At 41.7% G+C, this 72089-nt stretch overlaps 1 protein-coding gene across 1 annotated transcript; it reads right to left on the bottom strand.

Moving 5' to 3' along the window:
- Positions 1-23105: 23105 nt before the first annotated feature.
- KCNK5 (potassium two pore domain channel subfamily K member 5) lies at positions 23106-59964 on the bottom strand. Its single transcript, XM_056357159.1, has 5 exons — positions 59578-59964; positions 32097-32208; positions 30504-30670; positions 29212-29380; positions 23106-28360 (listed from the first exon to the last, which is right to left on the bottom strand). The coding sequence occupies exons 1-5, from the start codon at positions 59761-59763 to the stop codon at positions 27540-27542; spliced, it is 1455 nt and encodes a 484-aa protein (XP_056213134.1). The 5' UTR covers positions 59764-59964; the 3' UTR covers positions 23106-27539.
- Positions 59965-72089: the final 12125 nt, after the last annotated feature.

Genomic DNA, 72089 nt, shown 5'->3' with positions numbered 1-72089 from the left:
AATGCAGCTCTGGTGATGCAGACTGCGGAGCCTGCAACAAACACAGAGAATTCACCCAGCCCAGGGGCAGAGCAGCTGCCACCCACTCACCACAGCATTTGCTCTCCAACCCCAGCTATGGAGGCACAACTGAAGCATGTACAGCGTTTGTGTTACCAACATTTAACACTGATGAGCCATATGGAAATTAAAACAACCCACGCAGATTTCCTGTAATTTACACCAGAATGAGTGGGCAAGTGGATCCACGGGGAGCCAAGGGCATAGGTAGCACAAGACAGTTTTGTTGGCCTTTCCTTGGGCTGCATCTTTTGTGGAGCATAAAGCTGCCAGAACCTGAAATAAAACAGCTTAAGGACTACCACATTATGGTGGCTAATCATAGCTATACAAATGCAATTAATAAATGTTATTTAACTGCTGCATTCATCATGAACGCATTATATAACCACATTATTGCATGCTTGGGTTTTCACTTATGTCCTTGTTGCTTGAATACCATGACTCAGCAGAGAATAATTTTGCAGTTATTTTCCAGGTTCTTTGTGTTCTCTGTCACCGATATATGTAGAGTAAGAACTGAAAAAGACAGCAGTCAGACAGCTCAGACCCTGTCACTGTATGTAGACCTGAAGACCAAATCTTTCATCATTTTTGCATGCAGCATCACTCACTGATGGGAACCATTGTGCTGCTTGGCCCTGGTCTCATTCATTGGAGCTGTGCTGCCAGCTCTGTGAGCTATCAGGACTGAAGCCGCCTGAATCTTTCTCTCCCAGCCCTTAAGCAGACACTGGCAGTAGCGTTTCCAAAAGTGAGAGCAATACGAGTGCAGGATATGATGCACCCTTCCTCGCACAGGATTTGACTCAGACTCCCTTACCCAACGATCTCCTGAGCAAGTCCTACTTCTCCTGGGCCAAGCCCCTGACAGTCAGCTGCCCTCCTGGACCCTGGTGCCATTGGCTGGTGTTGCTCCTCCATCCGTTCCCACCACCCATGGTGGGCGTCTGCAGCGTTCACAGGGCTGGTCTGGGAGGATGAGGGGAAACGCGCACACAGCTCAGCACGGACACGAACTTTGCCATCTACAGAAAACATTCACTTGGATGCCCCAGAGGTTGCAAGTAGCACATGTAAATCATTCCTGGATCTCTGATTTTTATTTAAAAATTTAATCATGCCATTTTACATTTTCTACTACAAGATTTTCCCAGTGGTGAGCTTGAATTAGATCAATGCACCATCTAATCACACATCTTCAGAGCTGCCAGCTGGATCACTCAGTCTCCTACATAAACACATGTTTTTGAGAAGAAGATGTGTGTGTGTGCATGACATGACAGTGAAGCTGGACAGCCCTGGGAGTCACTGCTGACCGGGTGAAACAGCCCTCAGCTCCCCACAGGTTTTGAGAAGAGGTGCTGTTCTTTTTGGTGTGATTTGAACTAATTTAATAAACAAGGTGATGAAAGACAGAATGGCCACTACTCCCTCCTGTCAGATTTCTTCAGACTTTTCATAATGCTAGACAGCTGCCTTATCTTCAGTAAATTTAACATTCTTATCACACAGCCCCCAATCCTTCAGGCTTCAAAGTCACTCAGTGACTCTGCCTCGGTTTTGGGGGCTGAGAAAGAATTTATTGCAACAATGTTCTTTCTGAGTTTTAAAACCTACTTGGCTTTAGGTCATTTACTTGGAGCACATTTCAGATCTGTTATTTTTTCCAACTGTGATGGCTGGACTAAGTATTAGTTGTATGCTAAGGAAGAAGAGCTACAAGTAGAGTTGAGGAAGAAGAGAAGCTGTGGTAGCTGCTGGTGTTGAGGAGCCACCCAGCTGCCCTTGCTGGGGGCCTCCGGAGCCATCAGCCTGGGCGGCAGCAACCACAAGCAACCTACACTGACTTCCCATTATGGAAAAACCTTGCTGCAATATTTCCTATGCTTCTCCCATGCCAAGACAGCTTGAAGACAGTAAGAGACCATTTCAAATAGCCTTTTTTAATTCTTTGGGGGTTTTGGAAAAAAAATGTTCGAAAACGGCAAATGTTCAAAACTGAAACTTCAGGAAAGTATCTTGGAATGGCAGAAGCTGAAATCTATAAGGGCCTCAAGATACCGCCTACAACTTGTTTGATCCAGAAAAGAATAGCTGAACCTAGATGTTCCCTGGTATATCTCTCAGATGGTTTAAAAACCTCTGATATCAGACTCACCAAAACAGGCTATGTAGCTTATTCCTGAACTTAGAAAGCTCTTTCCAGTCCTGCAGATGAGTGCTGATCTCTTCACTTTTATGTTCTGCCTGAACAGGACTTGGGAGAGCAATTGCGCACTATCATCTTTGCAACAGCTTTTTTATATTTGAAATCTGTTATCAGGCAACTTGATGTCTTTCATCTGGACTAAATACATTCCTTCGAACTCCTCCACCTTCCACATAGCTGTTATCATTGTTCTTGATCATTGAAATTTGTTGTATCTACCGAGAACAGTTGTGCCTCTGCCAAAAGATTTTTGAAGGCGTATGCCACTGGGGATGCACTTTTACATTGTCTTAATTTTGTACAAATTTGAGACTTCAAGCCTTTGGGAAGCTCTGTTGATAGACCAGGAAAATTATTTTCCCCTCTAACTGAAGATTTGAGCTTCTTTATAACAATATACTTACTTGCATTACTTCAGGTTTAAATTACTTCCTAACAAGATAGGTAGCTTTTTGTGCTGATAGGCTCATATAATGCTTTTGTCCAGCAACATGTTAATTCATTGAACTTCCCTTCAATTCCATTTGTTCAACCCAACAAAAATCAGTGGTGATATATCACAGATAAATATTTCCACCATTTAAGGTTTCTAAGTTGTGCACCCATGGATTGGGTGTTTATGTGACCTTTATTTGCGGTTGTGTTATTGAATTGCTGTCTGCAGTAGGAGCAATTCCTTGATATTGCGTATCACTAGCACACAGTAAAACGGGATTAATAATACAGGCATGTTGCAAAGATTTGCTAACGGTTATGAGTATTTTTTTCATCCTTGTTCTTACACAGCATTTGGGCATCTGTCAGTCGAAAATGTTGTGCAAGTGTTTGGCAACACTGTGTTAACCGTCCTCCCTCGTGCAGTTAGAGCTATTGGCATTCTCCGTAGTAGACTTTGTTTGTTTAACGTAGTGATCAAAAGGCACATTGTACTGCCACCAAACCCTGAGTCACCCTCCCCAAGGAACAATCACCCTTTCTTTCCATTTGGGTGGAGATAGTATGTTTCTTACTAAGGGAGTGGTGACCTCAGTCCAAAATTTCTTGATAATATTTAGTAAGATGAAGCAGGCTATTTTATGTTGAGGAGACAAGGAAAAGGAGGCTTATTGCATGCACGTGGGTAACTCTTGTCATTGCACTACTAAGATCACAGCAGCAGTTTAGTGTCTCCTTTTCCTAGTGCAGTTACAAGAGGGAGAGGGAAGGAGCATCAGTATAGGTGGTGCTGCAAACTTTACAAAAACATCTGGCAGATCTTGGCTGTAGCAAAAGAATAGAAACATCTCTTGTTTCTTTCCAGACACTGCCTGTGCACCACCTTACTTTCTAACAGGGAAATTCTTCTGTGGAACCACTGGTTTTGACTTTTTTATGGTTGGGAAGATGTAGCAACATCAGGATACAGCAACAGCCACCCTGGCGGTGACTGTTTGCCTGCTATGGGCAACAGCGTGTGGTAGCAGAGGGAAATGTGGGAGGTGGAGGGGGATGAAGCTGTCTGTCTTGTGCTAGGGGGTGGGATTTGAGCATGAGGAGGATTGGTTTATCCTGCCCTAGAGGTCAAGCAGAAGACTTTGCAGCTGGATGCCACTTCCTTACGCTCCAAGATGAAAAAGAGGAGGGAGGAAGGAAGGGGAGGAAGGGCAGGCTTCAGAGCCACGGTTGCAGCAAAACTTACCCCCGGGGAGCTCCCCATTTCTCTCCCATTAGCTACTATAACCCTCCCAGCAGTCTGGTCAGGAGGAAGCAAAAAGAGAAGAGCGACTAAAGGAAAGCACAGGGGACACAGGGTGGCACATTAGAAATTTGCTGGAATTGGTCATTTGGGCTGGAACATGAAGGGGCTCTGGAGAGTTACTCATCATACAAAGTTTCGAAATATGTACAACTCATGCTCAAAAAATGGCTCGTGTCTGAGGGTGGGGAATGTTTTCCTCAGCCCCTGCTTGCAAGACAAATAGGAAATTGGGGGGAAATATTACTACAGTAAACTGCTTGTTTAAATAAAGATAATTGCAGGGAAGTTTGCTCACATGATGCTTGTTCTTGCTGCCTGCTTCTTAGAGGCTGTCCAGGGCAGGCACCTGACAGCACAGCTGGGTACTAGTGGGGCACAGAAGTGGAACAGGAGCACGCCTGGAAGCCCCAGTCTGGGCTCGGGAGGGCCTTTGGGGATTTTAAGTAGGCTTTCTTATGAATCAGGAAAAGTGATACTGAGTGACTTGTGCGTTTGGTTTTGGTTTTTTTTAAGGACAGTCTGTAATCACAAAGATTATTTATTTTAGCTGCACGGAGACAGTAGCTGGTAGGCAATAGTTGCCTTTAGCATATTGTTTTTTCTTATGTGAATTTTTGCTCTTGTTTCCCAAACATATAGAAGTTTGAATTTCCTTATATGCAGCCACAGTTCTTTACTGATTTGTCAAAAAAATCATTCCTTAGATCAATGGCAGTAAATCCTTCTGGCATACAGTATCAAATTTCTTGTAAAAAATTATTGGCTCTTATTGTTGGTCCAAATTTCTGCCTGTGTTAAACTGGGTACCAGTGCCAGTGCTTTACCATCACTGACCTGCAGTGATTCTCTCCAAGGTATTTTTTAATAGATGCCTCTTGCGTGCTGCAAATAATTCAACTGCGACAATCTTTGCATGATTGTGGTGTGACCAACAGCGACCAGTTACCTGGATTTCTCATAGGTGACAGAACCATGTTTGAGCATGATGGGAGGAAAGCAGCCTTCCTAGCCTGCTTCCCAGCCTGCCTGACTTTAAAAAGATCTTTGCTTGCCTCTGCCATGTATCAAGTCACTCTGACCTGCCACAGTTGGATTTCCATAAATATCATCTACAAAAGGAAATACTTGCTCTAGCTAATGCTGTGGGAAATTACAGGTCAATTCACCATATCAGTATAATATATCACTGGGTGCACACAGTATTACTTTGATTATTCAGAACAGAACATTGTTCTAAACCACTTAGTGCTCAGGATGTGTTCCTGAAGATGGCAAGAACCAGCAAGCTCAGGCTAAATGGGGGAGCTGTAATTTACTGTCAGTGACACTGACAGCGAGGTGGAAGCCTAAACTGTGGTGCAATGGGGCTGTAGTGCCCTCATCAGTGTAAAATTACCCTCCGGGTAACGTCTGGATTAGATGTACACCAGGAGCCAGTGAAGACTAATCTTATCTGAAGTGGGGATGCAAACTGAAGGGTGTTTCCCCTCCTTTGTCTCTGGCTCTTCCCCTTCCATTTCCTTCTGTCTTCGTCTGAAACTGCTGATACATAGTACCTGCCTTGCCTCTTCTGTAGCTGCCACTCTGGGGGGAGATGGGACAAGAAGCAACCAGAAATTAGCAATACATGCGAGGAGTTTGCCTACACAGTAGAGTGATAATATTGCTCTTTGCTCTGAAGCTCTTTTAATCTTGCAGATTTCAAAGCACTTCTCCCCAGGGTGGAACTGGACTGCTTTACTCCTTTTTCGGCTGGGAGAACTGGGGCACAAAGATGTACCAGAACATGTTCTAAGCCACCTCCTGAGACATGCATGACTTCTGAGCCAGGACTGGGTGCACCCACCATTCCAAAGAGCACTCGCTTTTTTCCATTAATTAAAATAATGTAGGGTGGGTAACTCTCAAAACTACATTTGAGATACATTTAAGGAAGCAAACATAGTCTTTGCAAGTGTCACATATACAGTAGCAAGGACTCTATGAGCTGGTAACTCTTTTCAAGCTCTGTTAGAGTCTGTCCCGATATTTCTGTCTGTTGCATTCTCTTCCTGTAGATGTTTTGAAACATACATCGAAAATATGCCTGAGGAGTGTCTTCATGATGGATACTCAGTTCTTCAGTGAAACCCAAAGGCAAACCTTGCTTCTGAAAGCCTGTTTAAGACCTGAAATTCTATGTAGGAATAAGGACCTGTCACAATCAAAGATTTCTAGCCCAGAAGACAAGAAAAATACCCCAGACTGATCCAGCGTGGACTAACATCATCACTCAGCTTACCTTTGTGCTAGGTGTTTCCATGAATCTGCTCTTCCAGAAGCAGAGGAAGCCTCTAAGTGCCACCTGAAGGTATTGGGGGTTGTCTGAAGAACAGCAGGTTCCCTTAAGTAGCTCGTTCTGTGATCCTGGTGTTCCCTTCCCCTCAAAGTACTTCCAAGTACTTTCATGTGTTTTGTGGTTTAGGGGCAAAGAAGCTATTGGATAATAGCATAGCCAGACATATCTTTAAATACTTTGTTTGAGTTTGCAAGGGTTTTTAGAGTGAACATTTTGGGGAGGAAAAGTTTTTGGTCATTTTAAAATTTTTCACTGTAGAGCCTTACAGGTTTCCTTACAGTACACATAGTAGGTGAGGTAAAAAAAGAAGGTTTCACCTATTGGAAATTCAGTTTTTTCTCACCCTGAGGCCTCAGAGAGTTGTAGTCCTTGCCACATGCAGCTCTTTATGATGGGAAAATGAAGTTCCATAACCGAAAGTCTTCATCACAAAGATTCTGGCAATGCAGTCACACTTGGATATTTACTTACATTAACTATTCTTTAGCAAATTAGACCCACTTACCACAGCAAGGTGTTTAGATATGGGCGCATATTGAATTGAAAGATAGAAAATTCAGCTGCTGGTCAATTAAATTAAACTGAACTAAGCATACATTGGAGAAAGGTTGCATAAAAATATTTCTGTGCATAAGTGAAATTTGGTTTATAGGTCCTCCACAATTTCAAAATTTCAATATGCTGCAAAGCCCGGCTGAAAACATGTGACAATATTGCAGAATTATCAAAAGGAGATAGAGCTGGAATGAGAACAGCTGCTTACATGAAGGAACGAGAGGCAGTGTGGGATAGGGATGATAAACAAGTTAGTTGGTTCTTCTTTCTGAAATCCACCAATATTTCATTTTCATCAAGAGGCACTAACTCATACCTGCTAAGGTGAGCAGAGTAGCTCAGAGTGCCGTTTTTCAGGTAGTTCATACTGATGCTTGTGTTCAGGTTCCCTTGCAATCACAGTGGTTGGAAACCAACTTTTCAATAAATGGAGGCTAATTTCTGAACGGGTTTTACACTAAGGGTAGATGCCCTATTGCAGGGTCACAGAAGTCATGCAGCATGCACAGGTCTGACATGAGAAGCCTGGCTGATTCCTCTCCAGGCTTTTTGGGGATTAGAGCCTTCCCCCACAGGAGGGGTGAGCTCAGTGTCTGGAAGGAGAGATGCGTCACCAGAGCAGCAGAAGCAGCAGACCTCAGCAGAGTGCCTGGCATGAGGCACCGCAAGGAAAGCAGTTCCTCTCACCCCTCTGGTGACAGCATCCCTGTTTATAGAGTGTCTTCAGAGCCTCTTAGGAGAGACATTTCAGATGTGCAGAGCCTATCTGGGCCTGCCTTCGGTGCTCAGCCTGCGTCCCCAGCTCCTGCTGTAGTCCCAAGTACTGTTACTCTTTTAGGGCTTTTCTCCAGCCTTGCAGTGTTGTCAGCAACCTGCCCTCGCTAGAGAAGGCACAACACTGCAGTTCTTTGCTAACAGAGATCCAGTCAATCCAGTCAATGCCATATAAACTGTACCAGAAAAAAAGACACTTCCTTGCTATTACATCTACATCAAGAGTTTTGCAGCTCTAGTTACTGTGGTTTTCCCTCCTGCCTTCCTAAATTGAGACAAGCAACATTTTTTTGCAGAGGAAATCAAGTCTTGCTTTTAATCTCTATTCTTCTGCATCTTGTGGGCTGTTCCCTGGAATACACAGGGTTTGGTTTTATTCCCTGAGAGAAGCTTGGGAAAATTCAGCTGAGTTAAAGCTGACCTAAAATTTGATGTCAGCTCTTATAACTGAAGTGTGTTAAAAATGCAGTGTGAATCATTAAGAAGCAAGTGACTGGTTCCAGGATTATGGTTCTAGCTAGAAAAAATGACAGCCAGTAAACTAAGGCTTCAAAATGATGCTTCAGCCTTGATGCATTTTCAGGGGGTCCTTGAAAGGGGAGAAGAAAGAAGTAAACACATCAGCTGATTACAGTATGAACAGGAGATAGACTACAGTTTATTGCTATTGATAAAATAGCAATAGTATTGATAGCAACAGTACCATGAGTTTATTGCTACAGTATGGTTTTCCTCGTTGAATTTCTTAGAGCAAAAAAAGAGTCTTTATTTGATGAGTTTTAATCTGTAAAAATACCTGACTACTGCTGTGCACACTGAGCGGAACACAAAAAGGCAAATACGCTAGTTAAGGAGAAGATAAAGGACATCAGCTTGTTTAGTCTAGCAAAATCAGGACAAATTAGTAGAGTGGGTATACAATTACTGTAAGTAAATACACCGGAACATAACACTAGAAAAGGAAGAGAATACTTAAGCTAAAGGACAATGTTAGCTTACTAAAAATAGGTAAGAATGGGTCAAGAATAAATCTGTGCTGGAAATCAGGTTTCTAAACCCCAGGGGAATGAGAGTTTGGAACAGCTGCCTTCTAGGGCCAGAATCCCTCACTAGTTTTAAAAGTAAGGTGGATGTATTTGTGAAGATGATAACCTGTGATGCCCATGGAATATGCCTGTTTGCACAGGAGATACTCTCTGCTCTGCCATTCCTTTTGGATGCATCACGAAAACATCTCAGAGAGAATGCAGGTCATATATACGCCTTGGGATGCCTTTGCCATACAATTACAAGGCGGGGTGTGTGCGCCCCTTGTGCGTCTGTCAGTAGGAGCTGGATCGTGGCCTACTCAAACTCAGAATTGTTCAGTCAAAGTAATCAAAACCAAATCTTCAACAAGTGAATAAAGTTACTTGTTTCTCCCCATGCTGTATTTTGTCCTCAAAGGGAAGAAGCCAGGAATGTATTGCCTTGGTAGGAAGGATGAAAGGGAGAACCTTTACCCCTTTGGAAATGACCTTGTTGAGTTTCTTCAGGACAGTATTGTTTTACATCTATTACAAAGGTTAGGTATTAAGACATGTTTATAGCAGTGTAAGCAACCCTCCCTAGTATGCCTAGGCAGCAACAGGAGAGAGGAAACAAAATACTTAATTTAATGGGAGTCAGTGAATCTGAAGGGCAGAGCTGTCAATGGGGAATCATGCCTGACAAACCTTTGCTACATCAGACCGGAGGTAAACTGCCTCCTCTGTTTTTCTGCTGCCAGTGCGATTCCTCAGGCATCAGCTCCGGTGAGATCATTAGCTGAACAAGGTATCCCTCTCAGCAAAATTAAGTCACAGTCTCCAAACATTCAGACATCATGACTCAGACATCTTAGGGGCACAAGCTTTATCTTTAAAAGGCCTTAGATTTGTTAAGTGTGTAATCTGATAAAACTTTAAATGCTGTTTTACCAGCCTTTTGCATAAAAGATCAGGACAGATTAGGATATGCCTAACCCTTGGTGTGAAGTTCTGACTGCTGCAGGCAGTGGGAGTTCTGCTAGTGACTTCAATAGACCAGATGCCTCTTTCGCTTTCATCTCAGGAACTCTTGCTACTGGTGAATAAAAGCCTCGTTTGCGAATTACAGAGGAAAAAATAGTTCTCTTCCTTTGTAATTGAAGAAATCGGTGACCAAATGGTCAATTTGAAAGACATTGTTACCCTATAAAAAAACGGGGGTGGGGGGTGGGAATGGAACTGCAGTTTCTCAGATATTATTACAATTAAGTTACATTACCTAAACTATCATTTCTTAGATCCTATGGAAACAGGGTGCATTTAGAGTTTATTATAGACAACCAAACAAGCAATCCAGGAGATGTTTCTTTGAGAAATTGTTGATATTGTGACTCATTTTTTCTGTCTACTGGACTACCTTGCTATGTAATTTCTTGGCCAGTGGGCTGCCTGTCCCATGAAAGCTCTGGTAATTAATGCAAGTTCACCAAAAGCCTTAAATCTTTTCTGTGGCGAAGCTTGACAATAATGTGAACATTCACATCCCAAAACAGAGCTTCTCCACTGTTTCTTCAGTGCTGCAGAGAAGACAGAAGCAAAGGAACATCTCAGTGCAGCAGGATCTTGAGAGAAAGATCTCTGGGTTGAAAAGGGCAGAAGACCAGAAGCTGGAGATAAGGATCAAGGTGACGTAAATAGCTGAGCACCTACATCCGTTCACACGTAGTATGGGACATTTCTGCATGTTTGCATGAGCAAGAGGAAGACATAGCCTTTGGGGTAACAGGATGGAGTATCTCAGATACCCCACTTGTCTTTCCAGCTCAGAGGAACAATCAATTCTACAGGGCACAAGGGCTGTGTAATGGTTTGATTTTGGTAGTAAATTAGTTCCACAAATTCCTTATGATCTGGAGGTGGAAAACCAATGGCAGAAAAGAAACAGCTTTTGAAGCTTATGCCAAGGTCTCAGAAACTTTTTGAGGTGTATGGTCTTGTGAGCCACCAGAGCATTAGCACTTCCAAGGGCAAAGCTACATGGGGATGATGTCTGGGATGCAAAGTTAAACACGCTGGCTCTGTCAAAATGTTCCAAATGGCAGCATGCCCTGGTGGTCAAGGTGGCCAATGGGACCCTAGGGGTACCTTTGGAAGAGTGTGGCCAGCAGGTCGAGGGAGGTGACCCTCCCCCTCTGCTCTGCCCTGGTGAGGCCCCATCAGGAGTGCTAAAGTTGTCCAGTTCTGGGCTCCCCAGTTAAAGAGAGACAGGGAACTACTGGAGAGGGTCCAGAGGAGGGCTGTGAAGATGATGAGGGGACTGGAGCATCTCCCTGGTGAGGGAAAGCTGGGAGAGCTGGGCCTGTTTAGTCTGGAGGAGAGAAGGCTGAGAGAGGATCTTGTCAATACATACCAATGCCTTAAGGGCGAGTGTCAAGAGGACGAGACCAGGCTCTTTTCAGTGGTGCCCAGTGACAGGACAAGGGGCAACAGGCACAAACTGCAAGACATGAAGTTCCATCTCAATATAACAAAAATCTTCTTTACCTTGAGGGTGACAGAGCGCTGGAACAGGCTTCCCAGAGAGGCTGCGGAGTCTCCTTCTCTGGAGCTGCCTGAGAGAAAGTGAGGAATGGAGAGTTTGCAGCGCCCTTCCCATTGTCAGGGCAGGGGTATAGCAGCAATGGCACTGCCATCCAGGTTTTGGCAAGGCAAAACACCTGATCCTGGCACATGGTATCCACATATATCCACAGTAACGTGCACATTGACAATGTCTCAAAGAATAATCCAGGTTTTCTAATTGCTGTTTTAAGCCATGATTAAATAAGTTATTTTGATAACTTTGTTTTAAACATATACAACTAAAGAGCACAAATGGCATCACAAGTTTTGAATTACAGAATATTTTGTCTCCAAGAAAACTATTGCTGTTCACTGTTGGAGCTATTTGTGCCATTGCTGGAGTTGTCCCTCGCTAGTTGTCATTACTGACATACAAATTGAAGGAAGAGAAGAAATTATTTTCTGAAAATTGTTACTCATATAGAATTTCATATTTATTTCTGATATGTAGAATTTTAAAAATAGAAAAGAATTATAGTGACTAACAGTAGTTTATTTAGCATTAGCTACCTATTGTAAGTTATTTTATATTAACAATCTTTTCTGTGAGTCTTTTCATAGTGTATTTTATCAGGTACTGGAATCTATTGGCTTTTGTGGCTGGGGTTGATATGAAAGATCCCTCCAAACCTTGCAAGACAGGAATGGATCAGCCTGAATACTGAAACTGTGGTCTAATTTTTCAGAAGTGTTGGTGTGCTGACTCCAACTATCCAGTAATCTGTTGCCAAGACAAAATGTCCACATAACTTCCAGTGAGTAAAATGCTTTTTCTACTTTGTCCCAAATGTCTGCATACTGTAGGAAGCCACTGCATCCCACCCCAAAGCTGGCTTTCCAGCAGTTTTCTTTTTTTTTTCCAGCACTTTAAGTGCAGCGTTTCAAGCCTATACTCTGTTTAAATACTGCATGAGCCTTCAGGATTAAAAGTGTGATCCAGGATTACCAGCCTGCTCTCACATCCATGGAGCCTTTTGAGTAATTTTCTGTGGCCATTCTTGCTCCCATTCCCTGAGCTTGCAAACCAGCCGGGGTGTATTATACCTAGAAATGAAGGAAAGAAACACCATGAACAGCAGCTGGCAGAGCCGCTTCTCCTTTTCTGGATTGGCTCGTTCATAAATAACCTGAAACCAAAGAGCACTTTAAAAAAGTGACAGATTTCCCCCAGGCAAACGTCTGGATGGAGTGAGGAGAAGGGGTTGCTGTGCCCTATCTCACCAGGACCTTCTGGCTGGAGGGGCTGGAGGAAGCTGCCCGCTGAGCTCCCAGGCAGGGCTGCTGCCCACCGCCAGGGCACAGGGGCAGCCCCGGCTGCACGTCGGCTCTGTGCCTGGTGGGTTCGGACAGCTGAAGCGATGGAGCTACTGCCCGGTGTGCTCCTGTATTTCTACAGGATGCCGGTAGAGGGCAAAGATGACTTTAGGCTTGACGCGAGAAAACACGCAGTTGCCCTGCAGAGCAGAACGACTGCATGAGTTAGGGGGCAATGGAAAAATGAGTGGGAGCCTGGGAAGAAGAGGTGCCCCAGGACTGCTTCCTCAGCTCTTCCTCCTGCCTTGCGAGCGCAAGTTTCCGTGCGGCGCAGCGGCGCCGTGACTCATGGTGGCGAGCCCCAGGCTGCGTGGGAGCCGGGCAGGACGAGGGGCCATGGACCCCAGACCCACAGGAGCCCGGCTGTCCTTGGGACACACGTGCCCCCGCCATGCCCGGGGAAGGGGCAGGCCTGGCTGCTGGACAGGCTGGGAACACCGGCCGCTCTGCTGCACTGGTCCAGCCCTCACTTCATCAGCTTTCCCTGTCTTTCCTCCATGCCTGGCATAACGCCACGGAGATACGGGGAAGGGTCTTCCATCGGAATCACGTGGAACCCCGTGGCAGTGGAATATTTCCTATTTCTTTACCAGGAAAGCTTAAATACAAAAGTAAATAAGTTTTTTGGCTCTAGTCTGGGGAAATGTAATTAGCTGTAATATAAACAATCTTTAAAGGCCTTGTAGTCCAAATAACCCCAGAAATTAGGACTCAGAAATGCAGATCTTATTTAAATCCTTTCCCTGATCTGAATAAAACATGATCTACATCAGTAAGTATTTCATATGGTCTCTAACATACCTAAGTAAAGCAATTTTTTCAATTTTCACTGCAATTTCAAATATAAGTACAGCTGATATATGATTTCGTTATAATATGCTTCTCTTCTATACAAGCAAATCCTAGAAGATTGTTTATTCCTTTGCTTCAGAAACAGAAATAGCTTAACATTTTGTAAAATTGTAGGAGTCTGTCTCAGGAGCTGATGTTAAACCTTTCACACAAAAAAAAAAAAAAAAAAGTCAGGGATAAAATTGGAAGTGAATTGTAAATAAGCTTCTTGTTCTTTTCCTGAGAGAGCCGTTTTCATAAAACTTCCTAACAGTTAGAGGTTTTGCCAGTTCTCTCACCCACGAAGGGAATGACATTCCTCTGAGATACCAGTTGCTTTTTAGCTGTGGCTGTGCAAAGCATCTGCTACTCTGGGAAGGCAAAGCCTTTCACCAAATGCCTTGCCTCTTTTTCCATCCCTTCCATTAACAGTGGGGTAGATGAGCAGGGACTTGCTACACAGCAGTGAAAGGCCACCAAATCCAGAATCTACAGGACTATAATCAAGAGATGACTTTTGTAACTTTACATGCATGATAACTAATGTACAGTACAACCACTTCATCCAAGTCACAACAATCCATACATGTGGTTGAAAAGCAATGGAAGGTGAATAAAGAGTGGGAGGAAAAGCTAGGCAAGGAGGACACACTGTTCAAGGAGAAGCTGCTTGAAAAGAAAAAAATCCTTGTTTCCTTTCAAGAAGAAAAACAGATGGAATACACTGGCTGCCTAGGCACAGCAAACTTTGCCTTAACGCCAATATATCCAAACACTTAGCATTGGAAAGGGATGCCAGACAATGAAGGTCCCGTTCAACATCACTTTCCAGTGGCCTCAATAACTAAGGAAGCTCAGGAAACAGAAATGATATGAAGTCTCCTTGTCTTTTTATTATTTACATGGTTTCATTCTTTTTAATGTTAGTACATTTGAACCATGTTAGGGCAGCCAATCAATCTTGGTAAGTGGACAACAATATTTTAGTTCTAAGATATATATGAAATACTGCATCTGATTTCTAACAGACATCTAACAGAGTAACCCTAATTATACAATATAGGAATAATGTTAGGGAGTGATAAACATATACCAGACCTCAGAAATGGACACCAACCACAGAAGTGTAAAGCTGAAAGGGACCTCAAAAGATTACTGAATCCACTCGTCTGTACTGGGGGATCTGTACTGGGGGATCTGTAAATGTAGCAAGATGATCCCTGACAGCTCTTTGCCTAAATTGTTCTCAAATCCTCCAGCAGTTTGAAGTCTATGTCCATCTAGGAGACATTATTGCTCTTGCAGTTGGAAAGCATTTTGCAGCATCAGGCACTTGTTTATTGCAATGTGAACACATTTCTTTTTTTATTTTCTCCAAGGTCTACAAGAAGCAGTTTAGACCCCGCTTAACACTCTTCAGCTGTCTTTTACCTATCAGAAAACTTCTGTGTACTAGCCATTTTATTTTCTTTTCCAGTCTGAGTAAGCCCATTTTTTTCAGCCTTTCCTAACGGTTTTCTCAGACATCATGCTTTCTTAAAACATTTTCTTGTTGCTGTGATACAGAATACTCTCATCTTATCTACAGCTTCCTTAAAATCTGATGATCTGAACCCGTATTAGAGCTGATACTAGCCCCACTGTCCTAGAGAGTGGAATAGTACCTCCCATCTCTCACACAATACTCTTGCTCATACAACCCAGGATAACACTCATCCTTTTGGAAGCCAACACACTTGCTTGGCTGGGGAGCTTTTATACCTCCCAGATCCTTTTATGCCATAGTAATTCTGATGCTATTCCAGATCATTTATTTGATTTAATTAACTTTAAAGTGCTTGGGATTATTTTCTTGAGGTGGAAGGATGGGATTTTAAGAATTTCCTGATATGGGCTCAATAGTGATACATGATGCTTTTTTTCTCATGAATTCTGTTTTTAGTTTCTTCCTATTTGCTGCCCAGAGGCCTCTGCACCCAGGGCAGCCAAAAATTAAAATTCAGATGAGAACAGGAACTAATTATTTCTGCTTGCTAATAAGAGCAGAAAACAATCATGAAATTAAACTGCAGAGTTGCATATTACACATAAGAAAAATCAGCCTATGTGAAATAATAATTCTGCCAAGAGAGATGGTGCAAACACTGTCAGTACATCCCACCAAAGCTACGACTAGCTGGCTACTCATTGTCAGCACACAGTTGTACAGGTTTGCTTACTGCAGACAGTTGTAAGTTAGGGAGGAAAGAGGTCTGCTCACACTCTTTGGCCTTCCAAGGCTATAAATAGCATTGAACAGCTGCAGAAGAACTAAGTTTTGTGTAGGGCTTCTGTGAAGAGGACCTACCCAGGCTCTGGTCTGATCCTGAGGGAAACAGTACCACTGCCTCCCCTGTGAGAAGATGGGTGAATGAAGAAGCAGCAACAAGACTTGACACACCTCATAGTTTGGAGCAACAGGCAACAAGGTTATCTCCTGCACAATTGTCAGCTGCCCTCCTGAAGAGTCTTCTCCACAGGAGAAGATTGTATGCTTCTTGTGAAGCATATGCACATGAGGTTTTGTTTACATTTCATATAATGGAGACCTTCTGAATGAAGATGTAGGCTTAGCTCCTTTTAACCCTTGAAGATCACTGTGCTGATTCAGTGGAAGAGAGGAAAGACCTCTCTCTACTGTTGCTCCTTGGGAGTAGATGCTAATTTTTTCTTCCCCCAACACCTTTCCCAGCAGATGGCATATGGCAGCTCATGCTCTACCTTCCCCTTTGGTGGACTTCTGTTAAGGGAACGTGCCACAGGGGTACTTGAAGAGAGGGGCCTTCAGCTCCAACAGGTGAAAGCGTCCTGAAAGTGTTGCATTTGCCCAAACTCATGTTCTTACCCTTCCCACTTCAAATACCAGCCAGGCCTAAACATAAGCCAAAGACAAGATCTGTTTAGCAGGACATGGCTAAGTAGAAGAATCTTCTTCATCCATAGTGAACAAGGCTTCTTATTCCCCCTCATGTAGGGTACCTACTGTATGCAGATGCTCTGGAGTGAGGGTCACTGCATTGTCCTCCTCCTTTCCCAGAGCTTTAGGTGATGACTGTCCCCATTAGCCATGTTTCTCACTCCCAGGGTTACATTTTTGTGTACAAATACAATTATTTTGATGGTGCTAGCTATCCCTGGTACTTGAAGACAACTCCTCTACCTCAGTTCTTGACTAGCCAGCCAGGAGGTATGCAATCTATATGAATGCCACCAGCAATTCTGCCGGGACCACTGGCACCTCCTGTTCATCATCTGTTCTTCTGTGTCTGTAATCAGCTGATTGTCCCTGTCTAAGATGTTCCCTTTATGGTCCCTGGCACCGTAATACACTAGAATTCAACTATGTCACATGGTAACAGCTATATCCATGCTATGAACTTGTGCTGTCATGCATGACTAGCTTTCTGTAGACTTTTTGATAACACAGATGGCAAATCTCTCAAAGAGGGCTTCTGCGTGGCTGTGGTGTGAGACCCCATTCCTGCTCCTGCCCTCTCACTGGTGCTCCGGGGCCGCTTACATTCAAGTGTTATGCAATACTCAAATGGTTCCCGACATCAATCTATGATATTTTTAAAGTCACAGTTTTGGCATTTATTTGGAATAACTGTAACTGGAAAAGTAGCACATATGGATTTCTCTAGTGCTTAAAAAAATTGTGCCGTGGGAGTTTTCTGTACCCTAAAGACTCGTCATGTAGGCTGTCTAGGTTACATTGGTTGCCATCTGGCTCTCAGTCCCACTCTTTGTTTTTAGTCTCCAGGCCATTATGCCTTTAGTAAATAATCAAACATATTTTGTTCTATTCAATTCCTTTTCTTCTGTTGAATTGTTGATTAGGAGCCAAAGCCTTATTTAAACAGGTGATAACTTTGCTGCTTACTTGGTGCAAGTGGAACATAGTTTTAGGTCACATCCACATGATAAATGGAGTCATGTCAAGCAGTCTGAACACACAGCAGCAAGCTGAAGTGTTTCTAAGGCTTTGGAAGCCTTCTGGAGAGCTCCAGACTAAAAAGAGCTAAGCTTTATCCTCCCAGTTCAGGGAGGGGGTCAAGCAGTAGGGAGAACTGTGGTCATAAAGTGGGATTGGGGAGTGTAGGAGTGGTGGTAAGGTTAATGGAGTGGGAAGAAGGGAAGGAGGAATATGGAAATGAAAGGGGTGTAACTACAGCTCACAAATAGCCACAGCCTCTTTCAAAAACTGTTTTGAACCCCAGCCTCACTAACATGTCTCTGCGAGTATTTAGATGGACTTGCCTAGTCCACTTCATGGCCACATAGTGAAGCTCTACCCTTGCCTTTACCAAACCACATCCCTGCAAATCTAAATCGACAGCAGATATAGATAGCATGGCTGAGAATGTGCAAAACCTTGAACTTTTCACTGAAGGAAGCCATGCCCACTCAGCTGGGTGCCTTGGTTGTTGAACCTCCTTTAGCTGAAGCAGCCTCCTTTAAGTCTCCCTTAGCTGAAGCAGTTCAGGCTGTCACTCTTTGAGTGGGAGAAGCCAAATCTATCTTCTGGCTGTCAGCCTGAAATGCCAAGTGGCTGTTGTGTCCTGCCTGAAGGCAACCACGAGGTTCCTAAGGGCCACAGGAACTGTAATGGGACAGATGTCACACAGTAGAGGAAAGGGAAAATTAAGACATATAAGCCAGGAAAGCGGTGGGAGCCAGAAGAGACAGACAAAAGGGGTGGAAGTGTTACCCTTCTGTGAAAAATGAGTTGGGTCGTTACTGCGTAGACCTGAGTAGAATATTGTTTGAAACCAGTCTCTGCTTTCCCCATCCTGAATCTTGCTGTTGTTGTTTTAAAGAGTGGTCATTTTACAGTAAATAAACTGTGATAACCCCAAAGCCTTTTCCTCCCTCTCTGTGCCAGAGGAAGCTAAGTTTATCCCAAGCATTTCCAAAACCACATACCATTTGAAGGCACAATAACATATAGGGTCAGAAACTTTTAAATAAAAGCCAGTTAGAGCTTCAATCCATTTCCACCTTATTTTCTACTTTTATTGCACTCTCTGAAAGAAAAAGCCTGTCTCAAGCCTACACATTTTAACAGGCTGGCAGTTCTTTCCTGCAGATTTTGCAGCTTTCAGCTATTATGCCCCCATAAGATTATACTCTTCAGCTCCTGATAAACATCACAGAATTAAACTGCCTTGGAGAAGTCAATATCACTTGACCAGACAACATCTTCAGAAAACCACTTGAAATTATTTGCCAGAAAACTTATTTCCTAGTGTTTTAGAGCAAATCTCCCCACAAATAACAGATTCCTCAGCTACTATAGCTCTAGGCCTCTGATTTCTTCCTGTACTTGATACAAATTGTGTCTCTTACCCTAAAAAAATTGTTCTCAATTCAACACCACATCCCTTTAACTTTTTTCTTTGACATGTTGGTGTTACCAGAGTGGGGACTAAATGTCAGGTGCTCTCCTCAGTTTAAGCAGCTCTAAAGGATAGAGAACTTGGAGGCTGAAGTTTAAAAATAGGTATTTGCTTTACCTTCTTGCCTTCATCTCATGCCTATTGTATGTCTCAGAGATTAGTATGATAATTTAGATTAATTTTAAGAGCTTCACTGTCTGAAGAAATGCAGCACAGAAGAAAATCTTTAAACCTGGACCTTCTTCCTTAAATGAAAGAAAGCCTTTCTCTGGCAAGCCTTTTTCACTTTAAGCCACCGGTTTCGTATCATTTATTAAAAACTGACAGACACAAAAGCAGCCAAAGAAGGCAGTGTCCCCCTCAGATGTCCAAGACATGTTGCTTACCCCTGCTCTTGTATTCATTTCCCATTCTAATCAGCAATTAAAAAGCAGACCAATTAGCTTACTATTTTTCCTTCCTTTCCAGCCGTGCCAGAGATGGAGTTGGCAAAACTCCCAGGCTAAGAGGAATAGACAATGTCTTTTGATATTTTCTGTGTCTCAGGTCTTGATTTGTTCCTTTACTTTGTGCTAACTGCCAATGTACAACCGACAAACAGCAGATATGAAGGTTGCCAGAGAAAGACAACACAGCTTTATGAATAAACGCTTATCCTCTAGCTTCAGAAGCTTGTGACATCTATTTCAACATGAACATGGATTTATTTTGCATTCGCATGCACATATTTTTCAGTTCTGCCCAGCAACTAGGAGTATGTAGGAACGAGTGCTCCTCTGCACTCAGTTTATTTTGATTAGTAGGGGTAGGGCCCAACCCACAAATGAGCACAGTTTTTTGTCTCTGATCTTACCGGCATTAGGGATTAAGATACTTCCTTATACACCCAGAAACTTAACTAGATAAACAAAAATGTGATCGAGTGCCCAAAACTGTAAGTCCACAGAACAGGGCAAAGCTGTTGACAGCCCTTGAACAGGATTTTTGCACTCAGTGTGGGACTACGGTCATTCATACAGAGTGTATTCATTCTCCGTACAATTAAAAAGCATATCATGGTGCCACACTCTGCTTTTATATTCAAATAAGATTAGAAGCATGTCAAAGTGCTTGCTTTTTTCCTGAATAAATAATACATAGATCTAATTTGAAAACACAAGTACTTTTGTTTGGCATATTTAGGAAAGGATCCAAAAGAATTTTATTAAAGGTTAGCACGGGAAATCTCAAAGAATGTCGATGGGGAAAAATGTTAACTTTTACTTTAGGTATTTTGTGTTTTAACCTCCTCACCCCAATCTCAGAACTCATACTTTCAGTTTTTTTGTTCTGCTTTCTCTGTCAGTCACAGCCCCACCCTAGCAAGGAGAAAAGTCGGGCAGGGGGCATTTTCCATAACTTCCTCCATGCAGAAAACAACACAACCATATAAAATATGAGCAGAGATTGTCACCATCTCCATTCTACTCTTTCCTATGGGCAGCAAGGAGCAACAAAAGGGAGAAAACTTCTGGTACCCCAAGAAAAAAATATTCTAAAAATAGAAAACGAACTCTTAATTCACAGTTGTTTCAGTTCAACTTGTGAAATTCAAAGCACTTATTAAAATATTTCCATCAGAATATTTCTCATGTCAATATATATATAATATTTGTTATACATATAAAATACATTGGGCTTATATATACAAAAATATAAAATCTATCTGTATTAACCAGAAGGAGTTCTCCTACAGGCTGTACTTGGAAACTTGGCCATCAGAGGAAGCCCTCCTAAATAAAGTGTGCTACCTGGCTTTCAGGGAGCCTCTGTGCAGGATAAAGCCTCCAGCATCCCAGTCCACCTCAATGTCCCTTTCCAGATAAGCCTTTACGATGTGAAATAGCAAATTTCCTTGATCAGCAAGCTGAATCTTTGTGGGTGTTTTGTTTTGAGTCTCTGTGCTATCAGTTGTAGTGCTACTCCCCGTGCTAGGGTGTCTGTGTAGTCCAAGATAACCACTGCTTGAATTTGTTTTCATCCCAAGACACAAAACACCTGCTTGGACACCTACCTGTTTTTCCACAAAACATCACCCCCCCAAAAAAACCCAAACCACTACCTCTTATGAGTCTGGTTTTCTTGGGAGCTGGAATGGAAATCAAGGCAGTAAGTGAAGGTCGGGAGTGCACCGCTTTTCCCCCAGAACTTGCCCACATGCCACATCAGCAGGAGTCACATTAGCTGCAATCCAGAAGGTATCTGCCAACATGCAAGTGAAAAGCAATCCTTTAGCAAGCTCTTCAAGTACCCAGGCTGTGCGAGTCCTGTAGGTGATGAACTCGTTTTTCATGGAGAGCTACGGGTCTGCCAGGGAAAGGCACTGTCACGGGTTTGCTCTCCGTGAGATGCACGGCCCTGGGCCCCTGGCAGGGCTAAGGTGCGGAGCCGACATAAAGCCACAGCCTGCAGTCATGTACTGGGAAGCCAGGCAGTCCCTGGAGGAAGCCCAGTCTGTGTGCAGGTCAGGGGGGCTCTCTGAGAGCTTTCTGGAACAAGAAGCAGCCAAAATTGAACGGGTGCTGTGCTCAGCCCAACCTTTTATTCCTAGATATTACAGTATTCGTTATCTTACCACAGGGAGGTTGAGCCTTCAAAAAAAAAAAAGAAAAAAAGTTTTTAAAAAACCCAACAAAACCCACCCAACCTTTGCTGAAAGGCACAAGGTAGATGTCATGAATTTAAAAACTCTTCCCGCTTGAACTACAGGGCAGCAGACCTCCCCCACCTCCCCGCAGGTCCTTGCAGAAGAGTTGAAAGAGGTATTTTTTGGGTGCTTCAGGACTTAAGACCAGCTATAGAAAATTGCCCTGAGTGAAATAGCATTTTCCTGTGTAAAACAGTCCTGAACCGCAACTCTACCTGCTATGTCACTGTCTTCATCTCCCAGAATTAACAGTTTTTCTTCATTTCCATGAACTGTGGGTATCATGTTGCACCATGCATTGTAAAGACCTATGATTAAAAAAAAAAAAAAACCCAACCTGAAATCTTTTCACTTGTGTCACCTGGTCTGCGATTTTATCTATTAAGCTATTGTGTTCAGAGGAACCCGCAGCCAGGCATGGACCTTAAGAACAGCCACTTAACAGATACAGGTTTATCCTGTTTTCCTACTTCTTGCTACCCTACCCCCTATAAATTACAAACACTCTACTAAAATACTGAGGGCAGAAGGTGAACAATAGTCTGTGGGCTCCAACCTGCTGGGAGCTGATAGAAATGTTATCAGGTACATACCAGACTCGATGTTATGTCCTGCCCTCAGCTCCATGAGGGGACCCCACCTCCCTCTTTGGCTGTTTTTGGCATCAGTCACCTGTCAGGCACCTCTTCCTCCTCTACTACTCATCTGTTGTGGGGCTAAAAGATAAGGGTAGCCAATCTCTACATTACTGAAATCATGATAGAATCCACCCTGCCCTCCTGTGCCTATGCATCTCCCTACTTTCCTAGCTCATGCCTCAGCAATTCCACTCAGTTGCCTAAAAGCCAAGGTTCAGTCTACTTGCCCTCAGGCTGAGGCTGTCTCCGCTTGTGCAGATGGCTCCATCTCTGTCACCGGTATCACCAAGTCACTACCAAGTCACTACCAAGTCACCAAGTTTTGCTACCCATTAAGGTAGGTATTATCCATTTTCCAAGGTGTTTTAAGGAAATTACTGGAGTTGAAGGACTGCAAATGCTTCTAGGTTGCAAAATGGTGAGCACTACTGCTAGAAATCTTGTGAAAATTCATAAACAGCTACTCAGATATTTTAATAGCTCTGGCATAAGATTCAGATAGCAGTCAGATGCCCATTTTATTTTCCTGGAGTACTGATCAATTCTAACACCTCCTGTCTCAGTGCATCGTCTTGAAAAACAGCTCCCTGAAAAAACACAAACCCTAGAATAAACTTCAGTTTCTCTTTCAACAGCTGTCCAAAACCCTCACCGAATAACACTTTGCTATGCTGTTATCTAATTGAAGACTAGGTGCCCTTGAACTGAAGTCATCAAACCCATACAAATTCAGGCATCTGCTTGCATAAAACTTGCTTTATCAGCTCCTTAGGTTTGAGCTCCATGGACCAGGACCAGTCTCATCTGTCATCTGTGAGGTGCATTACAAGTGTAGGTAGTTGTAAAAAGATATCTAATTCCTTGATTGCTATTCACATCATGACAGAGAGGATAAATTGTAAATTTTTTATTGCAAAATATTAAAATAAATTACATTTTACAAAGACTTAGCAAATATTTACATACAGTGTGATTCCAGTGACAATCAGCAACAAAGAACAGACAGACAGGCATATTATGGAGTGATAAGAGTCAAAACTGTACAAACATCAAAAGTCATATGAAAGACAAGCTAATTTTTTAAAAGGAAAATCCATCACAAATGGAATGAATCCCACGAGGCACAAAAATTACAAGTCTACAACAAGAGTCCTTGGTTTGGTTTTTTGTTTCGTTTTGTTTAGGTCAACAGACTTGTATATTGCTTTTTGCTCTCTTCATCAGTGACGCTTGTCTGTCTCTACACATACTCTCCCAGATCAACTGGAGAAAAAAAAAAATTCTCAACATATACAACTGTGTCACCATGGATCTGTTATCAGCCTGGTTTTATTTCTACACGTTTTGTGATGTCCATTGCCAGCAACAGATTCACAAATCATTAGTTCAGAAAAAAGTAACACACGACTTTCTGTATTTCCTCAGTGATTTCGTACCAGTGTATCACATGTGTTTGCCTGCTGTGAGATATGTATCTGAAAATGATGCCCTTCTGGTAAAACCAGGATTTAATAGCACAAGACAAAACCAAGAAGTGTCACAACGATGTCAAGGATGGGGTCACATAGTCTATAGCACTTAAAAGGGCTTTTGTAGGAACAGACTTCTGTTGTCACATTTCAGGATTCTTAAATTTTTTTTTTTTCCAAAAGTACTGGCTCATCTTGGCAAAATTATTAAGTTCATATTGTGAAAGTGGACCCATGCTTCACATGATGTGACTGGAAATACAATCTACTTGTATGCAATAGCTAAAAAGAAGTTTCCACTTCTATTCCATCCCTTCCTTATACGTGCTTTCAAATTTCTTTCCTTCTTCTCCTTTTTTAAAAATACCCTTTCCTCTGTTTCCAGGAAGAGATCTGTCTCACCTATAAAACCAATTCCATATAATTAAGGAAGCTATTAACACAATTGATTAGCTAAATGAAATCTTACATGGCATCCAAAGAAAATGTTTCCAGGTTGACCAGATAATTGAAATAACTACAAGACTTTACCAGGTAGCACTGGGGATTCACTCAGAGGCACTTTTGGGGCTGAACAGGCCAAAATTCAGCCTGAACACCCCTCTAACTTACTATATGTAAATCTGAAGGCAGAAAGACATTAATTTAGATCCCTCAGGCAGATGCTTGTCTCAAGACATGGAAGACAGACAGGCAAAAAGCTGTCTTGCTTAGCACTTCAGCAGTTCCAAGATGGCACCATAATTTCAAAAACCCTGGGAAATGGTTCAGCTTTTTGGAGAGAGCCAGTATGAAAGCTATGCGCTAACTAACCCCCCTCCAAAACACTGAAAACAAGTAGGGCTTAAGGAGACCAATTGTGTTGGCCCCTGTGTAAAAAGGAATTTTTTCCCAGTGTTAGAATTATGTTAAGGCACATGGTGGGATGTCTTGAGAACAGTTTTGTGAGGTGCGATCATGTTTCCCAAAAAAGCGGGAATATTGTACTTTGTTTTAATAAATTTAAACTATTACTTTAAATCCCATGATACTTATTATGCAGACTTATAGTCTACACTGACTCTACACTGGGAAAGGCCAGAGAGCCACATCTAACTTGATAATATGAAACAGATCCCATCCATTCTCAGCTCTGGCATACAAGTGTACTTCACTATGGAGAACGGAGAGTCTGGGTTCCAGTGTGCAACATCCCCTCCCAATCAAAGCAGCCCAGCCAAGTGTCTGGGTTGTATTATTTCTGTATTAGAGAAATTTTTTTTTCTTTAAAATGAAGACTGGACTATGCTTTCCCATTTCATGCACTTTCAGCAAGCCTTTTCTCTCCTCACTGTCCTGCACCTAACCGTCACTGAAACTTTGATGTTTGCATCAATAATGGAAGACAAGTTGGAGGACAACAAAAGTTATATGGAGTGCTTTCTCATTTTAAGTTAATGTGCACTTTTTTAGACAAAACAAAGAAAAACAGAAGGCTAGACTTGCTACACAGGCATCTTGTGTATCATGCATGTAGTCTTACCTATCATTTCTTACAGTTACAAAGTATATCTGTCAACCACAACCCTTCAGATACATAGAAATACTGAAAGGGCTTGGAGTAATTTTAAAACGATTCGGGTGGAGGTGTCTATTACAACATCTCGATATGGCCTCTCCCTCTTTCTTGTCAGATATAAGTCGAATTCATCCAGCCACCCCTTCCCCAAATAGCTGTAATATAATAAAATTTGATTTCAAATTAGAATCTCTTCAGTGATAGTATCATAAAATATAGATTAACCACCAAATCCCATGATGCCAATTCCGCATTTTTGCTAGTAAACAATTGGCCCTAACCTTGTGTTCCCTTTCTATTTGAAAAAATGTCATATAAGTGGAAAATTCTGAAAAGACAAAAAAAAAAAAAAAAAAGACCAGTAAAGTCAGTCACTTGTTTCACAGTAGATGACTTCAAAACTTCCCATCAAGACGCTATCCAACCAGAGTGCCAGTTTCCCATATGTCCTCCTTCTTCTGTGGAAAAGGCCAGCAGCTGAAGCTGCAGCCAATATCTGCAGTTATTAGAAATAGCTAGTAATTCAAGATTAGCATTGCAAGATTCCATAAGCTCCTCTTAAAGAGCTAGTAAGTCTGCCAGCATTACACCAAAAATGAAAACAAGACAACTTTTAAATGTTCACTGAACTTTGGAACATTTGGACATACTGGAATGACTTAAATACTGTAAAACTAAACAGAACAACAGAACTTGACATGTTAAGGTTCAAAGGTCTTGGCTATTTTCTGTTCCAAGCAAATTGGATACAACTGAAGTCAGTACCTTTTGCCAACACGTAATCAAGAGCCTCATTTGAAAGAGTTGTCAGGGTTAATGCACAGACATTGAAAAAGCAAGAAAAATAAAACCATGGTATGATTTTCTTTGTAGCCAAAATAATTTGGGCATAAATGTTGTGAAAAGACATACTTCCTTCTCAATGAGAAGCCCATCTCCAAGCCAAAAGATAGTACTTTCAGGAGCTTAGAGCCAAAGTTCCCTCTTTAAAATGTGCCTTATGGCTTTAAGTCACTTGATCACATCTCAGTTTGCCCAAGATTTGACATTGCTCAACCTTCTTTAAAGTGGGATAGAATAACCATTGTATGCACATAGGTCAAACTTCAAAACAAAACGAATAAGCAAAGTGTAATCAACTGTTTCAAAAATCATCTCTCGTTCAAGTCTAGTCTGAAGTACCAAGGCAGAGGGGAACATCAAACAACAATACTGACTAACACACTGCGCAGATCAGCAGCAGTGCTACAGGTCCCTTCTGACAGGCATTAGGGCATTTGGAGAATATCTGTGCCTCCCAAGGTGATTTTTTCCTCAGAAGAACAGTGTCAATAAAACTTCACCTGTACATAGATACTGTATAAGGTTCATTCAAGTATTTCCTCTAGGAAATGGACAGTGGAAGGACACTTTCAACATTAAAAAGTTCATTGCATCCTGCTTGTGCTCATACATCCTTTGATCAATAGGTCTTCCAGTCATTTTACTCTTTTAACAGTTCTGGGGCTGACGTGCAGTTAAGCAGTCCAACTGGTGAGCTTCATCCCAGATGATTCGTCCTTGTTAGAGGGCTCCTTCTCAAGCCATTCCTTTGGAATTCTTAATTTTAATATTTTATTTATGAAATTACAATTCACTATAATTCGACAAGCACTGACATATTCTAGACAGATGTTTCAGAAGCTTCCTCCTCAGTCTGCCAGCGCACCTCAGCTCAGACCTGTGGGTCCTGGTATTCCATCTAAAGCTTCTCATTAAGCACAACTAGTGGTTGCACCATTGTTTTTTTTTTTTGTGGTAACAACTTAACAATGGGCAACTTAAAAAAAAAAAAAAAAAGCAAACCCCTTGCTTTCATTTCTGATCAAAGCAGGATTCAAATCCAGGTTTTCAGAGGTGAAAGGCTAATGGAGTAACCGAACACATTTGATGCCCAAAACAGTCTCTTTGCAACAGTATAGTTACACTCCCAAACTAATTCCTCAATGAAATGCATAAACGCAGAGCAGGTCCAGTGTATTAACTAGTCTTTTCTTTTCTACTTCGTTCAAGAACCATGAAATCCAAAGAAGGAGCAGAACTCCAGATTCAATTGTTATTTTACAAGTTTTTCAGATAAGCAAAGCTGATGGGCTCAGAAACCAACTTAGGATGGGGAAAAGACACTGGAATTTATTAGTTTGGGACTTGCTTTCATTTTCAAAGAGACAGGAGAACCTGCAAAAACATGCTTTTCTCCTTGCTCTATTAACTTGTTCAATATGCACTGACAATTTCAGAAAACCATTGTCAAACATGTTCACGTTGCTGCTTTCACATTGCTTACTGTATTATACTCATTCATCAGTTGTTCGTAAGGCACAGAAAGTTCTAGCTCGTTATTGGTAAAGGTAGATTCATCAGAGGATGGGAACTTTACCAGTTTTTTTGCAGTTTCAGATTCCTCTGCAAGATTATCATCCATGGAGGATTTTGATGTTTCCTCATCATCTGAGATATCTTCCTCTTCATCATCATCTTCATTTACAAATGTTATATTGGCATTCTCAAATATTAAGGGTCGATAGTCTCTGGAATCCCATACTTCGCCTTCTTCTTCACTAATCCTGTCCAGCTGGTTTACGAACATGGTTCCTTCTAGAGGGCTGTCTCCAATGTGTTTATCATGCAGAGGTCTCAGTACATGACCATTTTGAATGTCCAGGGAAGCCTCATCATAGTCAAATGACTCTGTCTTTGTGTAAGTCACCTGGGCATCTATACTAGGATTCTGCATATTTTGTTTGGCATTTTCTACTTTAATCATTTTGTCATTGTTTGTCTTCAGGGCCTTCTTCCCAATTTGCTTAATAAGATCATTGTAGGTCTCTTCCTTCTTTGAAAGGAAACTGAAAATGTTGACATCCTTTGAGGTACCCATTTGAAGGGGTTTTTTAGACCGAGGATGGTTGTCAAATGACTCTTTTCTTTTTTTCCTCCGTTTCTTGATTGCTTTGTGGACTTCCACAAACATACTGACCTTCCAGTTAACAAAGAGTGAAAGCCAAGCTAGTCCCAGATAGATCCATAACTCCACAAAGTATCTGTAAAGGGCATGATAGTTTGCATCTGGATTTACACCTAGAAAGAAATAAAACCAAGAATGTTACTGAAAGAGGACTCACAGCTGATAAACTTTTGAAGTTATGAACCTGAGAACTACTCCCCTTCCACACTAACAGCCTAGCTGTTTGAACACTGAGAGGTGGGAAGGGGAGATCTGAAACCCATCTGAAAGACAAAGTTCATCCCAGGTCTTCTACTTCTTGGCTGCATGTATTGCGACCACTGGACTACAACATAAAATGGCAGCATATTTATACTCTCCTTGTTAGCTGTAGAAGTGAACTTTTTTCCTGTTAGAAAATTATAAAGCTTCTCCCTGACACTGAGATATGGATATAGTACCTCAAGGAAGGTATGGTACCTTCCTTGAGAAAAGGATTCAGAATTCCCCTTTCAAGGACCATCTCCAAAGCCCTGAACAAGGAAGAGGATTTTATATAAACACGAGATTTAGGAGGGAGACACCTGTACACTCAGCATTTCCTGTTGACCAGCTCTAGACAGCTGCACAGAGAGCACTGCCCAGAACTTGTGCATCCTGCTTAGTATACTGGATCCCATTCAAAGGTGCAGACTATCATGGCGGATAGGATAGCTCCTTGCCTGAAATAAGGACCTGGGACATCTGAAAGGGTTATGAACTCCAGAACTTGGCTCCAGAGTTAGCGCAATGAAGGTCTAAATATCCAAACCAAGAGTGAAGAGCCAGATCTGGTCCATTGGATCAGTACCAAGCTTTAACTGAATCTTCTATTCAGCAAAATGTCTTGGAAAAACTAAGAGAGCACCTTTTCAAATTACAGTTTGGAAACAGAATTGCCACACTATGCGTGTAGTGAAATAATATATAAAACACAATTACTGACCAGCAACAAAATCTCCAAATCCTATGGTAGTGATAGTGATGAACGAGAAATAGAGGCCTTCAATGTAATCCCATCCTTCAGTCACCATAAAAACAAAGGGAGGAATAACCAGATGGACCAAGACACCCCAAACAATGAAAATAGCTGTGCATGTTATTTGTGCTTTCCTCTGTAAAGGAAAAAAGGAAAAAAAAAAAGTCAGGAAAAGATCTCCAAATTTTCTTTTCCCACCCATGACACGAAGCACCATCTGACAGTATCAGACATTTCATCGTTTTGTGCTAACAGTTTACCAACCATAACTAAAAGTCACTGACTTAAATAAACACACACCTTTTTCTTTATGCAAAACTCACTATTTTTACATCTACTTGCTCAAACAAGATTATTTCCTCATAGTTTTCTTTCACATTCTTAAAAAGTTTAAGGAGTTCCTGATACTTTATAAATAATGATATAAATAGGATGCAGACATAGCACTCTAGTCTAAAAAGCAGTCAGCACCTCTGATTTTCCTTTTATTGGAGTGGAGAGGATCAGAAGTGTTTAAGATGCTTCTTTCCTATTTATGTTTCCAACCTTTTGCTACTCACGCAAGCTCTGCCCGAAGTTGCACACACACATGCATTTCACCATCATTTTCTGTACTTTCTTCTCAGGTGTTGAACCAAGAAAGTTCTTGCTCTGTTTCTGACCCCAGGACCTAAACCGGTCCCACTGTCCTCCAGCTCCAGGCACTATGGCCCTGCATTGCCTCCCATCTCTGTGCAGAGTTAGAACTGAGACAGAACTCATTCAAGGGGGGGACAACTGACCACCACCAAAAACCCAACAAAAAGCCACAAACAAAACCACCACAAGTCAGTAACTCAGAACAAAACATTACTTTCCAGTTGGTTCACTGCACAGCAGGAAGTACTCATGCTAGCGTAGAAGCAGGTTGGAACAAAGCGGGACAGCTTATTCCTGTGCCAGGGGAGCTTGCACAGAATGTCTGTGAAATGCAGCCTCACCTACATTTGTCCTACAGGTTTCTAATGTAAGGAGATACATGTCTCCTTAGAAGCTGCAAGATCTATATTTACAATCAAAAGTTTCTACAAGATCTCATTTTGCTAAAACTTCTTGCAAAACAAACTTATCAGGCTGAATCCCCCTTTACAGTTATTTCTATGCAATGCCATTTGTGAAATCATATTTGCACAAATTTTCATTTACTACAAGATTAGCAGGGACGCTTAATTCATGCATCAAAAATACACAGCACAAGGGTAAACAAGCAAGGGCCTTACCAGGCTTACTCCTCTTTTCGTCAGAAACTGGCCCAGCCTCTTGGCACGTCCTCCAAAGAACTTCCCCAGAGCACTGATCCATGTCAAGCAGAGAGGAACTCCAAAGAGCCCATAAAATATGCAGAAGAGACGCCCAGAGGGTGTCTTTGGAGAAACATTTCCGTAACCTAAAAGAGATAAGTATGCGCACAGTTGGCTCTTGCTGCAGAGAATTCAAGGCAATTCTACCTATGCACAGAATGTTGTGTGGGCTTCTCCTGTATCACATGCTTCTTGCTTCACCATCTATAAGGACTTTAGCCTACCCCAGCTGCTGATCTTCTGAATCTGGATGATTCCAGTTCTACTATAGCAAACACGTATTCCATTAATGCAAGTGAGAGGATTACTACATTTTAAGGGCTGCCTAGATTTTGTGCATCTTTTTCTTGACGTGATGAGATAAATATGAAATAAAGCCCATCTCAAAACTTCTGATGATTCCCCAGGCTTAAGCAGCAACTGTTAACAATGTGACTGATTCCACTTTATAGAAAAAAAGCTCAAAATTCATCCTGAAGCTAGCTTCCACATGAAAGATTCACTACACACATTTAACTTGGGACCTGGTACCTTTCCAGAGTAAGAGGTTTGTGAGTTAAGTGCAAGGTGACTTGTGACATAGCAAGGTATTTAAACTGAATTTAGTTCTTTGCTGGTCACAGAACCCAACAGGGCATTACAAACTCAGGCTCCAAAATCAGCATCCTATATTCTGCCACAGCTTTCTTATTTCGGTGTATTCCCAACTTCAACATTTTGTGTTGTGAGTTATATTATAAGCTGGGTATTGCGAGTTTCAAACAATAAAGAAAAACACAGTACTGCATTTGGTTTCACAGCAAGACTTTCATTTCTGTACATGTCCAGCCTTCTCTGGTTATTTTGCATTCCTGTTTTTTTGCACTGTAGTTGTAGCAAGGGTGTAGCAATACCATGTAGCAAAGATTTTTCTGTAAAAGCAGAAGGCAGATGTTGTTGAGCTCTGGAAATTTATATATCAAAGGAAGAAGTAGTCTTTCAGTGCAAAGGGTTTCACAAGCACAAATCAGGAGTGAGATTTAGAAGACAGCAGTTGTTCTACTTTGCCTTCTTTAAGAGATAAGATTGTTCTGCAAGCCAGAAACACTGATAATTCAATAGCTTAAGAGGATGCACATGAGTAACAGGACAGCTATACAAAACCCTCATACGCACATGCTTTAAATACTAGTTTAATAGAATGCTTTGTAACACTTTTGTTTCAGGATTTTTATGATTTGGAAATTTAAGTGCACGAATTAATGGAACTGGAACGGCAACAGTCATCCCCGCAAGCACTTTGAATCCATTACATATTGGAAAGACACACATTTCTCTTCTGTATACCCATGGAGAGAGTCCCAAAAAGCTGAGTTTTTTCCTCAATGAACCTGCAGCTGAACACATACACTAGGCAACTCCAGCCATGGGGCCTTCATTCAGTGGCCAGCTTGACACATAAATGGAAGAGTACAAACATACTGGAGCATACACAGAACTACAGTTAAGGAAGTTGACATAATATACACTTACCAATTGTAGTGATCACAGTAGCAGCAAAGATCACAGCATTAGGCCAATTCCAGTTGTTGAAAGTATTGTTCCCAGTGATGGCAACCCCCTGTCCAGCAGCATTTGACACAACCTGTAAGAAAACAGTTTTCAGTCATTCTTGGAAAACCTGGCAGCCTGAAAAAGAAATGGGTCTGTCCCTGTCAGGTTCTGCCCCTTTGTTCATACTTTCAAAATGACAACTCAAGTTTTTTGCGAAAGCTAGCCTAGTATAGTTACTAACTATAGTTACTAACTATAGTTACTAACTATTTTATGAAATATTAAATACTTGCTTCACCTAAGAAAAAGTAGTGCAGGTGCTCTGACATTTAAATAGGGAAGGGGGTTAATTAGATAAGCTTTTACTTATTTACCAGTTTAACCAAAATGGATCTCTTCCAGAGACTAAACACACTCCTCCAGACTGAACTAGCATTTAACGTCCAGTGCAGTTCTTGAATTTGGTTTAGAAGGGACATCTTCAGCACTACTATCCATTTCAAAACAGTTACATGTCCCATTGACTTGGGTATGAGGATGTCACAGAATCCTTGGCAAAGCTACTGTGATTAATGTTAATTGCTGCCCCTGGCAAAGCCAAACCATCTACAAGCCAATGTAAAACTGTACTTTTCAGCAAAGACAGACAAATTAACACTTTTCTGAAGTATTTCATGCCACAGGACTCCAATAATTGTCCTTGGATCAGGCCCCTTTCTTATTCCATCTTTGAATCTAGTATGCCATGATGAATGCAAAGCACTTGTTTACAGTATTTCAGGGAAGCGCATGTAGTTACTGGCATTTCCACAGAATCACAAGTCAATTTCTTAACATCTGCTCAGGTACTCAAGAATTCTTAACCATCTTCACCTTCTGCAGAAAGCGACTTGAAAGACCCAGCCTCCCCTGCCCTTCCAAAACTAGACTGCAGAAAATGCATCAATAAAAAAAACCCTAATAACTATTCAGTGCAGAAAGTCAAAGTTTCAAATCAAAATCATGCATATTGCCAATTCTGACATGTATTTCTACCTATCCAAAGTAAAAAAGAAAAAAGATTTATCATATTATCTCCTAGAAATCCCTAGTTATTTAAATCTTTGCTCTGTCACATCATGATGCAGTTAAAGCCTTGTCAGGTTACTCTGCTTTTTTTTCCTTCAGTGTAAACGAAGGTTGTCTGAACAAAACTCTGAGGCTACATCCATATACAGGAGAGGTGAAGTTGATGCATAACATTATAGCACTTGCTGTGTTTCTCTCTCAGTAAGTGTTGAGCACAAAACTATCTTGAGCTAAATACCTAAACTTGGAGGCAGTGTGTGTATATATATATATATATAAAAAATATTTTTTTTACATAAACATGACAGGTGAGGTTTATCTTAAACTGGTAAGAACTTATAGAAGTACCAACAACCAGCTCTTCCTTCCCTCATCACCCCTTCCTTCCTTCCTACTCGATTAAGGTCTGATCTTGGACCCAGCAGAGACTCAACACAAAGTTCAATCGCTACTGAAAACATACACAAGTTAACACAGGTTTTAATTATTCTTGAAACTTATTACATATCACCACCCTCCTACTGTAATAAAAATGCCCTCAAAGTGAATGTATTGTGCATATACGAGATGCAAACAATTTAATTAAAAAAGCACTTTCAACACACAAGCTATTATAGTAGATAAAAGGAAAAGCATTGAAAGTGAATGAAGGTACAGAACTAGATTTTTCCCCTGGTAGATGCAATATGTGTGCAAAACTGCATGCAGTGTCTTTCCATAGCCTACAGGCTCTGGGTAGAAAAGCAGAGAGTTCTCACTAAGGCAGTCATTTGTCATAAGAAAGTAGCATTGAAATGAGGAGTAGCCCTAAAACAGGCAGGTCGAGAGCGGGCAAGTAAACATGTAATGCCATCCTCTTCCAAAAAAAACCCGCAAAACCTGACCAACCAAACAAAAAAATACCTTTGAGGCAGCTACAATGGATCACAAGAGCTCATCTGAGTAGGGACCAATCAAAGTAACTTGGTTCATTTCTGCTATGGTCTGCAGATGAACTTACTAAAAGTTCCAAAGCACATCCAAAGTACCCGATAGGTACGTTCTGTGATCTATTGTCCCCAAGAAGATGCTGGACTTCCTCCACTGCTCAGCAACACTGCACAAAATGTCATATCAAACACCAGTTCTACAGCCATTTTCTATGCTATAAGCGCACTTGGATATTCTTTTTTTATTGTTATTTCCTCACAGAGCAACTGATCTCGTGAGAGGCGCTGAAGTATCTGTTTCCATTGTCACTGGGCCATTATCTCATCTCGTTACTCCACCTTCAGCCTGAGCTAACAAGCTCAGGTTCACAGTTCTGCTAAGATCTGCCTGCATTTGAGGTCTGGAGGTGTGAAGGGGGCCCAGACCCAAGGGGAAGAAGCCGCTGAGCTGAGTAGTACACAGCTGCCCTTCACACCCAGGCAACTAACAGTTTGGGGGACATGGCCAGCTCTGCATTGTACACGAACACCTTACACAGGGAATCACACTCTCCAGCCAAAGCTGCCACCCTTGTCCTGTCCCTATTTGCACACAGCTATCTGCTATTAACACACAACTATCTACAATTTACAGTCTAGTCTTTTAAGTTACTTTATGCCTGCAATAAGCCTGAATGCGCTATATGCATCCCAGCTGCAGGAACGAAGATGATCACAAAACATGCTTAGATAGCTTTGGTGCAGTGGGAAATATGTAGCTGCTTTCCAAGCAGCATAACTTTTGCCCATACTGAAATAATTAAATATTTTGGCTTCAACAAACAATGTGAGTGGACACTATACAACTGAACAGCAAATATGGTTTTGGTTTTTTCCTTCTTTTTCTTTATTTTTTCTTGGTAAATCTGTTAGGTGATGTCAGAGATGCTTTTATTTTCATATGCTAGCATACAGAATGTCCCAAGTTGCCTGTGCTGTATTTCTTAAATCACAGAAAATTTGCTCTAAAAAGTCTTTGGATGGGAAAATAGGGGTCAAGGAAGGAGAGGACGAAGGTAGATGGTGCAAGAGTTCTTAATATCTTGAAAGACGTCATTTAGAAAACACTTTTTCAAGTATGCCCAAATTCAAAAGCTGACAATAGTTAACTCATCTGGATTTACACATCACCTTAGACCCCATCTCATGAGTTTCTACCGATGAAGGCAGTTAAACGACTTTTGCCTCAGAGGAATCCAACCCCTTGTTCTCCCTCACTCCCCATCACTCCAACTCTGCACTTTGGCAAAGAGAAAAGGGAAAGAAGATCTGGAGTCCCTGAAGCTATTGCTTAACGTAAAGAAACTTGCAATTGCAGAGGGAGATTTAAGACACACATAAAACTAGTTACATCTTCTGATGACATTATCAAGCAGACAATTTGTTCCATTTGCAGGTGCTTCCCCACCAACAGACCCACCCCCCACTACTCCAATACACCCTTGTGTTTCCTGGGCTTGGTGACATTTTTATTAACCCTCTGATGACCAGGTTCTCTCAAGATTTACCAGATTTTTGTTAAACCTCCTCTATCTTGTGCAAAGGAGATGAGTTTCTCTCTGATGCTTTGGGCATATCCCACTTGCATCCCCTCTGCATGAGTAACACTAGGGCTGAAAAGTTCTCAAAACACAGCTGAAAACAGCAAGGAGAACCTTGACCCATATAGGTATTATGGACACATTCCCACCTCTATTCTACTTCTCCATTTCCTGCTGGGGGCAAGCCAAGAACAGCAGCAAGGTTTTCCCAAACTGGGAAGCTACGTGTATTTATTAACATTATTTTTTTTCCCTACTGGCCTGTCAAGCTTTGCTAGGGCACGTCTCTATGGTGATTTAAAAGCTTGCAATAGTCAGCAGACCCATCTTGGCTGTCCTTGTCTTTCTTTGTATTAGCAGGAGGGAAGGTGAAGTTTGACCAACACCACTGCAAGGTAAAATGGTTCACAACAAAATGACATTTAGTACCAGTAGAAGTAATACAAGGATACAAAACTAGGAGAACAAGCACAATAGAGATTGCCTCCAAGTGAGCTTTGTCATAACTAGGTATGTGGAATATGCCATTTTATTTTAGCTTCTTGGCTTTCAGAAGAAGGAAAAATGGGACAGAATTATCACCTTCTGCCTCTGGCATGAACAAGTGCACAAGGCTTTGTTTTCTTCCTAAGAAAAAATATTATTTTACACACTCCTTTTAGGTATTTATATACACTGATGAGATCCCCCCGAGCCTTTTATTCTCCAGGCTGAACAGTCTCTGCTCCCTCAGCCTTTCCTCTGGAGCACTCTTCAGTCCCTTGATCACCTTGATGACTCTGCTGGACTCTCTCCAGCACATCCCATATCTCTCTTATATCGGGGAGCCCAGAATCCGACACAGCACTCCAGGTGTGGCCCCACCAGTACAAAGTAGAGGGGAAAGACCACCTCCCTTGACCTGCTGGCAATGCTTTGCCTAAAGCAGCCCAGGATACGTTTAGCCACCTTTGCTGCAAGGGCACAATTGTTGGCTCATGTTCAAGTTGATGTCCACCAGGACTCCAGGTCCTTTTCTACAAAGCTGCTTTCCAGCTGCGTGGCCCCTAGCACATACAGGTACATGGATCCACATGTGGTTAGTGATTTTATTCCAAGAGTTAAGGACTGCAGGAAAGTTGTGATACAGGTTTTGCATATCAAGTAGGAATAATTTCCTATTTGGCATGAAATCCTAGACACTTTAACAAGGATTAATTGGGTCTGATAACAATGAGCAATAGGGAAAAAAAAGGATTTCTGGGGTACAAATGGCCAGATAGAGAGACAGGCTAGAAGAAAGACACAAGACAATAAACAGGCTATATAAACTACAGCAACAAATCCTGCCCTGCAGGCACCCAATTGCATACAAGAACAGCCAGATATTGATCAGTGCCAGCCAGGTCTCCTTTGAAGAGGCTGAAGCCTCCCTTGTTATTCAAACCATTCCCTGGAGATCTGACAAGTCTAATGGTAGTTTTAAGCTTCTTCCAGTGGTATGAACAATTCACTTTTGCAAATGTTAAGTGTTTCTCCATAAGAAAGGAGATGTAATTGAACTACTAAGCCTGAAATCAGAACCAGTGGCTTTCATTCTACTCTCGAGAGTATTACCGTGTACATACAGGACAATCACAGCTGGCTGTTGCATCCATAAGCAGTCCATTCAGGACTCCTAGGCTTTGTCCCCACTTCTGACACTGAAGGAACATGAGGTATTTTTTGCTTCTTTCTCAAGGTCTTTTACGAAGGATGTAAAGGTTTAATGCACAGAAAACTACTGAGAATTACAAACGTACCAAGTACTGTAGGGACCTTCCTACAAAGAATAAAACTTCAACAGCAATCTCTTTACACATCCAAATCTTTTATACAATTTGGAGAAACCAGAAAACTGTGCAGTAGTTATCTAATCACGGGTACATACAATACTGACAATTTAGCCATCATAATAAAATTGGCCAGAGTAATAAGGTTTAAATTTATAATATCAGATGGAACTCTATACTGCTGTTCATCTTTAAGCAGATTTTAATTTTAATCAAATTCCAGCAGCAGAGCAAAATAAATAGGTGAAGTGGTAAAAGAAGCTGTATGGACTCTTTCCATGGCTTTTAATTTCAAGAAAAGGCTTAAAGTAACTCCTAAGTTACTTTAAAAATAATTAAATAAAATCCATGCCATGCAAATTGCACACCCCTCTACCTGTCCCTCCTGGTTTCTGCAGTTACCTAGGTTTTCTGGCTTCAGCTATGAAGTTACAGGAGCAGTCAGTTGTTCATAATGATCAGATTTTCAAATGTAATCAAAACATAATTAATTGTTAGTGCTTATCTTTCCAATAAAAAGAAACTGAATCGGGTTTTAAGACTCCCAGATCAGTTATACATTCCAAAGTTCTGCTAACCTAGGTACTATTGTCTCAGGATTACATGTAAATAAAGAGAAAAGAAACCCGCTCAGTATCTCTTTTGAAAGAAAAAAGGTCTGTGGGTGGTCACAGCTAGACTGACAGAACAACTTCCTCAGACTCATCATGCAGACCGGCAACACAGTGGCCACGGCCAGAAATCTCCTGCCCTGTTGGTTGGCATATTGCACTTTTACATCTGCTTGCACATTAAAAGCAGCAGAAGCTATTTCACAGGCACAGTCTGAATATGTAAGTACTTTATAGCTATATCAAAAGTAGTAGATTCAGTCAAACTAGGAATACATTAATCTTGGATGACAGCTGTCACAGCTCATCTATTGAATATGTTTGTGTGTTTCGTTGTTAAGCAATAAATATATATTGAATATACTAATAAATGCCATAATCTATTGCTTTACGTTATTGTAGTTGGAGAAAGAGAAAAGAAAGAAAGAAAAAGAGAGAGAGATTCAAAGCCAACTGCCTTCCACCCACAGCCCTGATGTGTCCTGACTGAATGGAGGATACTGCCCTTCAAAGAAAATATTTTCGTCACTAGCGTATCTTGGCAGCTTGTGGTTTGGGTAAGGAAAGCGAAAGAGAAGCCAACTGTGCAACTGATGGTTTTACCAATGAGTAAGAAACTTTTTTCCCCCAAATTACTTTTCATGTCTAGATATACGAGGTGTATACATGTAATGATTTATTAAAATTTTCTGTTTGAGTTCTCCAAAACCTTCATATTAACCTATACATTGCTGAGACTAAGATGTTTCACCTCTCTTCCCAGCCTCCTTCTGCTTCCAAAGACAGCTGCACCACTGCTAAGAAAATCTTGCTATGCCACGATGCTCACTTTGGTAACCAGAGACACAATGTGGCAGAGCTGCAGAAAGATGACAGAATACACAGAAGGTTAAATGATTTCATTCAGGCAGCAGAAAGAGCAGCTATTCTAATGTCATCTTTAGGAGGGCTGCTATACACATGTCTGTGCACAGAGAAATCTAAGCTCATGGCTTCTCGGAGAGAAAAAAGCCCCAAAAGAAATCCTTTTATTAGAATACAAAAAAACCAGCCTAGAATACAAAACAGTGGCACCCCATTTGGACATGCATATTTCTGGCAGCCACTTGGCACCTGGCACATTTAGTATGCAATTGGCTCAAGGCAAGAATTCTCAGGAAGGATGGTAGTAACTACCTCTCCAGAGCAGCTCGAAGTCACCAGAAAAGCATATGCTTGTGGTTCCTGCCATCCTTTTTTTCACCTCCATCTCCAGCGTAATGACAGGCTTATCCTGATTGCTCACTTGACTCAAGAGTTCCCAGCTGACTGAAACATGCTGGCATATGACCAGGGCCAGTGCACAGGGCCAAACGAACAAGCCTTTCAGGCTGCCTTAGCCACTTGACAGTCTCTGCAGGCCTACGCTAACCAGCGGGACTTAGGATAGCTGACCTTTCATTTCCCTCCCAGCATTATCTGTGTTTGCAATACGAATTTCATGTTTGTCAGGACAAGAACCATGCCAGATGTAAAAAGAAGTCTTTCAGCTGAGTCCTGGATTTCCTACTTCACTTCTGTGGGGAATGGTTTGCGACCTTTTTTGTAGAAAGAAAAATAAGACAAGTGAACCACATTGTCTCGGTCTAACAGGCAACACCCTTGTGTCTTGCTAACCTGTGAAAGTTTTACTGTCCTTTACTGACCTATGCAGAGGGTTGAGTTGGAAGGTGGTTGGGGCAAGAGGTGCAGGATATGAGTCAGCAGCACCTGCATTAGAGAAGGATGGTGGGATTTAGTAAAGTCCGCATTTATTAAAGAGGATGTCAGTTGACTACATGAGTCCGATTCTGGATCAACTGAGCATATAGGAGTGAATCTGCAGTTAATTCAACTGCTGTGCACAGCATTTCCTCCCAGCCAGCCTTATACTAAGAGTAGCTAGGTTCTCCAAGACTTTCACTAATCCTAGAACTTGTATAGTCTATTTTAACTAACATAAAATCCGAGGCAGAAATAGCTTGTTTCCAAGACCACAATGGGGTTATATCCAGTGGCCACCTACCACAAGGCCAAAGTTGAAACTGAGGCAAAAAATAGGAAGTGGTCATTGAGGCAATAATGTTAATTTTCACTTCTAAAAGAATAAAAACCCCACAAGCCTCATGCTTGGTGTTGACTGTTGTAAATAATAAACCTAACCAAAAGTATACATGAACATTACCTGAAAAGCTAGAGATATCAATATGTGTATGCAGGTTTCCTTCCCCCTTACCTATGAATTGAACTGGGACAAAAATCAAACCCTGGAAAGCAAGCGTTAATCCCAGTGTTTACATTCCTACATAGATCAAATACATATCACATGGGAATTTTTCCACCTTGCTGTCATGATCAACCATTTTATAAAGTGCATTGTAAGGGTTATTGCAAGTAAAAACATATTTTGCATTTTCAATCAACATTTTAGTCTTAAAATATAGTTCCTATCAAAGCACAAACTTTTGAAAATTCCCACTTGGGAAAAAAAATCTTGGCAAAATATGGGTTTACATACTTTAGGGGAGGGTTTTCTTTCCAACAACAGCAAGATTTAATCCAGAATGAGATGGTATTTTCACACTCCTACCGATACAGCTGACAGAATGTTATCTTGTCAGTTTTCCACAGTCTTCAGAGAAAGGACAAGCTTTAAGTTCTCCTAAACAATTCCTTTTAACTGCTTCAACATGTCAGTGGGCTTTTTTGTTTTTTTTTTTGTTGTGCAGTGGTTGTTTTTTTCCTTAATAAGGCAATTACAAAAAACTTATTTAAATTTGCTAAAAGTGACTTTAAATGATCCACCAGTACCTTAGCATACAAAATAGAAAAGTATATGTATAGGTCACATGCACTGTAGATACCACATTTTATCCAAAAGGTTATAGAACAAGTCTGAACTTGCTCTGCAGAGAAAGGTTAGCTAAACTTGTTGATTCTTCATTTACCCAAGCAACTTCTCAGTGTTTCATTCTATTCATGCAACAGTGCTTCTCAATGCATAAATGAACTAAAGAGCCAAGACACTCTATTGCTTTCCCTTCATTACACTTAACTTTGGTCTGTCAGCAACTTGGACCTCCATCTAAGCATACCTTTTCTTACCTAATAGAGCCTCCAGCACATGCCACTTATACAGAGCTGTCCCTACATCTAAGCCTGATATATAAAGAATGCACGTAAATACATGCCTGGTTTTCACTTTGCATAGTTTTGTTATGTAACAGGACAGCAAACCAGACATCGTTTGTGTCTGTTAATTTAGCACACCCAGAGGGCTTTTTACACACATTGTGGTCTTGATTTCTTCATTAGGCCATATTGTCACAATTTTTTATTGATTTTTTTAATTATTATTTTTTTTAGTATTGGCAAAACTTCTGTTCCTAGAATTCATTTTCCTAGCACTTTTGCTTTTAAAGCAGCCTTGCTAGTTTTGTTAGCTGGTAAAAGCACAGAGTGGGATACATTGTCTTGTACTGGACTTTGAAGCCAGATTCTAATGAAAGTAATTAAATACATGCTATGAAGAAAGCCACGGATTAGAGCTGCAGATTCGTTTGCATTTACTGATTAGCCAGGGAAGTAGAACAGGCTGTTTAGTTAAAATACCTGAAGATCACAGCACTAAACACTGTCAGGCATACAAGATACTACCAAACACAGAAGTGGTCTTCAGCAGAAGGAAAACGCCGTCAACTAAATAACTGTGTAACTCTGCTGTAAAGAAAACCTGTGTGTGTCCTTCAAAGAACATGACTGAGCTTGAAGAGAGACTAGAAAGCATTCATATCTTAACCCTACACACATACTTTTATGCTGGAAAATATTCCCTATTTAGTGTAGCTCTGAGGAAGCTTCATCTGAGGTTTATTTAGGTGCTCAGAACTGAGGAAGAGCACAGAAATATCCCAAAGCAAGCTGCAACAGCTCATCAACAGTGAGCTCTAAGATACCTCTGTGCAAGAGACAATTTGTTGGATAAACCAATGAATTCACACCTTAACGTATATCACATTAGGTGTTCTTTTTAAAATTCACACTACCAAATCGCAGAATAACCTGTATATACAAAGAGGATTTAAATAAGAGCATCCTTGCTATATGTTAATGTACTACTGCATACAGATTCCAGGACTTCAGAAAATGTTGTGATTCAAAAGCACTTCCATTTGGATGCAGTGCCATTATAAATAAAACTGAAGAGATAATACCATCACAAGTCCCTACCTTTATTAAGTTACTGGCCTAAAAATCCATCCTAACCCCGCAGAAGGGACATTCTATCTATTCTGCTAAGTGGAAAGGAGTTTCTCCGCCTCTTCTCCCAAGCACTGATGACAGCACGTTTTTCCCTGCTCTGCCATCATTATTTTAACACATCACCAATAATGCATGTTAATGCAGGGAGCTCATCAGTGGACTGAGTCTCAAAAAGAACAAAGTGAAAATCTAAAGAAGTCTGGGCATTTCGGTTTTTCTCTCCTGGGTTTTGCTTTATCATTTTGCAAGTGCAATGTGAGTGTGGGAGCAATATTAAAATGATAAATTTGTAACAGGGACCAAGCATAAAGCTTTCTTAATCCATAACTGCTGACACTGACAATCCAGTGAAGAGAGGAAATAGCTTGTTTAACCTGCAAACAGCATTCTCCCTGAAGACAGTACTACAGGCACAAGCATCTCTTCTTGCCACTGTGTTCTTTTAAAGAACGAGGGTAGAGAATGCACAATTGTCACAAATAGGAACACTTGTTATTTCAGTCTTTTTTGTCCATTTGTTTTCTTGTTTTTCAATTACAGTTTAACCAGACTAAGTGATCCTTTAGAAAGGCAATCTGTTAATTAACCCATATTGGGCAGAACAAATCATGCTCTTCAAGCACAATCTTAGTTTATTAACCAGGAATAGCTCTAATCAGTCAGAGACAAAAAGGGGAATGAGGGTTTTTACATGCAGAATTAGAAGATACATGCTATGCCCTGGTTTTAGCTTGTTATCTGAAGCCCATGCAATAAATATTGAATTTAGAGGAGATGTTAAGAACCATCTTTGTACTTACTTGAACCTGAAAGACTCATAAAAATTTAATTGTGGCTAATATTTATGAGTCTGGAGCCCTCAGGACACAGTCCAGTGGAAACAATTTGTGAGTCTACAGTCAAATTACTTCCACATTATTCTTTGGAAATAGAAAAGGTAAATAATTGTGCCAGCTATTCCCTGCTTGGAAAGATGATCAGAATTAGTCAAAGCATGAGCAGGATGAAACAGGATTCAGAAGTGAGAATAAGTATCTTGGGCACTTCTGCAGTGCTAACATTAGATATATTGAATATTCTTCTCTCCTCCTTTCCCCTGCTTCCCCCTCTCCCCAGTTAAAGCCAGACGTTCATGTTCTGACTATTTTAGTAGTTCATATAGATGTAAATGCTGACCACTGTAATGAATTCTACTCTAGCTACAGCAAATCTTCAGGGCTGCTTCTACTTGCAGAAACAGAGCCTTAGTATTGCTATAATTGAGCAGGTTACCTGCTCAATTGGCACTGGTAACTAGCACCATCACCTCTTCATTCCCACCAGGGTGAACACAAACTTCACAAAATGTATTGGTATTTTTGAGGTTTACATGGAAAGTTACAGCTGAGTAATAAACCTAATCGAGAGAGCTTGCCTGAGGACATGATGCTTCCCAAGATGCAAGTACACTCTTTTTTGGTTTCTTTGTTTGTTTGGTTTGGGTTTGGGTTTTGGTTTTTTGGTGTTTGGGTTTTTTTTAAAATTTGCTTTTTATTGTTTTTTTTGTTGTTTTGTTTGGTGGCAGGAGGGGGTTTGGGTTTTTTTTTGGTTGGGTGGGTGGTTTTGTGTGGGTTTTTTTTTTTGTCCCTTGGCATGGAGAACAATGGCTGAGGGTTTAAAAGTTAAGGGAAAATATCCTGGGAAGTAATCAACATTGACAGGACAAGAGAATTACCTCCTGAGAGACAAACAAGTGGGAAGGGAACAAATGTACCACTTAACCCTCCTAGCTTCCCAACTTCTGTATTATCTGAAAATTAATAGAAAAACAGTAGTTCCAGGGAAGGGTCTTGATTTAACAACAGACAATGCCTGTCTGTAAAAATGAACCACTGTAAACCCATGTGATTTACCTGAATTATATACTTCCACAAGAAATAACAGGCTAGCAAAATACAGCTTAATATTTATCTAGTTTTCATAATTTCCTCCTTCAGCCTATGCTATGAACTGAATCTCTCCTTCAATTAGCCTGAAGTTAAGAGGAGAGTTCTAGAACTTCTGTATCTTGGAAGCGGACCTTCTTGCCCTTGAAAGCAATATAGGTTTTGTCATCAATATTATTTAGAAAAGATAAGGTCTTGTACAGGTAGCACATGGTTAGTGATAAGCCCTAGCAGTGCTGTGAGCTTAGAACAGCAATCAGTGGGCACACTGGCTGTATCTTGTAGAGCAATTTACTGGCATCACTTCAATTAGCAAGGACGGCACCAGGCTTTTCATTCATATTACCTATGTACTTGGGCACCCTGTAAATCTTGTGATATTACAGACCTTGACATGCCTTCAACATATAAACACCTTTTTCAAACATGTATTGCTTAGCTGATTTGAGAGGCCTGCAAACAGTCCTGGCCAATTGTACACTAAATCATTACTGCTGTAGTTGCAAGGATAACATATCTTAATGAAGAACCATGTTTCAAAAACTGGGTGGTTTTAAAGTCAGCTTTAAGATGTCCTAGACACCCACTGCAACTTATTCTGCCTCTCCTTTCCTATCCTCTTGACACAGAAGTGGTATTATACCCTACAGCAGTAATGGAAGGGGAATACATTTTTTCCATTACGTCTGATCAGTCCAGTCATACAGTTTAGGCATCTCAACAACAGAAGCACATTAATGAAAAGGAAAGGAGAACTTCAAGGAACAGCTATATGCTTGGAATCCCTTTCCTGACATCTTGCTGTCATTCTGCAAAGCACTGGTGAAACTCAGCTGGCACGTTTTCTACAGTTTCTGCAAAAATAAAGGCTGACATGGAACAGCATTGCTTTCTTTTGTATTGCATCAGAAACTGCAATGCAAGACCACAAACAAAAGCCATTTAAATCAAAACACAGTGTTGGTATAAGAACAAAACAAAAAAAACCTGAGCATGAGTAAAATTAAACTGTAAATTAAAAAAGGTTCTTAACCTATGCAATAGTTTTTAATCAAAGCATTCAGCATGGTAGCGTAGATGAACCTCACTGTCTAAACCAAGACCCAACTTAAGTGATTGATTTAGCTTAATGTAAATATTTCTACAGTGTGGCGTTACAGGTAGTATTTTGGATCCAAAATATATATTACAATTATAATGCATTGGGGAGCATATTATTGTTCTACAGGAAAATCCCCTTACTAGAGAGGAGTTTTTCAGACAGAAGTGAGAAACCAGAAACAATTTCAGCATTTTCTGTGGCACCATCCAAAGGCATGAAGTTCTTCCTCAAGGACTGACATGATGCAGAGTAGGTGAGAGATAAATGCTGAAGAGTAAAACAGAAACAACTGTACTGATAAATAGAACATTGAAAACTTTTGCAGCACCAGCTCGATTTATATGTTTTCCTGTTAGACTTCTAACGAGAGTGTCAAAAGATCCTAAAATATGGCTCCAGCATCAAAAAATATACGTCATTTCCTTTACTGAGTACACTAGTGGTTCTACAAAGCCTACACATTGCCCTACTGATTTTATGAAGCCTTATCTTAAGGCCACATTTAAGAGAAGTACAAGTCAACATTAGTGATTTTGTAATGATAATCTGCAGTCGTTACTTGTACAAAGTGCTGTTCTACTAAAGGTTTACAGATGGCTGTTAAGTCTACAGATACAGACATAATACAAAAGTAATTTTCTTCAAATTAAGCAAATTTTGCATGAAAATATTACAGCTGATAATAGAAACTAATCAAGGGTTGCAGCAGAAACACTACACAACTTGGGGTGGGGCGGGAAGCCACAAAGAAGGGTAGGGCCTTTGTTCTTTCATTTTGTAAAAAGCTAAGCAGGAGTTACATTTACCCTCGCACCTTTCCATCATGAACTTCTATTTTACAAAACAGTGTTAAAAATAGGCAGTTTGAGAAATTTTCAGTCAAAACACACATTAAGCGTTTTCTAAAAAGTCCTCACATTGTGTACCTGTGTGTTTATGGAAACCTGTTGTACTCTGCCCACCTGGGCTTTGGATAATGCTTATTGATTTCACAGTCTGCAACAAGTTCTGTGTCTTGCCTTTTCCTCCATTCTCATGGAAACTCCGCATTGCTTTCCCAAACTGCCTCTACTGAAAGGAATGCCCCAAGTCTGAGGCTTCAGTTTTCAAGCAGTAAATTCAAGAATAAGGCCACAGAAGGATGTTCAGCCTGAACAAAGTTGGACCTAAGCACATGTCCCTTCTTCCTTACCAAGGCAAATTGAGACCAAGCCAGCATTGCTCACGTGACTTTACAGAAAAACTGTTGAGTAGTCAGGTCTTTGGAAATATTTATTGCTGTTTCTGTACTTTAGTGTGTAATAATGATGTGTCTACATCAGTAGTCTTCATTCTTAGAAATTAAATCAAGCCCCTAAGAGAAAGCACAGAACTTAAAAGCCACCGTGTGATCAGAAATCAAGTTGTAAGCTGCTACATGGTGAATTTTGAGGGGTTTTGGCAAAGTAACCATTACAGTTGAATGATTAAGTTTCCCCTTGATACCTAACTACCCTTGCTGTCCTGCTGCTAACCTTCTCTTTGTCATAATAACTAGCTAACAGCATGCTTTATTAGTGACCTCCCAGCCCAAACGTGTGAAAAAGATGACCAAGGCTAAACTAGTGTAATGCAAGAATGAATTAATTCTGCAATAAATCCCCAAGTTTTGGGATAGTTTCTATTTTAGGATGAAATGTGCAGTCAAGAGAGACACTGGTGGTATGAGCCCAATAATTTTTTTTTTGTAAAAAATCATTTGAACACATGGAGGTCTACTTCCATTCTGCAGTACAAATAGATGTTACTGTTTCCTCTGGAAAAAAAGTTCTAACTTGTAGGGATATTAACCTCTTGGAGGCATGTCAATATTTTTACAGCATGCACTGTTTAAGACTTGCTTGTGTATGATGTATAGCATGGACAGTTAATTTTCCTATAAGTCATAACTCATAGGACAAACAATGTGAGGGGTATTAATGGAAAGAGATCAACAAGGTTATTTCCTTTTTGTGGCTTTCTGCAGAGTAAAATAATGTGAAACTCATAATTCAGCAAATTAGTTAACTGGAACTATTTTGTCATTGCAAAATTGAACACTGAAGCTTACCTATCTGTGATACATAAAGATCCTGTGTTTGAATGAACTAATGCTGCTTAACTTTATTTCTCCTTTCCATTTATGCGCAATGGATGTAAACAGCAACAGTTTTGAAGAGGCAGTTGGCTTCTTTGACAGATCATTGCCACAGAATTTAACAGCTGATATGGATTTTTTCCCCTATTAATTTTAGGACTAGATTCCAGTTTAATGAACTAGCTAATAAACTATTTTGATGAAAAGCATATTCAGTGCTTTACCAGCATTCCCTTGCTCTTGTGATTAATGCAATTATAGAACCGTTTCCTTTTCACTTTCCCAAGTTCCACATAGACATGTTTTGAAGACAAATTAACTAAAGGTTACTGCTGCATGAGAACTGCAGCTGTTCTGCAGATGCTGAGTGTCCCAACTTCTTTTTGGCCTCAGATTACTCTCATTCAGAAATAAAACCTATCAGACTTCATAGCTTTCATTAATACAGCTTAAATTTGAGGGCTTCTGTGCCAATATGCTAATAACACACTTTTCCTTGATTGTTAAAAAAAAATTAAAAAAAAGTATTTCAACTTTTACATTGCATCAGCTGAAATTAAGTAGTTGAAATAATCTATAATAGCAGATTAGGCTTCCTTCCTATCTGAATACATACATGGTGACTAATGTAGCCAACTCCCCTTTAAAAGGGCTTTGGAAAATGCTGTTGTCCCCATTTTAGAGATAAGAAAGTGGAAGCAGAAGAGTCAAGAATTTAATCAAGCCCTCACACCAGTTGGTGACCTATGTTAGGCAGGGTTAGAACCAGTGTTTACATGAGACTATTGCAACAGAGTTGGTACCTATTGCATAAGCATATGCTAACCCATGTAGCAGTTTCCAAAATAATACATTTCAGTTTAGCTGCAATTGATTTAAGTAGATTTAAATTGAACCAAAACAATCCTAGTGTCAATAAAAATAGTTTACTGAGATTGATTTCCTAGATGGGGAGGGGTTGGACTGTATCTTTGAAGTGTTGCAATTTTTTTCCCCCCACTTATTCAAACAAGGCCTCAAGATCTGAGCAGCAACCCAGCAATCTATTTTATCTTTGCAGATTCTCACCCATCCATAAAATGGTATAAACTGGAATATATGGACAGAGAAGCCTTGATACTACACAAGAAAAGTAAAAGAGGAAGCCGAGTTTAAAAAGAAGCTTCCCCCCTGCCCCCCATGTTTTCAGCGTGTAAGAATAGTTCATTAGGACAAGTCAAAACACCAGTGACCCAAGCCTGACAACTCTGCTTACAGAGGCCTAAATAAGCTTTTCAACTCGGTGAATGAATTGCAGCATAAAGTAACGTTGCATGAAGCAGCACATTATGCTTTCTCCCATTTATAGCCATGCCGAAAAACATGCTTCAGATTATAACATTTCCAGAAAGTCACTTGGTTAGAACACCCTAAAAACTGCTTGGAGTTTGTTTCTTAGTAGCTAGGACCAAAATGTTATTATATAGGCTTTTGGTTTCACAAGCATTTTTTTATTTCACCCCCAAATTTCAATAAATATTAAAAGTATTGCTCCTCTGAAGCCATCACACATCTCATTTCCTATTTAACAACCTATTTTAAGGAGAAAGAATTAAAAGAACCCCAAGAAGCAAACAGAAAAACAGAGAAGGCAAGCAGGTCCTGGTAAAACAATTTCTACTTGTCTGACAGTTCACTGAACTTAGACATGCTAGAATAAAATTCTGATCTGTCCCAACAGCATCAAATCAATGAAACAAAACTGAGAGTGATCAGACTTGGGTGGAGCAAAGTACTAAGCATAACAACATTGTTAATCAAGTAGACTTTTGAACCACAGAACAGGAGCGAGTAAGAGTCATGCTGCTGGCTATTAACTCTCTGTTAACTACACTCACCTTGTTAAGCTAAAAACAACAAAAGTTTCCAGGGTCAACCAAAAACTTTACATAACCTCAACCACACTAGTCTCTCTCCCTGTATCAGTCCATCACATAGCAGGAGGAGGAGGCAAAGCAAGGCATGCTTCCAATGTCAACATGGACAGGATGCTTGGTATGAATGGTGATGGGTTTGAGGTGATGGGTTTATGTTAAGAGGAATAATAAGGGGGGAAAACCTGCCACAGACACTATATTTGCTTTGAAATTTTGGCTACTATGTATTTTGCTTTATCAAGGGCTTAACCTGAAACTTTTTTTTTTTTTTTTTTTTTTAATGTTACTACAAATCCCTTCAACACTATATTAGCTCAAGACTGATCTTTAAGGAGGACTGGGGAAGGAGAAGAGGCTGCTCTGGAAAAATCTTTTCAAATATAGATGCAGAGATCTGTGAGCACAGTTATGGCAGGATAGAAAGAAGCGCAATCAGTAACAGAGATAAGCACACTGGGAAAAAGTCTGATCTAGACACTCTCAGACCTGTAACAGCATAACTTGCCTAGTCTATCTTGTTTCTTCTGCTAGGTGAGTGAGCTAGACTGGCAATAGCATCAGTTTGCTGGTAAGAGCTGCCTATGCATAAGAATATTTCTTAAAACACAGTTGTGTCAGTATAGGCACAGACCCCATTTTTGCCGGAATAAGTATAACATTAAAAACCACACACACACACACAACATGTACACGGGAACACAATCTTCCGCTATTCTACTATGTTCAACACTATACCACGAAGTACACAGAAGGGGCTTTCTTCCCAAGACAGCTTCCAATCAGTAACATTGATAAAAACCAAAGCACATACTGCTTCAGTAATTCTTCAGTAATCTCTTCAGTCCCATATCACATTTAGTTCCTGGGCAAGAACCAATGCTAAACAAGTCATTGCATGTATCCTGTAGAAAGTGTTTTGAATAAGTGAAAAAGCAAGTGTAGTCAACTGAAAAATATTTCAAATTTAAGACTATCAAACCATGCACACTTACAGATTCATAGTTTCCCGTGTATTTGCAGGTCACTCCTAAGCATGTAACACCAGACAAGTTGAAGGCAAAGAGTAATGTACAGCATTGACACGCGGCAGGTAATTAACACACCCTGTGCCCTGTTTGCCACTTCTCAACTGTCCCATCCCTGACGATGTAGAAAGCCAAACCACTTTGCTATCTTCTTGCTACTACATTGAAGGGAAGAAGGATCAGCTGACAGAAGCACTGTAGCTACTGCCTCACATTTGTTACATCTTTTCCTTCCTAGCCTGGATTTCCTGCAACTGCCACCTCTAACCACTCAGCAGGCATCTATTATCTTACAAGCTGAGACAGAGGAAGCACTTGCACATTGCTAAGTAGAGAACCCTCATGCTTTAAAGCTGCTCGGCATACAAGATAGTCATCAAAACCACAGAAAAGCAGCAGTTACCTCAAATAAGCGAGACTGTTTTCCTAAGAAAGGTGCACAGAATTCAGCTGAAAGCACCTAGGTCAATGCCTGGTGTGAAACTATTTTATTGCAGAGTTCCTCCACTACAAAACAACAAGCAGCCAGCTGTGGGGACATCTGTCCAAATAACCAACTGCCTCATTGTAGCAGAACTAAGCAAGCATTCTTAAAACACATGCAAATAAAAGCAAGGCACTGTCAGAGTGTGAACTATATTTTACTTCTTTTAAATGTAAGATAAAGACATCTATGTTCATTTCATTAATCAAGTTGACAGCTTTAGGATCTTGCAAAGACTACATAGCAATTTCATGAAAAAGCACAGTTATCTTATAGTCACATCCAGCTAAGATACTACCTTGAAAATCTAGTATTACTGTAACGAATCACATAGAGACACAATAAAGTTAGCTACGAGCTTTGCTGCTACAACAGAAGCAACTTCGAAGTTTTTTATTCTTTCTCTCCTTTCTATTGCCCTCCACCCCAAAAGTTGAAAATAAAATTGTCGGAAACATACAACTATTATTTTTAAAAGGCAAATTGATAGGGCACAGGTGGAAAGCCTTCAGAGTGCACTAATACGAGTAAGAGTGAATGACTTTCTAAGCATAAACCCCAGTGCCCTTCAAAAACGCTTGTGCCAACAAGGCAAGCGTTGACTACAGAACTGCCCTCTGATATTCTGGTCACATACATACCACTTACACATACCTGAAGGTTGAAATTCTAACTTCACTGGCAAGTTATCATAGTTCAGCTATCTAACTTGATTTTAACATATTTGCATTACAGTCTGTGAAGCTGGTTAGCAGCAACTGTAACAGCTGAGCATGCAGTAAGTTGAGGGCTCCAGCCAGACTTATTCAACACAAGCCAAGGGAGAAGTTGGTTACCTCCAGTGAGCTTGATTAGACCCCCTCTCTTTATACAGCTGCTTGGCTCCAAACACCTCCCCTGTTTCTTTGGTGCCTGGAGGAGACTCAGCTGCCTCACTTCACTCATAGGCCAGAACAAACATACAGCTGCTGTTTCTCTAGCATGGGACCACACGTGCTTCTTGAGCAACTTTCCTTCAAAGCTTTTTTACTCCCTTGGAGTAAGTTGGGAGTAGAAAAAAGGAACAGAAGTATGAGCGTTTGGAGATCACACACACAAGTCATCACTAATTAATTTTATATTTTAGCCAAGCCACCAAAAATATTGTATCATATCTGAGTATGCTTTCCACCTTAGGACTATCACAACCCTTTGCAGAATTATCTTCAAGTTCCATTAGCTACCACTCATTAGCTGCCATTATCTGACAATCTTATGACTTACTTTCAAGTCCAAACTAATGTTAAATAACTGACAGCTTTGTTGTTAAGAAGAATCAGAGTTCAGAGACCTGCGATAGGTCCAACTAGACTTTTTTGCACCTGTTGCAACCTCAAAAGAGACACACAGGTATGGTTTTTGTTTCTCAGCAGTTGGAACCTGCATACACAATATCTGTAAGATGCCGGCACAAAACAGTCAATTTAGTATTTGCCAGTTGACTCATTCATGATCTGCATCTACTTTTTCATTAAGGCAGAACTATAGTCCTACAGATGGGCTGATCTGTAGCAATTCATCCCACAACAGGGGTTAAATCACAAGAAACACTACAGAGATGCATATTGTTAGAAAAGGAACTCTATTTCAGATTCAACAGAGGCTACGATATACGGCCTATTACTAGTTTCCTACTCCCTTTTCATCACTTAGTCCTCTTAAGAAAACAGCTTTAAACACTGTTTGAGTTTAAAACATTCCAGAAGCTACTTTGCACCTAACAGTGCCTGTGATCCACAAGAGTTCACCCAAAACAATGCAAAAGGAGGAAAGAAAGAAGGAGAGAGGAAGGAAGGAAAGAAATTATAACTCCTTTACTGATTTGATATAAATAGAGATGCTAGGGCAAGGCATGCCTAGGAGGGGTCTCTCTTGCCTACAATTAAAATGTTGATAAGTATATAACTAACACAGTAATATCTAAGAACTCTAATATAAAGACATAATAAAATAAGATGTGTTGACACAGAAAACAAACTGCCAGTCTGAAGTTGCCTGCTAGATAACTTGGTGTTTTAAAGAAAAAATCTAGTAACACAAGAACTACCAGTGCTGCTGAATCAGAACGAAGACAGGAAATAAAGGAAGGTAAGCTACACCTTCAAGCCTAAGCCAACCCTTCAATAAAGAGAGCTAGTAAAAATGCAAAGTGCATACTGCATGCTATATTTTAAGGATTCAATATGCCTCTAAGTGTGGGTCTCCAGAGGACATCTGTAGCACTGTAGAGAGCTTCAGGTGTGATCACAGTGGGATTTTAATTTAGATGAAGAGTACAACTCTTCCAGTTGTCCTGTTACCGTGTTTTGTTTCATACTACAGAGCAGACTCAGGGTTTATGAGCTGTACTCATTTAAGACTGAAAAAAACCTAGAGACATACTCCACGAAGAAATTTAACTACTTGCTTATAGGCAGTCAATCCATGGGATCATACAATAGTCAGCAAAAAATAAAATCCCTACAAGTACAGGCACTGTCATCAGCAAGTCTATAGCACCAAAGAGCAAAACCATTCTCACTTGCTCCCCTTCTAATCAGACTATTGACTGCCACTTGCAATCCAGCTTGTTTCTGATTGTATGTTACTATGTTGACGTCTACTTGCAGTACCAGTATGAAATGTGATTGCTCTGAAGGTCAACAGCATTCAGAGAAAAAGCTAAACAACTCATTTTGTTTAATCAGTATTAATAGCAAAAAAATTTTTTAAAAAAAGGAAATCTGTACAAAGTCATCATTACGCTACAGAAAACATCTTGCCATATATATAGTATGAACCAAAACAGGGGTTCCAATATCTTTTAGGACAAGCTGCTGATAACCTGCAGATTTTCTTGAATACCATGATATCTAGAGCAGAGCTTGCCAGAAAACACACCTAGCAGCAAAAGGTAACATGTCAGGCAATACAAACATTCTGTCCTAAAGTAACAGAAGCAAAACATACCACAAGCACTCAAGGATTAAGCCCATAGCAGGAAAAAGGAAAAGCCATAGCAGGAAAAGTAAAACTTCTGATCGATTGCTATTGCTCCATCAGCAGAGAGTTGCAGTGTATGCACTAACAGCTTTGTTTAACTATGTTCCAAGAAAGTTTAAACAATGTAATGGTTAAACAGGGGAAAAGGGGGGAGGAAACCACAACACAACAGCCTGCTTACATTTGATTTTGCATGTAGAAACACACAGAAAAAAGCTGTGGAGTAACGTATTACTGCCTGAGCTCAATTTTTTTTTCTCCTAATGCTTACAGTAGCAATATCCATAATTCATAGTCTGAGATGTCACAGAGAACTGTGGCCAGCAGTCCTACCTTTTCATCTCAGTTCATCCCTGCTGAATTTAGAGAGTGCATAATTGGAGATACACATCTGACAAATCTAGCAATGCCTATTTCTCAGGCATAAGCTTTAATTTGTGCTGTCAAGTTTTTATATGAGTGGTATTGCATGTACTTGACAACTTTACAGTTAAAGATTTTCTATTGGCAGCCACTTGTCCTTGTCCAATAGCTGCTCAGCTTTACTTGGTTCAGCCCATGCAAAAGTCTTAGTCTTGAAAGAGACAGCTCATCTGGCATTCCAGCTAAGGAATTTGGTCTCCTCTTTGTCTCCCCCACATTAAATCAGGAAGTTAAAGACCAACCAACCAACCCCTAGTAGTCTAGAACCTCATTTACACAACTCCTAAAGTAGAACACAAGGGAAAGGAAAGATTACGAAAAAAATGCCCCTATTAACTTTAGGTTGGAAAACAAATCACTCTACAAAACATAAGTAAAAGCCATAATCTCTTTATTAAATGTTGAACTAATTAAAAGCATTTAAAACCTAGCTCAAGTGTTTCAGAAAACTATAATCTGCATACTCAAGAGTACTGCAGAATTAAACCTTGAGGTAGTAGCTTGGAAGTAAAGCATTATAGGGAACAGCGCTCAGAGAATATTTGTCAGTTTTATAATGTAACTTTAAAAATTCCAAGAATCAACAAATGTAGAAGCAAACTTCAGCATCCTCAAACACAACCCAAAATCCTGTAAATGCACCTGCCAGTGTTTGTGAGTAGACACCCTGACTTCGAAAAACTGAGGGGAGAAACTGCTATTAAGCCACTTGACTTACTTCCTTTAGCATAAACCTCCTGCATGCCATGTATATCCCGGCAGAAGCTCTCCTTAGAAGTCTTCTAAATGTTTGTTCACAGCACTGGGCTTTAGGTCTAAACGTTTAGGTTTCTTAAGTTGTCTCTCAGGCCTGTTAAGAGTCTTGCACCCTTTTCAAATAAAGACCTCAATTATTTTTTCTCATACCCAGTATGTTTGTCTGCTTCTCCTGAACAGAGCCAGTAGTTTCTCTTCTCATTTTATTGCTGTTTTCAAAGTAACCATTTTAACTAATTTTCACATCCTCCCCTTTCTTTTGACCAGCCTTGATGTTTATCAATGGGAAGCATTTAATTTTTTTATGACTGCAGTGGGCCAGTAAAAGAGATTTCCCAGGAACTAAGATGTGGCATAGTGTTGGCAAACCTTTGCTCATGTGAATAGTGACACGAGGGTCAAAAGGACTCCTCCTTGCATGAATAGCTCCTTTATCATTAAGCTGATGTTTCACAATCAGGATGGAGCAATAAAGAGTAAAAGTAAGGAACTGCAGAAGAGAGAAATTACTGAATTGCTTTATATTTGGCTTCAGTCTCCAAAACTCATTCCTACAGCAGGGTAGGCAAAGGTGTCATCACTGTAGATCTATGCCTGCTGCCCCTTCCTAAAGGAGCCCAGGACTTTGAGCCACAGCAGCAAGTAGCAAGGACAAGCCATAGAATTTTATCAACAGACAGATGTGTTACACTACTTTTAAGATTCTACAATGCTGATAAATATGGCACAATTACATAACGATTAAGTGTTTATGTTTGCAGATAGTCTACAGTGTTACAAGACATTTCTATTCCAAGGTAATTGTATGCAGTGATGAGAGATTACACGGTTCCTTGTGTCAATACATGGTTGTGGTTGAGAGTCTTTGGAGGCCTACATAAATTGTCACGTGAAGCATCTCTGCAACATTTTTATTTGAGCAATCAGCTTTACCCAGAAGAGCATGGGCAGGCAGCAACCAGCCCATACACTGTCCAGAGTGAGTCACTTTTAAAATCAGGGTCTACGTAGTATTACTCCACAAAGAGTTTAAGCACTTTCTTTACCTCTTATAGTTATGATCAGTAATAGGGTACTTACAATAATAAAAAACAAATAGATTCTTCACATAAGAGATTTCTAAAAGCTGTTTTTAAACAACTTTATTTTAGGTATTTCTCAGAACTGGGGAAAAAGGCTTTCACTCTTTAGCATATCCTACAATACTCAGCTTGTGAGTTTTCTGAAAGTATGTTAAACACATTTAGATAAACATTTATTGCAGTGTATTTCTAGTAACACATTGTGAAATCTTTATTACAGAATATAAACTTTAGACAGTATTTGACCTAATACAGCCCACTTAATAATCACTTAAACTGTTGGTACAGAGATACTAGTCTGTATGTGAATTGAGAATCTGTGCTGATAACCTACTTGTCTTTTTAAGTGCTTAAGATCACGCTACAGATCTAACTGTGTAGCCATTCCACACAGAGTTTCCATCATGCTTACAGCTAACTTTAGGCTCAGATGAACACACGAGCTAACCTGGGTGGGGAACAAGGGCAGCAGAGAGATCGGTCTCTGAATAACTCAGTCCTTGTCACCTTCCAGGCTGCTTCTGGAAACAAAATTGGTATTGTTAGTACAACTTGAACATTTCTTGGCATTCTTGCATATTACTAACAACCATTTAAAATTCTACAGTTGGTGATATTTCTTGAAGAACTTTATCCAGTGTGTTTTAAATGGGAATATTAAAAAGTACCAGTGAACTAATAGCAAAGCTCAGTGTGGCTCAGTAGAGTCACATGAGCATCAGTGGAGACTGCAGGCAGAGTGAGAGAAAAGGCTCCAAGATGAAGACTGAAGGCCATTTTGGGGAAAAAAAAAAAAAAAAAAAAAAAAAGGAGAAGAGCAGAGAAATTAGTCAAATCATGCAAAATCTCAAGAACAAGTTCAGAGAGTCCATGGAAGAGGCCAGACACGGAAGGTCAGAGGAACAAAACAGGGGTTGGGGGTGGGTGGGGAATGCACGTTTTTCAAGTCAACAATATTCTGGATTGTAAGAGAATAAATTTGGAGGTTTAATATGAGAACAGGATGATCAGGAATTGCCGAAAGACAACAGATGTTAGTAATGTTTTAAAGATTCAGCAGAACCCAACAGAAGCAGCATGGATAGTGGCTGCAAAAGGACAGCTACAAAGCCTGTTTCTGATAATTCCATAGTAAGCTGTAAAGTGTAAGTCTTTATGTCCTTACACGATTCCCCCCACTCCATTTAGCTTCAGCTAGGCTAGATTTCACCCTGCCATCCTCCTCTGTAAGCCTTCTTCCCGTCACTTCTCACGTAGAAGTTGACTAAGAACAGAAACAAAAGTGCAAGTCTGGAAGAAAGCTGGCTGTGAAGTTTCCACTTACCAGCAAGAGCAAAATAAGAGGAAGGTAAGACTTACATTTTAGCTAACATGAGCCTAAGATGACAACAGAATATATATGAGGGATAATCAGACCAGCAAGACTGGACATGGAAAGTAAGGTATGATTGGAAGCAGCAGAGGCAAAACTGAAATATCAGGTGAAAAATCACATGAATATGAGAATATTACCAGGAGCTAACATGCACTGAAGAGGGAAGGCTCTCCACATTGTGCTGTAGAGAGATACTCAAATCAAACGTTTTGATCTGGCCATAGTTTGCCTTCTACTACTTTTTTTTCCTTCTCACTGGCTCTGCACCTATTGCACATTCTACTGTGTACTCTATTGTACAATCCATTCTAATGAACTGCCCAATATTTTTTCATTGTCCTTTTGTACTTTAAGAAAAATATTTCTGCCACTTCAGGATTAATTGTGATAAGGATCATGGGGCAAAAACTCAACAATTCCTTCATACCAACATGAATTTTGTCCTAAATTGAGCAGAACCTAGATTCTGCATTATGTCTGCAAAAAGTTAAGTATGCCAGGCTTAACACACATCCCAATCCAAATAAGTTTTTTTTCTTAAGGATGTTAGAACAGGTTTGGGATATAACCTAGAGTAAGATTTCAGCAAGATTACGGAACAGTAAACGCATACTCAAAAAAGATGGCATGTCTTTCTTTTTCCAACATCCCTTTATAGTTTCAAGCCTCCATCCACCCATTCCACTGTGTACCACAAAAACACATTTAACAGGAAACTAAGATGCTAACTATAAGGACACTGCCACCAGAAAGCTCTGCTATCTGAAGCAGACACAAAGCAGCCACCAACAGAAGAAAGGCGATTTAAACCACAAACTTAGGATGGAGAACTATATCGTCTTCTAAGCTTGCACAGTATCAATTACACCAATTACACAACTAATGAGCCATTTTCCCTGTCTTCTGTCTTTTGAAATATTAGTACTTTTAGTGGATTTAAAAATAAAATAATAACAAGAAATCCAAAACACTATGACCAGAAGATCCAGTCAATATAAACATCTCTGAAATAAACTCCCAAATGATTAATTCTTACCACTGGAGCCCCACATATCTGGGCAGCCTGGTTTTTCATGGTTCGCCATTGCTTGCCACCACGTTTTAATGGATACCACGTCCATAAAATGGCACTAACCAAGCTTACACTGCTCTACGATTTAATACATACTATTGATTAATAATTACTTTTGAAGAGGCATCCTGGCAGATGAACAAGATAGGACGATTATCAACTCCTTATGGCTTGGAAAAAAGTCATTCTCCTAGAGTAAAAATAACAGCACAAGAGTTGCAAACATCCCTCTGTCGAGCCACTCAGCCTTTCCCCCTGTCACCCCGCCTGACCTCCGGGACCCGCACCCGGACCCCCAGGGGCATTTTCAGTATTTAGTATGAAAAAAATAGAAAGAAAAATAAGAGGAGGGAAATCGGACGAAACAGAAGATGACCAAGGCGCTTGATTTCACCTTGCCTTCCTCATAACACAACATCCATCGAGGCAGAAGAAGCCACCGCGGGTGCTACAAGAGCTGCATTCAGGGCTGCGGGGTTCGGGAACCGCCGGCCGTGCGGAGCGCACCGCGGGCGCCAGCCCCGCCAGCCCCCCGGACCGGCCGGCCAAAACCCGCGCCAGCCCCCTGCCCCTTCATCACCGAGGCGGCCGGGGAGGAGGGAGCGCGGCCCCATTTAACCGCTCTATCATTAGGTACAGCCTGCCCGGGTTGAGAGGCATACCCACGCTCCCGCTCGAGGGGCAGTTTTTAGGCATCGGGCATTGTGAGGACGCACCTGGGGTCAGTATTCCCGGGGAGCCGGCTGGCCCTCCGGCCCGGCGGCAGCACGTCCCCGCCGGCCCGCCCGCCCGCCCAGAGCCGCGGTGCTTCCCGCTCCGCGGGCCCCGCAGCACCTGCCGCTGCCACCGCCCGGCACCCCCGGCTCGGCGGCGCCCGTCGTACCTGCAGGATCTTGTCCAGCCCCTCTTGGCCCAGGCAAGGGAACTGCTTGAGCAGCTCCGTCTTCTGCCGCTTGTAGTCCTCGGTAGCCGAGCGCCAGTGCGGCTCCTCCAGCACCTCGAAGATCGCCGCCCCGATGGACAGGTAGAAGATGATGGCCGAGGTCAGCAAGGGGCCCCTGTCCACCATGGTGCCGGCGGGAAGGCGGGTGGAGCGCAGCGGGCGGGCCGGGGCGGCTGCCCCGCGCTGCGGCCGTGGGTGCCCGAAGCCGCCCTGTCCTTCCCCTGACAGCTCTGCCTTCCCCGCCGTGCGCCGTGCCTCCTCTCCCGGCCTCTGCCGCGTTCCCTTAGAGTCTTCCACGCTCCCCTCCCACTCCCTCCTCCTCCCTCCTTTCCTCCCTCCTCTGCTCCACTCCCCGCGGCTGCCTCCTTCCCCCAGTTTTCTCCCCTCCCTCCTCAGCAGCGATTTGAATTTGGTGCCCTCCCGCTTCCTCCCCCCAGCCGCCCGCGCATGCGGGGCTGCCGCCGGGGGAAAAGCCGGCGGGGGCGCCCCCGGGTGCTCCGGGTCTCACCGCCCCGGTGAGGGGCGGGCGGTCGCCGGGGGGCCGCGGGGCCGCGGTTGGGTCTGGCCACCGCCACCGCGCGGGGCCGCCTGGGGCGGGGGGAGCGGGGCCGCGAGCTCCCCCCTTCCCGCCCTGCCCGCGCGGCCGTTGGGAGCGGGTGTGGGGGCCGCTGAGGTGAGCCCGGCCCCGGGCGCCTTCCCCCTGCGCAGGGCGGCCCCGGCGCCGCGTTTTCCTCGCCCTGTTTTTCTTGAGTCAAGGGAAGAAGGGGTAGCGTCCCTCAATTCTATTGTACTTTTCCCCTCGCGTTGCCGGGTTCAGCAGAGCTCCTCGTTGCCGACGCTGGAAGGCTGTGGAACGAGAACTGTGGCTTGCCTGGCTCCAGCGAAGTGCGGGGTGCAGGCTAGCAGGAGCTCTGAGGAGAAAAGAAGGGGGGCTGTCGGCAGGTTTCCCCCCTTTCCCGAAATGGTGCCCATCCCTCAGGGCACGAATTGCATCTCACTTTCTTTGTGCGTTTTCTACGTTCAGTAAATGTTCCTATGGGTGCCCGCGTATCTGTGAGTTCAGGAGTGAGGGACAGACCCTGGCTAGTGATTTTCCATGAGATGCTCAAAACTCCATCTGGGCTGAATCTGTCTTGAAGCTCACCCTGCTCGTGAAGCCTTTCCCAGGAGCTGCTCACAGCCACGCACAAGAGCATGCTCCTCTGCATTCACACTTGAAGGTCGAAGGAAGGCAACCCAACTTTTGAAGCTGGAAAGGGGGTTAAATGGGTCAGGGAAAGAGTAAGTCAGTGAGAGGAGATCCTGATGTGTTACGCACCCGGGAAAGTGCTTCTGGTGTGGACATGGTTCGTTGTATAAACACTCTTTTTGTGGAGCTAACTTATTTTCTGCTGCCTTTAGCCCCACCCCCCAGGAAGAAAACACTCCAAACCACAAGAGTTGTCCATAACAACTGCATCATCAACACTAAGGATTTTGGGATGTAAAGGTAAATCAGCTGGAGTCCACACGCAAAAAGGCTGAGATAAGCCGGCTGAAATGTCTCATGCTGACATAGTTGAAACAGGAGGAGTGAGAATGGAGGAGAATGGCAGAAAGGAAGGGAACAAGAAGAAAGTACGCAACAGAGTATGAGAAAACTAAAAGGAGAGCGTGTGCAAGGCAAAGGAATGTGCCTTGGTTAGGTATCCAGAGACACCTATCTATAAAACTTCAAATCATGCCCGATGGATGCTCTTTTGAGATTGCCCACAGAAAATTGCATGGCCCTTAAGCAGTCCCTCCTACTAACGTGCGTAGGGCTCGGTGAAAATACATCTGCAAGAGGTTCCTGGCAGCCTAAAAGCAGGACTGGAGAAACCACAAAATCCACAAGCATGTTACGTGATCAGCATCGCTGTCTTTGCATGGGATTCCCCAGTTATGTAAAGGAAACGTTAAGAATAGAAAAGGATTGCCAAAGCAGTAGTAAAACAAACAAACAAAAAAAACACACACAAAAAAAAGGAAAAAAGGGCATTTAGAGGAGAAATCAAGTAGAAGGCATAATAAATATTTTAAAAATAATGGCTTACAGAGAAACTACAAAACCTTTTTATTAAGGCAAAAATGGGGTGTGTTTCATGAAGTTGTAAGAACAAACTTTCAATGAAAAGGAAAAGAAGAATTTCATGGTGCATAATTAGCCCTTGAAAATTGTTCCCAGTTGTTATCGCTTCGCCCAAGACCTTTGCAAAACTTGAAAAGCCATTGGCCACATAATAACGTGAGTATCCAGCATTGCTTCACTTAATTATTTAAACTTAAAGTTAAAAACTGCAAGGTATGTAAATATTTATGGCAAGTGACTGAAAATATTGAGGAAGAACTCTTCCCATAGGCAAACTGTGATATAATTTTCCTTTTGGTGCTCTCACACCTTCTTCTGAGTCACCTGCAAATGGTTAGGTTATTCCAACAGCAGCATCAGTAGCCTGACACGTTATAGCAATATTACACTTGTATGTTCCTGACCCTGAACATCTGTGCTTCGTAACGGGAAGGTATTTGATTAAATTTTGAAACTGTACTCTTCTCCATCTGTCTTTAAGTCTCTAAAGGCCCATTTATACCACTGAAACACTATCTTAAAGGCACAAGGAATGACCCTGAACCTACTGCAATTATAAAGTGCAGATGCAACCAAAATAATTTCAGGCATTTCATAGAATGTTTGTTTGCAATTTTGATTCAAAATTTCTCCTTTCCACTCTAAACTCCCAATCAGTGATTGCATAATTAACTGCTTTCAGTAACTGAGTCAGTGTTTAAAAACAAACAAACCTGTAAGTCACATACCATTTTTCCCTGTGTTGTAATGCTATTGCACTTGTTAGACTGTCTCCTTGTGTTTCAAAGAGGCGAGCCTGATAAGGGACACCATCCAGAAGAATAGTTGATTCCCCAGGGAACCATAGCCAACTACTCCTACAAGTAGAGGTGATCCTCTGAGAATCAACAAACTTGCATTTAGATATTTCACTTTGACTCCTTTGTCTTTTGCAGAACAAATTACAAGGCGTAATTTCATGCTGGTGTCCAAGTGAGTGTGGCAAGGAGGAATGTTTTGTGTAACTGGCCTCTCTTTGCACCTCTTGATCTAAAATGCCTCTCCTGACCTCATAAAAGATCCCATATCCTTTTATTCATGGCCCTTTTCTACTCTCTGTTTCCCTTGGATTAAACAGTACCCCTATTGTTAACCCATAGCACCTGCCACATAGGCCCCACAGCTTTTCATGCTAGCTGAGTTAATGAAAAGTCTGGGGTTATTCACTCAAAGGCTTTTAAATCTCATTAAAAAATCAGAGGAGAAAAAGCAGATAGCACTGTGGTGAGCAATACCACAAGTATCAATCATTTGTATTATTTGCGTAGGTCATTATTTCTGGCTGTCCAGTCCAAAAGGAAATCTCTTTCATCCAAGCTGTACGTCTAAGACACATTTGCTGTACAGATGTTTCCTAGAACAGCCTGAAATGAATGAATAAATGTCAGAAAATGTTTTAGACAGAGCAAATAAAAGACATTATTTGGGCAAAGGAAACCTGTCATGTAGTGGCAAAGACTGCATGTTGTACTGAGTATGAACAATGAATCTCTTTTCAAGCCTCTGCCATTTTTCACTCGGAAGTCTATTTTCGTCTGGTTGATTGCTCTGTTCTCGATGATGCCTGTCCACTCTACATCTTTCACTTTCCTTTATCCATTGAAATTTAGAGACCTCCAACATTGCTTCCAGGTGTTATACACCTAGGTGTGTATGGTTTTAAGTAAGTTGAGGGGTGTACTATCATGACAAGCAGTTTGGCTTTTTTGGTACAGTCTGGTACATGCAGAAAGGTTAAGGTTGGTCTGCAGATGGCGCGGAATTTTATATAAGACATTTGTAGAAAGTTCAGAAATTCTCCATGGTATTGTTCACACCTCTTGGCCTAAGTATTTACACATAGCATGTTTTGTGCCCTGAATGTACAGTAGCACATACTAAAGAGTAATGAAGAATAAAAACCTTTACCAAAACAACCTGCATACCACTGCAACAGAGTTCTTCACCCATGGACAGATAATGAGTGAACAAACACCACATGACAGATGTTAGTCATGCTGCTTAATGAATAACTGGTGATGAGTACATGTATGGAATGGCTGTAATTTGTTCAAGGAAAAATATGCATTTGGATCACCTGTTTTTCACTGAGATACCTACAGTGTACAAGAGAAGTGTCTTCATCAGGAAGTCCGGATATTTCAACATTTTTTCTGTGTGTATTTCCTTGACTGCCTTGTTCCTCAGCCATCCACAGCAGTCACTGGATCTTCAGAACTGGATGGTGAAACCTGGTTTCCTTCAAAATATTTTACAAAGAAAGGCTCTGGCCGCCTCTTCCTGTTTCACCATGGCCTCAGTCCTGCAGAGAAGCACTGACAGTACCCAACGCTTATGATAGTCCTTCACCCTAACATTCATGTCAGTAATCTAGACAGTTCAGCATACAGCTGTACAAAAAAACCCCAACTCAGACAATTTCAGTCCTGTACTGGGTTTACCATCATGATACCTGGAGCACATTACTATTCTAGATAGTATGCTCAAGGCTAGATGAGCACCATGGTAACAGAGCCAGTGAATAATGCAACAATCTGTTATTTTGTTATGTAAAACATAACTGTCGAGTCCTATTTTTGTGTCATTAAGAAGGAGTTAAATTCTATTGGTGAACAGTAATATGGATGAATGTCTGCACACTGCTCTGAGACTTGTTTCCCAAACCAGTTTAGCTTTCATCAATCTCATGTCACACAGTGCAAAAGTCTTGTCCAGTGTTACGACAACGGCCTGAATGTGACAGGGGCATATTACAGGGGGGAATTCAAGGAACTGTTGGAATCCCCTGTCTCCCAGTTGGGTTGCACAGCTGCATGTCTGTGTGCCAGGTTGTGCAGCAGAGGGGCTTGTGTATGACTGCACAGTTCCTACATAGACATCAGTCTCCCTTCTGTGCCTGGCATGTAATGCTCACATTTTGTTAGTCAACATGCCTGAAGAGGTGTTCCCACCTACCTCTTCCCTTTATAGAAACAAAGTCACAACATTAATTTTGGCAGAGGAAAAGCAGAGGGAAGGTTGATGGCTTTTTTTTTTCCCCACTTGGGTGAATAGAGTCTTGCGGATAACAAATGAGGACAGCTGTACACCCTAAACACATTGAAAAGGATCATAGTGTTACCATCTATTCTCTTGCTCCAAATGCTGTAGCAATAGCCTGTAAGGTTACGTTGGATTTTATCTGGAGGAAAAAGAGTAAGCAATCAAGAGAATTGGGCTACATACAGTTCACGGAGTATGAATATTTAGGAATTGTTTTCTATGGACACTAGTTGCTTTTGTGCCTGGTGTCCTGGAATGAAATAAGGGTCATGACCCATGCTACCCCCATGCATGTGCCTCTTCCTTCTAGAATTAAAGGAGTTTTGTAAGAAGACAAGAGTTCCTGGCATAGTCTACCTCCACAGCCCCTTCATCTGTCACGTGGTCCGTTGTGGTCCCTCCTCCATCTTGTGTGGTATTGGGAAAGAAGACAGCAAAGGCAGAGCCATAACACCCACAGCTGTGCTGCAAGTGAAGTGCTTGCAAGCCACCAGTGGCTTATAACTTATGGTTTGTACCCTCCTAGACCATTATGAGGAGAGGGGTTAAGAGGGCTTGGAGGGAACTGGGATATCAGTGTTTAGTGCCTTCCAGTGGTGCCTCCCACATGCCAAAACCTGGTGTAGAAGTAGCAAGCAAATCCAGGTCACTAGCAGATGTGACTCCAGGGAGGCAACTTGGCACAAAAATGACTGAGTTAGGACATCAGGAAAAAAAATCCACCTGGTCTGGTGCTTTGGTCAACAGCTAAGCTGTTGTCACTGCTGTAAGCGTTAAAGCTGCCTGCCAGTTATACCTTACACTGGTCCTGTTCTTGCGGTGAGCACCATGCTCGTGGCTCTCAATGGCTTTTCAGGGATGTCTGTGGAGAGCGTCACGGTCAATTGCAAGATAAGCCATGACTGAGGTGGTAAAGCAAGTCAGACGCTGGGGGTTTTCTTTGTATTGTGTAGCACCTCAGTGGTGCTCTGTTCTTCATTCTGTCCGATGGCCCGTTGGTCTCAGCATTGAAGCAAAGTCTGGGGAAACTGAGGAAACATCGAGTGAATGGAAGCAGATTCAAATTGCCCATGTTGCCGCTCTCCTTTGGGAGCTCCTGGAGAAGTCCTGGTAACTCAGTTCAGACTCACGATGGTGCCAGCAATGAGGTGTGGGAGAGTCCTGGCAGCGATCAGAGTTGAGGGAAGGCAGAGAACATAAGAATAGACAACGCCTAACTATACCTGGGTATCTGGTATACCTGCAAAAGTCTGTGGAGCAGTTGGTGGGGAGAGGGAGAGAAAAGGGGCACGGAAGGGAACACTGACCCCATGAAGATGAAGTGGTACTCTCTAAGGGCATCCAAACAGAGGTAACCATTCCTGGCTGCTCCTTTCACTCAAGAGGACCATCCTGAGCCAGCCAGAGATCCCCAGTGAATACTGAATTGTCAACATGGGTTATAGGAACTAATGGTTAGCAGGCTGTTAGAGGTTTCACAACTCATTTCCTTTGGATATTAGTAATTTCTTTTGCCAAAGAGAAAAGGAGAACAAGGGAGGAGGAGGAAATAAAAACTACATGGGGTAGTTAATTTATTTTAAAAGATTGAGTCAGTAAGGAGATGGACGAACTCTGCAGATGGCATTGCTTCAGTCAGGACAGCAAATTTAGTACTTGCATGTGTTTAAGGTTTCTTTGGAACAAGGAAGCCATATGCAAATAATGGGACCAATCTGCACACTCCTGCTCTGGTCGGCAGCCTTTGCTCAAGAGCTCTCACTGACTGGGGATACTTGTAACAATAAAGATTCCCCAGGCCGGGGAGCCTGGCTTTTAGGTCTGCCTCATCTTCTGCCCTTGCTTCACTCCCTACTCTCACCCCTGATCTTTTGCAATTCAGTGACAATCAGAGTTAATAAAAGGTGTGTCTGTGATCCTATAAAGCAATTTGCATCATCATCTTTTGTGATGAAATTTTCACAGGGGAAGGAGGAGCAGAAGCATTTTGCCCAAGTTAAGGTTGCCCTGGCAATAAACCAAGAAGCCTGAAGCCCTTAATTTTCATAAGAGATCTGATTACCGCAGCCCATATTTGAGTGCAGAGATGTGTCCTGCAGAAACTGTACCCCATGACCCTTCCATCCCTCACTTCCAAGATAAGTCTAAAAGTAGTCTAGCATTTACAGTCTTGCATTACTGCCACTGTGTCACAAGCACATGGACAGGCTGGGGCTGCCTTCCTGAAGTTATTGTACTGCATCTACAACAGACCACACGACACCTGCCTCTGCCCTACCAAAAACATCATTTTCCTTATCTGGGTTGAAGAAACTACTGCTTTCGCTAAAGAGAAGTGTCCAGAACCTGCCAGCTGACGTTAACTGTGTTGTATGTTATTTCAATGTGTGTCTATTATAAACAAATTACAATGCAACTTTCATTTTGACTAAAGGAACTGGTAATTGACACACAGCTATTACAATATGACGAACAAGCAATGTCTAAGCCAGCTGAATAAAAGAACTGTCAGAAATGTCTTTCTTCTGCTGTGCTGTCTAGTGCAAATACAGCAGCCTTGCTTAATAAACAAGGCCTCATTTAGTTCTGGGCTTGTCTCAACACCAGTCTTTTACAAGCACTTAGGACAAGATCATTAAACCTGCATGTATCAGCTGAAGGCCTACCTCTCAAATTTCCTTCTAATGCCGGGAAAGGCCCTAGTTACACAATTATACATTAACTAACAAATAATTATTCTCAGCAGTGGGAAGTGAATTATTTTGCATCTCTATTGGTGTGTTTGGATACCTTGTATGAAATCTAGACAGATTAAATTCCTTTGCCTTTCTTTGTAGTTGGACTGCTTGTCGGGCATGCTGCAATGCTGGCATCTAAATCTGCTTGGAGAGCGATGTGGAAAGATTACAATTGGAATATCCATTATCATGACAATGTGTGGAAATCTGGCACCCGTTAACAGAGCAGTGTGGGAAGGACATTACTGGGGCTCATAGGTAAAGCGCAGAAGGGATTTTGATACCTAATGTCACTAGTACAGAAGAGCAGGAAAAGCTGGTGTGGTCCTTCACTGACAAGACACTGTGGGGAGGCTGCTACTGCAGTAAGTTGGGTGCTGTAAGAAAGGGTGGCACTGGAGCCTTCAGGAGTGGCCATTGGAGGCCTTCACTGAATGCCTTGTAGGCAACAGGGCCACACGATGAACAGATACTACAGCTATCATTTTTATTTTCCAGAAAAAGTTTGGCTTTTGTATCTGGAGTAACTAAGCTAAAATGTCTTTTGTCCATTTAACCCTTATGAAAACTCCTATCTGTTTCTGAACAGAGATCCCAAGTTTTAACTTCCAGTTCAAATCTGAACCTTTTCTTTCTGTCTGGTCTCCACTTTGTGGAGAATGCCTCGGAGTCTGGCAGTTTTCCATATCAGAAATGTAGTATTGTTACTTTGATCATGGTTTAGACAGAAAGCCTGAGTTCAGTCCTGTGTGGATAGGAGGATTTAATACCTTCAAACAGTGTCAGAGAGAAAAAAAGGGAGAATAAAAATGCCTTGAATAATATAAAAGGTGCAATCTGGCACTGCTAAGGATGGTGGATCAAATAACCTCTCAGTCTTTTCCATGTGTGATTTTTGCAGTTCCACACAGACTTTTCACAACAGTTGAGTGCCCCACATCAGGACCAGGGTGCAGGGGTAAGGAAGGGCTCACACTAGCAGCTTGTCTGTTTGCCAATGCATACAGAAGCAGTACGCACCTTTCGGTTACTCACTACAGTGAATTATGTTTTCAGTTGTACCTTGCAGAGCGAATAGAAAATAACTTTAGACTGTAACACTGTCCAATCTGTTCCCCCATATGCACTCCTTTTCCAAAGAATACACCGTACTTTGCACTAATGAGGGCATTCAAATAACAATGGAAAGAATGACTCTGATATTCTCCTGAGCTAACTTCAAAGTTGCATATCCAGTTCTCTGCCTTTTTTGGTCAGTCTCTTTCCACCATTTATGCCTGGGTTTAAACAGACTGGGGAGAAGAAGAGATTTCAGCACACCCGATCCAACTTTTAAACTCAGCTCCACAGAAAGGCAGACATTAGTTGTACAGGGTAAAGTAGAACTGTACCTCTTCCTTCTAGAATTAAAGGAGTTTTGTAAGAAGACAAGAGTTCCTGGCATAGTCTACCTCCACAGCCCCTTCATCTGTCACGTGGTCCGTTGTGGTCCCTCCTCCATCTTGTGTGGTATTGGGAAAGAAGACAGCAAAGGCAGAGCCATAACACCCACAGCTGTGCTGCAAGTGAAGTGCTTGCAAGCCACCAGTGGCTTATAACTTATGGTTTGTACCCTCCTAGACCATTATGAGGAGAGGGGTTAAGAGGGCTTGGAGGGAACTGGGATATCAGTGTTTAGTGCCTTCCAGTGGTGCCTCCCACATGCCAAAACCTGGTGTAGAAGTAGCAAGCAAATCCAGGTCACTAGCAGATGTGACTCCAGGGAGGCAACTTGGCACAAAAATGACTGAGTTAGGACATCAGGAAACAAAATCCACCTGGTCTGGTGCTTTGGTCAACAGCTAAGCTGTTGTCACTGCTGTAAGCGTTAAAGCTGCCTGCCAGTTATACCTTACACTGGTCCTGTTCTTGCGGTGAGCACCATGCTCGTGGCTCTCAATGGCTTTTCAGGGATGTCTGTGGAGAGCGTCACGGTCAATTGCAAGATAAGCCATGACTGAGGTGGTAAAGCAAGTCAGACGCTGGGGGTTTTCTTTGTATTGTGTAGCACCTCAGTGGTGCTCTGTTCTTCATTCTGTCCAATGGCCCGTTGGTCTCAGCATTGAAGCAAAGTCTGGGGAAACTGAGGAAACATCGAGTGAATGGAAGCAGATTCAAATTGCCCATGTTGCCGCTCTCCTTTGGGAGCTCCTGGAGAAGTCCTGGTAACTCAGTTCAGACTCACGATGGTGCCGGCAATGAGGTGTGGGAGAGTCCTGGCAGCAATCAGAGTTGAGGGAAGGCAGAGAACATAAGAATAGACAACCCCTAACTATACCAGGACATATATCTGGGGATCTGATATATGTCCAATCTGTTCTCCCATATGCACTCCTTTTCCAAAGAATACACCGTACTTTGCACTAATGAGGGCATCCAAATAACAATGGAAAGAATGACTGATACTCTCCTGAACTAACTATAAAGATATCCAGTTCTCTGCCTTTTTTGGTCAGTCTCTTTCCATCATTTATGCCTGGGTTTAAACAGACTGGGGAGAAGAAGAGATTTCAGCACACCTGATCCAACTTTTAAACTCAGCTCCACAGAAAGGTAGATATTACACATCTGTAAAGGAAAAAGTCAATGGAACATTCCCTGCTCCCTGGGAATTTATATTTCTTAAAAGTTTCCAAATGATATGTTGGTAAAGTAGGTAAAAAAGCGAGTAGAAGGCTGCACATGAACTGGAATGCAGGACACAAAAAGTCATATCTTCCTCTTATTAAATATTATCTCACATATGGGAGGCCACTTCCAAGCAATATATATGAGAACTCACAATCCTTTTTAGGCACCTGTGAAAAACCACTGAAACCGACAGAGGCCACCTGCTACATGGAAAGCCCTCAGCTGAAACAGTCACATTCACAAAGCTGAGCTGTAACATCCTCTATACTGAAAAGTCCTCCAAACTACAAAGATTTATTGTTCTTCTGAGGGGGGAGTTTTAGGCACACAACTTACTCCCATTGAGCTCTGACAGTTTCTCATATTCTGTTTCTTCTCACAGTATCTTCTCTGTAGCCAGTCCTGCAGCCAGCTCTTCTTCTAGCTGGATAAGTTGTGTCTGCTATAATATCAACACTTGTTGGCCCAACAGGGAAGACAGTGGAACTAGATATATACATAGTCTAAGAATGGTAATACTGGTATATTATTTCCTCCTTATATTGACTTTCTCACTGAAGCACTGTGCTGCACACAGTGCTGGGTGAATTTCAGCCCTGTGTGCAAGGCCAGGATACAGTTTATATAGCACCTGATTTCTATTTAATCTTCAAGTTGCCTGTAAGTGGGATATATAACTCTTGTGTTACACTTCTGAACATGGGAGAATTTTAATTAAAGAGAGCTAAAGATTACTTGGGAGGAGTGGGGTTCTTTATTTTTTCTTCTTCCTCTCAATCTGGAAAAGAACTCCGAAGCCCTCGTGTCTGCTGAACTATGGAGACAAAGAATAAGGGTTGCAACTACTATGGCAGGGAAAGCTTTTACATTACACTCTGTCCCATTTGAGTGGTCCACCTCCATACATTGTTAATCCTTGGACAGTGCAGTTTCTATTCAGAAATGTTCCCGCTTGAGTGTCTGCTGCATGCAGTGATAGTTAACAGAATGTTGTGTCATATACAGTGCCCGGCAGGGAGCATTGGTCTGCCTTTCCAACCTGCTGCAAAAGGGCTCAGCTGAGTACAGTGGCTGTGATGACATGGGTCAAGGTTCCCAAGTGCACTTGCTGAAGGAAATGTGTTTCTCCAAAAATAGTGGCTCAGAATAGCTCAAACAAAAACGAACAAGCATCTCATTGAAAAACAAACAGCCCATTCTTTCAGATTTTTCTTCTCCTGTTGGTCCAGACAGGAACCTGTTTCATCTATCAAAAGAAAATTCTGTTTATGCAGGGGATGGATACAAGCCTTCCATACCTCTAAAACCCTCTAGGTCCTATAGACAGACAGGCCTTATTCTAACTGTCTTCCCAAATGTATTTTATCCTTAATACCAAATGAGTCTGGCTCAACCCTTTGCAGACCTCTGAACTGTCAAAAGTCTGGCACAGCAAGGCTCCTGGGTTAATTGCATCATGTGAGAGGGGAGGAGGTCGGAGGGAATCATCATTTGAGAATTCATGCCCACGTCTCAGCTCCTGTACATGATCTGACACTGGGCACGTCAGATCATGCATGGAGGAGATGCAGAGGGCCTGCCACTGCCAGCAGACGTGTGCTGTTTAACAAGGTTGCTTTCAATGTGGGCCCCTGCGGGGTCTCCTCCACCTGCTCCAGCTCCAGGCCTGAGCGCCTCGTCTCTGCAGCTGCACTGCTGGCAACAGCTCTTGCCTTAGGAGGTGCTGCCGGGAGGGATGGGTGCAGCAGAGGAGCGGCAGTGGGGTGAATCTCTCAAAATGCTGCAGGCTTAGCAGGGCTCCTATTGGCATCTACCAATAGATCATGTCACTGCCTTCCCAACTGCAGAAATAA

The sequence above is a fragment of the Falco biarmicus genome, chromosome 12 (assembly GCF_023638135.1).
Source record: "Falco biarmicus isolate bFalBia1 chromosome 12, bFalBia1.pri, whole genome shotgun sequence".
Classification (NCBI taxonomy): domain Eukaryota; kingdom Metazoa; phylum Chordata; class Aves; order Falconiformes; family Falconidae; genus Falco; species Falco biarmicus.
Note: the sequence above shows the minus strand (reverse complement) of the source record. Positions and strands in the feature narration are given on the sequence as shown.

Coding starts and splice junctions, on each gene's coding strand:
- KCNK5 (XM_056357159.1), bottom strand. CDS start 59,763: ATGGTGGACAGGGGCCCCTTGCTGACCTCGGCCATCATCTTCTACCTG. Junction 32,209..59,577: donor GGCTGGACAAGATCCTGCAG/GTACGACGGGCG, acceptor GTTTTCTTACAG/GTTGTGTCAAATGCTGCTGG. Junction 29,381..30,503: donor CGAAAAGAGGAGTAAGCCTG/GTAAGGCCCTTG, acceptor TTTCCTTTACAG/AGGAAAGCACAAATAACATG.